The 72,089-nt window shown below is 33.2% G+C and overlaps 3 protein-coding genes across 3 annotated transcripts; 1 reads left to right on the top strand and 2 right to left on the bottom strand.

The window, feature by feature from the left end:
• Positions 1-12,522: 12,522 nt before the first annotated feature.
• LOC115717438 (uncharacterized) lies at positions 12,523-13,743 on the bottom strand. Its single transcript, XM_030646424.2, has one exon. It carries the CDS (start codon positions 13,385-13,387, stop codon positions 13,019-13,021), a length of 369 nt encoding a protein of 122 aa, XP_030502284.1. The 5' UTR covers positions 13,388-13,743; the 3' UTR covers positions 12,523-13,018.
• A 26,607-nt stretch (positions 13,744-40,350) lies between these two features.
• On the bottom strand, positions 40,351-42,422 carry LOC115715938 (L-idonate 5-dehydrogenase). Its single transcript, XM_030644616.2, has 6 exons — positions 42,104-42,422; positions 41,848-41,915; positions 41,502-41,738; positions 41,076-41,366; positions 40,807-40,994; positions 40,351-40,728 (listed from the first exon to the last, which is right to left on the bottom strand). Exons 1-6 carry the CDS (start codon positions 42,219-42,221, stop codon positions 40,536-40,538), a joined length of 1,095 nt encoding a protein of 364 aa, XP_030500476.2. The 5' UTR covers positions 42,222-42,422; the 3' UTR covers positions 40,351-40,535.
• A 13,977-nt stretch (positions 42,423-56,399) lies between these two features.
• Positions 56,400-59,090, top strand: LOC115716344 (sorbitol dehydrogenase). Its single transcript, XM_030645120.2, has 6 exons — positions 56,400-56,914; positions 57,019-57,086; positions 57,278-57,514; positions 57,772-58,062; positions 58,307-58,494; positions 58,765-59,090. Exons 1-6 carry the CDS (start codon positions 56,800-56,802, stop codon positions 58,955-58,957), a joined length of 1,092 nt encoding a protein of 363 aa, XP_030500980.1. The 5' UTR covers positions 56,400-56,799; the 3' UTR covers positions 58,958-59,090.
• Positions 59,091-72,089: the final 12,999 nt, after the last annotated feature.

Genomic DNA, 72,089 nt, shown 5'->3' with positions numbered 1-72,089 from the left:
CCAGTTTTTGCATGTGTGTATTTTATATATTATTTATTATCAAATTTTCTTTTATAAGACCTATTATTGTTTGATCTAAATTGCCACGGTTAACTTATTTACAAATTTAATGATCTGATTTTAACCAATAGTTCAATTGTCAATAGGTCAAATAAATAATTTGTAACATGTAAATTTTATAATCTTCTTTCGTCTGTGTATAAACCTAGTAACATGATAAGATCTATCCAAATTAGTGTGTGTCTGTTCCTATATGTTTACTTTGGGCCTAGCTGCATATAGGGGAGCCCATTTAAATTTTTATAAATTATAATGGACTAGGTTGCTAAAATAAAAGTGTCACTTTTTATAGATTTTATTTAGATCCAATTAGTATTGGGTTTATTCAATGAATAACAATTGTTTAATTAAGGTTAAATTCCTCTCCTTTGGATCTTGTGTGAGAATTAAGGGGTCATTACTAGTTGGTACGACATACTGAACCCAACCCTCCCTCAGACAATTAACCCCAATTGTGAAGGTGCATTTGTTTTATTTGAATAACTATAAAATTTATTAGCAACATAATTAATTTTGAATACATGAAATTAATTTTTCATCAAATTATATTGAAATTAATTTAAGAAAACACACTTAGTTTAATGAAATATTCAAGATAAACTATATGTATTTTTCTGTAGTTAATTAAATAAAGGAGTTATAACTAATTTGATTCTTCTAGATACTTAGTTATTTGAATTTTCATAGAAAATATATTTAAGTTGAAAATCAATTTTTTAAAATTATTTTGGATCAACTTAAATTAGAATATTTTGGAAATAATAATTAAGTAGATTTTTCTAAGCAATTAGTTACTCAGATATTCTTTAAAAATATTTTTAAGTTAAAAATTTGTTAATTTTTGATCAACTTAAATAGTAATGTTTTATCAAATCAAGGTGATTAATTGAAGATACTTAATTTGTTAATTAATTATATTTTGAAAATTATTTAAGTTGTTGGAATGTTCGAGGTATGAATAAAAGGGATAAGCAAGGTAAGATCATTAGTCTTATGAAGCTAAATAAAGTAGGGATAGGTGCTCTTGTTGAGAATAAATTGAAGAATAATAAGGTGGATGAGATGATGGCTAAGATGTTTCACGGGTGGGATTATCATCGGGGTGATCATTGTGAAAGAATAATTTTAGTTGTGTGGCTCAAGTCTTTTTCTCAAGTGAAAGTGATGAAGGATCACAGGCAACTAGTTCACTGTCTAGTTAAGTTTGTTGGTTCTCAACTTGAAGTGTGTGTTACTTTTGTGTATGGTCCCAATAGCATAGAAGAGAGAGTTGATTTATGGAAGGAGCTCTCTACTATCAACTGTCAGGGGACTCCTTGGCTGATAATTGGTGATATCAATGCAATTTTTTGTTATGGTGATAGAACTGGCTGTAGAGAAGTTACTCCTAGTGATTTGGTGGATGTTGCGGCTTGGATTGCTCAGTCTAAAGTAGAAGCTCTTAAATGTTCTGGATTGAAGTTTACTTGGTCCAATAAGCAAGATGGGAAGGATAGAGTTTATTCGAAGATTGACCATGCTTTCACTAATGAGGATTGGATAGATTTTATTCTCAACTCTTTGGTTGTTTTTCAATGGGAAACTTAGTCTGATCATTGTTATTGTGTGGTTAGAACCCAACAACAAGGAAATTTAGGGATTAAGCCATTTCGGTTCTATAATCTATGGACTTCTCATAGTAATTTTCGGTGGTGACTACCAATTGGAATAAACCTATGGTAGGTTCTGGGCTTCATCATGTGCTTAGGAAGTTATTGAGGCTTAAACATGTCCTCAAAAACTTTAATAAGGAGGAAATAGGAGATGGGGAATAGAATTATCACCAAGCTAAAGCTGATTACCAGTGTGCTTTAACCAATGCACAAGCGGCTCTAACAAATGATCTGCTCAGTTACAGGAAAGAATTGTTGCTGCTACGTTTCAACAACAGGCAGCTACGTATTAGAGTTTTCTTATTTAGAGAAGTAAGATAACTTGGCTGTCCAAAGGTGATGATAATAGTACTTTTTTTCATGCTTGCATCAAGAAAAGGAGACAGGAGAACAGGATTGTCTCGTTCATTAATGAAGATGGGGAAACTGTGGAAGACTACAATAAGGTAGTTCAACATTTCATTTCTCATTTTAAAAATTATATGGGCTGCAAGAGTTCTAGGTCTCAAAAGTTTGATAACAAATGTATGGAGATGGGTCCTCGGCTTAATGTTGAGCTTCAATTGAACTTAATAAAGAAGTTTACTAAAGAGGATGTCAGGAAAGCGATCTTTAGTATAGCAAGTACTATAAGCCCGGGAGCAGATGGGTATAATTCTGAATTTTTTAAAGCCATGTGAAAATTAATTGGGGATGAGATAGCGGAGGTTGTTCTTGATTTCTTTGATACTGGGAGGATTCCAAAAGAGTTAAATGAAGTTGTTATTGCCTTTGTGCCAAAAGTTGAAATGCCTTGTAAAGCGGTGGATTAACGGCCAATTTCTTGCTGCACTACTCTATATAAGTCCATCTCAAAAATGATCTGCGGTAGATTGTCTGAAGTGCTTCCTCTGTTGATTGGCCAAAACTAGGGAGCGTTTGTTAAAGGTAGATCTCTGGCTCATAATATCCTTATTTTTTAGGATTTGATTAAGAATTATAGTAGGAAAAATGCTTCTCCAAGATGTGCACTGAAAATTGACTTGAGTAAAGCCTACGATATGGTAGATTGGGATTTCTTCGAAGATTTATTGAAAAGTTTCAGGTTTCCCACTAGGTTCATTCACTAGATCATGGTTTGTTTAAGGGAGACATCCTATGTGCTTATGATGAATGAGCGATTTCAAAAACGGTTTAAGGGAGCTAACGGTCTTAGACAAGGGGATCCTATCTCCCCAATGCTGTTTGTGTTGGTTATGGAGTATCTTACTCGGTTATTACAATAGGGGGCTAAAGAGAAGGAGTTTTGGTTTCACCCTCAATGCAAGAACCTGAAAATTTTTAACCTTTGTTTCGTAGATAATCTCATTATTTTCTGCAAAGCTAATAAACGCTAGGTGGCTTGTGTTAAACGAATATTTGAGGAGTTTAGTAACAAGACTGGGCTCAAAGCTAATCTTGCTAAATCTCAAGTTTTCTTTGGTGGAGTTTCTAGGTGGGACAGGACTGATTTACTTGAGATCCTAAAAATTGAGGAAGGGGTGTTTCCCCTAAAATATCTTGGGGTTCCAATGAGACCAACAAAGTGAAAAGCGTAGGACTGTGGGGTTACTCTCAAGAGGATCAAAAACCAGCTTCACACTTGGGCTAGTAGGCACCTCTGCTATGCAGGAGATGTCAACTTATCAACTCTATTCTGTTGGGTCTGAGGAATTATTGGATGAATATTTTCTTGTTGCCTCAAAGCACAATCAAGAAAATAGACAAGCTTTGTATGTGGTTTTTATGGGGTAACAATGGTACAAGAAGTAAGTTCCATCTTACCTCTTTGACTAATGTTTGCTTACGAAAGAAGCAATGAGGCTTTGGTTTTGGTGAAGGTGTTAAGTGGAATAAGGCTATGATTGCGAAGTATGTTTGGGTAATCAATCATCATCCGAAAGCTCTTTGGGTTTGATGGATTAACTATGTGTATTTGAAAAGGCAAAGCTTCTGGCAGTATCAACTAAAAAGTGACACTAGTTGGTACTGGAAAAAATTATGGAATACTAGATCGATGTTTTCTCAGCAAGAAGTGGAGGATGCAACTTGTAAAGGTAAATTTTGTGTTAACATGTTATACAAGAGCCTTTGTCATGGTGAGCAATTAGAACACCAACGATTTGTTTGGAATCGGTTTGCTATTCCAAAGCACCGATTTATATGCTGGCAGGTAGTGAAAGATAGCTTGCTCACTCGGGATCATCTTTCTCGAATTCTGCATATTGACAGCAAACTCTGTCCAGTGTGCGGCTGTTATGATGAGAGTTTGGCTCACCTTTTCTTCTCCTGCAATTTTTCTCAGCAGGTTTTGAAAGGTATCAATGACTGGATAGGGGTTGCTTGGTCGGACCAGGTGGAGGACTGGCAGCTGTGGACTATGTAGCTGGGAAACAAACGAAAAAACTTGGAGGTTGTTTGGCTTCATAACTTAAAAACTGTTTTTTGTTTTTTAAAACTGAAAGTAGTTTTTAAAAACTAATAGGGGTTGTTTGGCAAAAATTTTATAAAAACAGTTTTTTAAAATTTGAGTTTTAAAAAACTAGAAAACAGAAAACATCAAAATGTTGTTTTTAATTTTCAAAAATAATTTTTTTTTTATCTAACATATTATATTTTATATTTTTGCTCACAAACTCTGATCCTAGACCCGGAACTAAATATGAATCCAGGCCCAAATGAGCTCATATCATGATATGGTGTTAAAATATTATTGTTTTTTAGTAAGAAGAAAAATCTAAAAATGGTTTTAAAAAATTTGTGCCAAACAATTTTAAATTTTTAAAATAACAAAAAACTGTTTTCTATTCTCACTTTTAAAAACTGAAAACTAAAAACACAGCCAAACAGAATCTTGGTTGCTGCAATGGTTTTTTCAGCAACAATTAATTATGTGTGGCAAAATAAAAACACTTGTATTTTCAATGAGTTTACTTATAGTGTCCAAAAGATTGTAGAGATGATAAAAAAGAATACTAAGTATAGAGTAAGCAATTTTACTTTTAAGAAGTTGAAAGATGTAGAGAGGAGATTGTTGTTAAAAACTACCTCTTTGTGGGTTGGGTGCCTGTTGTGTTGTGTTGTAAAGGTGGTTGTTTGCTTGTTGATTAATGAAGATTATTTCTTTCTTGATAAAAAAAATTAAGTTGAAAATTTTGTTATTTTAGAACAACTTATATTATATATTTTTTAAAAATTTATTTTATTATACTTTAATATAATTTCAAAATTATATATTATACATGTATAGATTTTTATAATTTATGTTTGAAAATTAAATTAAAGTAGAAAATTAATTTGAATTAATTTTAGACGAACTTAAATTAAGTAATTTTCATTATTAATATATATAGACTAAAATAAGTGATTAATTAAAAATATATTTTAAATAATGAGCTTCAGTCAAAGAGATATTCGATCTCCATTGTTGGTTCTACATAGTTCTTGTTTTAGTGAGATTCAGCCCTAATAGATGGAGGTTCATTAGCAATTTAACGCTGTAGAATCTCAAAAAATAAGTATTATTGTACGTGTTTTATACTTAGTAACGACCATCCGAATAGTGGCTGCTAAGAGTAAGACTTACAAAGTATGAAACAATGGTACAATCTCATGAAATAGGAATGACCTTGACTCTCGACTAAAACGAGCAACGTCAGAATCTCTTTTTGATCAAATAAAAGGTTGCTAGAATTGTTTTCATTTTAGATGAGTTGACTACTCTATTCAATGGATGATATCTTTGACTCTTGACTTAAACGAAGCACTATATTAGTTTGTTGGAAACCTTGGAAAATAATTTAACATGTTTTATTTTTGGTATTTTTGCATACATATTTACTTTTTATTTTTTGAACTTGTAAATGAATTTAATTGAACCATATGATTTATTTTTGTGTATTGATATTTTTATTGTCAAAATGAACAACCCACACCCCAATCCTAATCTTTTACATGCCTTTGCAAATGAACTCTATAGTGTGAAAATGTCTCCTGGAAAGAGCATTAATTCACACTTAATCATAATGAACTTCAATTTCTAGAAAGCCAATCTGTTGAGAATTGATTTATCATAAGAGCAATGGGTTCAATTTATTCTCAACAACCTTCCACCTGAGTATAATGGATTTTATGTATCATACATGACCAATAATTTTAAGTCATCCAACGTAGACAAGCTGGACGCAGAATTGCGTGCTTATGAACAGACTTTGCTACCTACAAGGTGGGCTCCCTCTAGTTTTGTAGACTTGGGCAAAAGGAAAGCTGAAATAATTAAGAATGACGCTTCTGACAATGCTACTTCTTCAAGTTCAATTTCGAGAGCTAGAATCGAAATTGAACTAGCAAATGAAACAATTAGAGAACAAATGAGCAGACGTGTTCTTCTATGCTCATACTATGGAAAGAAGGGACATTCGGAAGAAAGATGTCCCAGACTTCTATACCATTTGAATAAAGGTAATACTTTTGTTTTTGTATTATGTGTTTTAGAGAATGAAAAATCCATTTTGATTGTTTATCCTGGATCTACTAACCATTATTGTTCTTCATTGCAACTACTCAAAACTTGGGATTGTCTAAATCTAGGGGAGTTGAAGCTCAAAGTTGGGAATGACGAATTAGTATCGGTCCAAGCTAAAGGAAAAGCTCACCTCAAGTTTCAGAATAAATTTTTAGTTTTAGACAATGTTTTGTTTTTTCCGAATTTTGGCAAAAACTTGATTAGTGTTTCATGTTTACAAACACAATTTAAAAAACACAATTTTATCAATTGAATTTTTCCAGTTCTATTTGCACTATTTCTCATAATGGATTTCAATTATGTGTGTTGCTCACATGGAACAAGGGCTTTATGTTTTAAGAGTGGATATACCGATTGTGCTTAATAACAAACTTTTCAACATAGCTAAACCTAGAAACCATAAAAGAAAGAGATTGATAATAATGAGGAAACATATCTATGGCATTTACGACTAGGTCATATAGGATATGATAGACTTCGCAGGTTAACCAAAGATGGTCCATTGAAAAAGGTCATCTTGGGTGAATTACCATTTTGTGAATCTTACCTTGAAGGAAAAATAACTAATCGTCCTTTCTCTGCAAAGGGCGAGCGTGCCAAAAAACCCCTAGGGCTAGTGCATTCTGATGTCTATGGACCTCTAAATGTAAAAGCCAGGGGGTTATGATTATTTTGTCACTTTAATTGACGATTTCTCAAAATATAGTTTTCTTTACCTAATGCAAAAAAAATCTGAAACTTTTGAGAAGTTTTAAGAATTTCATGCTTCGGCTCAAAACCAATTAGGTAAAGCATTAAAGATCTTGCAAACTGATAGGAGTTGAGAGTATATGGATATGCAGTTCAAATATCATTTAATTAAACTTGATATTTAATCGCAATATACTGCCCCTGGCACTCCACAGCAAAATAGAGTTGCAGAAAGAAGAATCGCACACTTTTGGAAATGGTCAGGTCTATGCTAAGTTATTCAACCATGTCAATGTCCTTCTGGGGGTATGCTATTTAGATGGATAATGACATTTTAAATGTTGTACCATCTAAATCAATCCCTAAGACACCTGAATGGTCGTATACATAGTTTACGCTATTATAGAATCTGGGGGTGCCCTCCTCATGTCTTAAGAAAGAAAGAAGGAAAACTAGAAGCGTGGACTGAAGTTTGCATGTTTGTCGGAAAATCTAAGGAGACTAGGGGTGGACTATTTTCTAGTTGCAAGGATGATAAAGTGTTTGTTTCTACAAATGCCACTTTTCTTGAAGATGACTATATAAAGAACTTCAAGCCGCAAAGTAAAGTAGTATTAGAGGAAATGCTTTCAAAAATAACTCCATCTAATGTTCCATCATCTTCTACTCTAGTAGAGGATAATCCCACTCCCTTGGCTGAACCAACGCAAGTTGTTACAACTGAGAAATCTACCACAAATTTTCCTATTCAGAAGGTCACGACTCCTCGTCGTAGTGGTAGGGTTTCCACAAAACCAACTCATTATGGCTTGGATGGTGAAATCAATATGGTCATCGGTGACTGTCTTGATGACGATCCATTAACCAATTAACAGGCAATGACAAGTCTGGAACGGAAATAATGGTTAGTCGGCATGGATTCAAAAATTAATTTCATGAAATAGAACAAAGTTTGAGAATATGTAGATGCACCTGATGATTATCATCGAATTGGATGTAAGTGGGTCTACAAGAAGAAAAGAGGTGCTGTGGCGAAGTCAAAACTTTTAAAGCTAGACTTGTCGCTAAGGGTTATACCCAAAGAGAAAGTGTGGACTATGAGGATACTTTTAGTCCAGTCGCCATGCTCAAATCCATCAGAATTCTTCTCTCCATAGCTGCTACTTTCGATTATGAAATCTGGCAATTGGATGTCAAGACAACTTTCCTTAATAGAATTCTAGAAGAAACCATGTATATGGAGCAACCAGAATGTTATGAGTTTCCAGGGCAAGAAAAGAAAGTTTGCAAACACAATAGGTCCATTTATGGACTTAAACAAGCTTCTCGTTCTTGGAAAAAAAGGTGTGATGAAATAATCAAGACCTACAACTTTCACCAAGACAATGATGAACCTTGTGTTTACCAACTCAAGGATAATCAAGTGGCAGTATTGTTAGTCCTTTATGTTGATGATATTTTAATTATTGACAACAAAGGGGCAGTGATGCCTTCTAGACCTAGTATTCGTCTATCTAAGGAACAGTCTCCCACTGATCCTCAACAAATAGAGGACATGAGAAGTGTTCCTTATGCTTCAGCAGTTGGAAGTCAAATGTATGCAATGTTATGCACTAGACCCGACATTTGCTATGCAATAGGAATTGTGGGCAGGTATCAAAAAATTCCAGGAGAGGAACATCGGATGGCAGTTAAACATATTCTGAAGTACTTAAAAAGTACAAGGCATTATGTGTTAGTCAACAAGGGTGGTGCTTTAAATCCCATAGGCTTTTTCGACTTAGATTTCCAAGCTTGTCTTGATGACAGGAAGTCTACATCTGGGATGGTACTTACTCTTGGGGTGGAGCAGTTGTTTGGAGAAGTACTAAGCAAACTGCAACACTAGACTCTACCATGGAGGTTGAATACATAGCTACTGCTGAGGCTGCTAAGGAACTTGTCTGCTTATAAAGTTCTTCTCAGGACTTAGTGTTGTTCCTGGAATGGAAAAACTACTTGTTTTACTTTGTGATAACACTGGAGCTATAGCCAACAGTAAAGAGCCTCGAAGCGACAAGAGAAGCAAACACGTAGAGAGGAAATATCATATCATCAGGGAATATGTGGCAAGAAGGGATGTACTGGTGGAGAAAGTAGATATTAAAGATAACTTAGCTGATCCATTCACCAAAGTTTTGAATATAACTACATTTGAAAGCACAGACTTAATTTAGGTTTAATTGAAATGTACTGATAGTTTTATATTAGTGCAAGTGAAAATTTGTTATGCCTTAAATAAAACTCTTTGTCAATGTAATCTTTTCTATTCATTTATCAATAAAGAGACAGATTTATTTTAATTACTTATTAAATATGTAATTTGGTTCATGTGATCATTTATTTATTTATTTGATTTATAAATTCATCCAAATCCTTATCACATTGATATTTTTATTTATTATGTTGTCAACACAGTAGAAAGTAATCAAGATTCTGTGATGAAATGTATTCTTATGATTTATCAGTACACAGGGTTTAAGTGATAGGATAATCTACAATGTAGTTTACTTACACCTTGGAAAAGTGCTATGTCCTTTCAAGGTATTGGTTAAAGTAAGCTTGGGTTTGATGTATGGAGTATACATCGTAAGGGACCGATATTGAACTTGAATCAGATATAATAAACTTACCGTAGTATCTATTCAATTTAATATTACCTAGTTGATCTTAAATCAAGTGATCTCAATCCTGAGATGATTATGTTCTAGTTCAGTTCCATTTTTTGTGTTCTTTAATCTGTTTGTTAAAGTTCACCAATGGATCTTCTCGTGACATATAGATTAAGGACATGGTAGTTCAATTGAGTGAGAGTACTAATCGTAGATACGGAATCTATAGCTTCTATCCAGACATAGACGTCAAACGATGATTTCCTTCTAGCTTGGCTTAATAGAGATAAATGGTAGAGTGCTCATTTCAATGACTATATTAGATCACTAGAATATCATTTATAGGTAGCTAAGTGTTTTAAGGATAAAATACATTGAAGAGTGTAACGGTAAAATTTATCCCTATACTCAGTGTAAACCATCTATAGAGGATCATTGATTATTAGGATTATAGCAAATGAATAATCTCATAGCGTATCTATATCGTAGAACATATAGAGTGTTCTATATAACTGAGAGTGCAATTCCAAATCTATAGTGGTGCAAGGAGGAATTAATAAGTTAGAGAATTTACTTTGTAAATTCTATATCTACTTATTGGAAGCTCGGCTATATAGGCCCATAGTCCACATACTAGTTGAGACAAACTGCTTGTAAGACTCAGTTAATTGATTTTAATTACTTGATTATAATTCTAAAATTAGACTGTGTCAAGTTTTGAATTTTCACTAAGATATGGCTTGATTGTGAAGAAATAAGATTTTAGGGTTTATTTGTTAATTAAGCGAATTTATGGAGTCTAATTAATAAATAATATAAATAATACTATTATTTGATAATTAATTTTAATAATTAATTAAATATTTTAGGTATTTATAGGATTAGAATTGGGAAATATGGTATTTGTGAAATAATAGATAAATACTTGGGAAAAATAGCAAAAATGTAACTAGTGTTAGGCCCACATTGTGGCCGGCCATTAAGTCTTATTTTTGCTATTATTTTATCATTTTTTTTATTACATATAATTCATAACTAACCCTAAATGAATTAGTATAAAAAGAAAAGAATAGTCTCATTATCCAACTAATGCTTTTAAACCTAGTTTTCATTCTGTCAGACACCTAGTGTTTTGAGACTTCTTCTTCTTCTTTTCTCACTTCTAATTCAAAATTCTATAGTGTTATTTACAATAAAATTTGATTCTTAGTGATTGAGTGCATGCCCACCCATAGCAAGTTAGTACTCAATCATAGTGTGTAAGACTGTGAAGAATTCAAATAACTAAAGGAGTGTCGGGCTCAGATCTTGATTATACTCTGCGACAGATCACAAGGGTTAGAAATCTGAGTAGAATGAGTCATTTTATTCCGCTGCAACCAATGTAAGGTTTCTCATACTTTATATGTGTTTAATTTTCATCGTTTTAAAAATTCATATTTAGGATGTTAAAAACATACTTGTTACTAAATCTACGTCCTGGTAAAGTATAATCCAACTCGCTCATGATTAGATTTTTTCTGATATAAAATCAAACTTGTGAGGATCTCATAAATGTCGCTCCACGCATGTCTCAAGTTTCTCTGAAAATTAATATCGATCTAAGCCTCGACTCCCTAAGTAGAGGCAGTTGAAGACACAAAGAATAGTGGAGAAATTGCAAGGTAAAACAAAGAGGGGGTAAAAGACTCATGATTACACCTATTGTTAGAAGAAAATGAAGAGATTTCGAAGAAGAGCATGCTCACTGAAGACGAAGGATAACTCGAAGAGTGATCTTTTACCAAACAATAAAATATATTTATTGTTTTTTGATTACTTATTTGTTAATCTATGATTCTATAGGCCATATTTGTCTTCTTACATCAGTGGTTGAAAATAATACTAATCTTCTTTAAAATAATCGTTTCTCTGTTATTCGTTAACTTTTCCAAAAAAAAATTCATTCTAAAGGAAAGTCAACTAATCAATACTAAAAGCACATTTAGTATTGTTTTCTGTTTTTTGTTTTCAAAAAAGTGTTTTTAGAAATAAGAACAAAAAATAGTTTTTGAAGTTTTTAAAACAAAAGTCGCGTTTGGTTAGTGTTTTCTAAAATAATATTGATCAAAAAAATTTTGTTTTTTGTAGCTTTATTTTCTAAAAATTGTTTTTTTAAAAACAAGGCCAAACAAAATGAATTGTTTTCAAAAATATTTTTTATTTTTAAAAACAAAAAACATATGCTAAACGCACTAACTCTTGAAATTTTATCCGAATGTAAGTCCTAAGTGTGATAAATTAATATTGTGAAACTGATCCTTATTATTATTATTATTATTATTATTATTATTATGGACCAAATATATTATAGATAAAATTAAATTAATGTAGTGTATGATTAGAGGTAATTATAACATTGAATAAAATGAAAAAGAATCAATTTTTTATTTTATATTTTCATTTGGTTATATTTTAAATTATTAAAATTCACTTTTTTATTATTTTGTTAAAATGACAATTTAATTTTAAAATGACAAGAAAAATCATTAGAAAAAATTTAATTAATTTTATGTTAATTTTTTCTTCTATGTATTTTTATTTATTCAAATTACATATGTACGGTCATGTATGCTTTTGCATTTTTCCAAAAGAAAAAAAAAATTGTATACTTATACTTTTGGAGGAAACAAATTAAATAGAAAAGGAAAAATTTAATATCAGGAAACAGGAAAATTAATTTATATAATCTATAAGTGCCATCACAGCATGGCTGATCAGATATACTTTTCAATCAAACAATTAGTTGGAAGACTCTTATCCTTCCAACCGCCATAGTTTTAGTTTTATACATATATTTATTTTGGGTACATATATTGTTCATTTCATTTATTTTTGTTCTTTCTGCTCCAAATTAAAAAAGGGAAAAAAATATAAAATAATACAATTAGAATCCTACTTTGTTCTTAAGATAACCGTTTCTTTAATGTTACACCCGCATAAACTCCAATAAATATATTTGAATAAAATCACTTAATTAAATTAACAATAAACATAAAAAGCTCAACTACATAACAATTATTTCAAGCTTTAAACGAGAATTTATAACTAAATCACAAATCAAACAAATATCTTTTTTTCAGAAAAAGAAAAGAAAAATCAAATTTTATTTCGTTTGGGAACCAAGAAAATTGAGAAACATGATCATATACAATCTTGAACTGGGGGACCTAATAGAAAGATCCTCTCTAATATTCCAAGACTGAATTTGAGATATTACGTAACAATTTCCATCTCTATCTATTTTTTTTTTCCTTTTTCAATTTTTACACATTAAAAAAAATAAAAGAAAGTGACAAGAAAATCGACTCTCTCTATCGGAAAACTGACGAGTATATATGTATGTATGTATATGATACAAACCGGAGCCCAGAAAGATGATTCTAGTCGAAGCGTTTAGAAGGGGTAATCTTGATAACAAGGCCGGGGAAGACATCATCCGGGTCATGGATATGTGGGTTACGCTCCACAATAAATGGGTCGCTGCACTTGTCGCTGATGGTGTGGAGTGTTTCCCCTTCTCCAACGACATAAATCTCATCGCAGGGTCGATCCAAGAATCTGTTCCCTCTGAATGAATCGTCAGAATTAGAGCTCTGGCGCACCGAGGCCACCAAGATTAGGCTAAGTAAAACCACTGCACAGTACCACGAGGCTCGGTCAGCTACCGTCCCTATCGGCGACGAAGAAGACGAAGACGACGTCGTTGCTCTTCTTGTGGTTATTTTAGCAGAAGTAGTATCGGAAGCCATATTGGAACTGAATGATATCTGGTGAAACACGAGGAATCTAAAGAAGTATTTATGGGAAGAGGGAAGTAATATTTGCGTGTGTATGTATATATATTATATATTATTAGAAAGAGAGAGGTATTTGGCCGTTTGCGTTGGGAGAAATTTGGGTTCAAGTCAAGAACATGGACTTGGGTTTAAACTAAAACGGCTTAACCTTTCATACTTTATTTACATAGCTAGAGACTTTGGAAAATTATTATTATTATTATTATTATTATTAATTTCTTGGAGGGTAAAGTTCGGGGGTAATTGATTAGCTAATTTCTTTTTCAAAGATGATTAGGTTTAATATTAATTCGTTATAATATATATTTTCTTAAATTAATTAATTCGTGAAAATATTAATAAAAGGTGAATTAATTAGTGTTGGGTTTGTTGTTGTGGTGGAGTGGAGAGAGAGAGTCATTGTTTTGACACGTGTGTTTGACACGTAGTCCGAAATGGTTGCATCCAAAGTGTTGAGTTTGTTGATCAACTTGTATTTAATTTAGTAACATAATAATCATAATAATAATAATAATAATAATATTGAAATAGTGCAATGGAATGGGATGTTGGGTGTTTGGTGAGACAAGCGACTGGCTACAATATGACATATATTATCATATAATTAATAATCAATCCAAGAGTTTTCTTGTTAGATAGTTCTTAACTAATATGGAAATAAAAAATTGTTATGTGTTATAAAATTTATAGGTAACCCAAATTTCTTTCTCTGTATTATTTGATTGAAATATATAGGTTAGTTTATATTCATAATATCAAATAAAGAAACTATAGTTTACCCTATAATATGGGTTGAGCAGCAGTAAAATAGATGAGAGTAGTGGAAAAGTAAGGCGTGGGGTGCAGTTTTTGTGAATATATGTAGTGGCAAATTGCGTGAAGAAAGCGTGGACTAGTCAACTTCACCACCTCTTCCAATCCATTTCAACTGATCAAACTGTATATATACACTATCATCCCCTCCCTCAAATAATTATTTTATTCATTATTAATTGATTTCGAGATTAAAATTCATACAAATAAATCAAAAAAATATTATGTGTGTTACTTTCCTAAAATTTTTATTTTTATTATTACAGTCCCAGTTGACATTTGTGACTTAATTACCATTTATAACGATATAATTCGAATCCAATTAATCATAAGATTATTAAATTAATTACATCGACGTGTTTGACCAGGTATGGAATCGAATATGAAGTTGTTGTAATATGAGAGGTTGAATTTTGATCGGTGGCGTGCTTAAAATGGGCCATCGGGACCAAGCTGACCTAGTCGCCCACGCACCATATGCACTACTATATATATTGCTATATTGGGACCAAAGTAGAGTTCATGGAAGCTAAAAGACTTGGTAGTTAACATATATATATGCCCAAAGATATATCTAATTAAGGTGGATTTACCATTTTAGAGGGCTGGGATTAATCCTTAGAAAGATCAAAAAATGTTTTAGTTGGATATCAAAAAGGGGTGGCAGAAAAAGTGGAACACACTCAAAAAGTCTTTGACGAGAGATGTGACAAAATGGCCGCCACAAGATAAATATGAGTCACGATAAATAAATGAATTATCATAATTCTTTATACTAATCTATATGTTTATGTTGTAATCATACGTATGCATAAAAGCAAATTTAAAGTTTATTTATTTTTCTTTATGTTAAACTAGGTTATTATAATTTATTTAAAAATAAAATTTATTATAAGATTGGTGGTATTTTAATCAACTTGAAAAATAATTAAGCACAGAGATGACAATTAGTGTAATAAAATGAACTAACTAATCAAGAGAATGAAAAACATAAATCAAATTACGCCAATTTAATGAGGTTCGATTAGTTATTGGCAGTGAAAATTATCTACTTTTCGAATTTTCGGATGAAACAACCTTTAGCTTCAATCTTTATTGATTCACACTAATGTTATAATAATAATGATTTAACATCTATAAAATCACAAGAGGATCGAGTTCTATAGTCTTTATTTTTGTACAGGGATAATTTCGAAGAGGATAAATAAGAAGTTTTGAAAGTTATTTATATCTTTAGAAGAAGTTGGTATTTATAATGGTCCAAGAGTGTTGGAAAGACAGAATTGTCCTCAACTGACTTAACTCTCGAGATTGAAGCGTTAAGGAATTTACATGTTGTAACTGAATACTAGCTAGACATAACAAACTTTAACTAACATAAAAAATCAAATTTTAGTTGAAGTTAATGAAGTTAAACCGGTAAAGAATAGACTATTCCAAGAGCCCGTTAGGGAATTAGTGTTGGAATTTATTTTACCAGGATCTTAGATCTACTCACAAGTATGTTGTTTAAACACCCTAAATATGAACTTTCTAAAACGATAAATTAAACACATATAAAGTTAAGAAAACCTTACATTGATGCAGCGGAATTAATGTCTCCTTCCACTCAGATCTCTAACCCTTGTATCCTTTCTGTAGCAGAGTATAATCAAGATCTGAGCCCGAATGTCCTTCTTCTTCAAGTTTGATCCTTCACAGTCTTCCAATCTATGATTGAGTTACTACTTGCTGTGTGTGGGCACTTACTCTTTCACTAGGGTCGAAATTGATAAAGGAGAAAAGAGGAGAGAGGGTTTCGGCCAGGTATAGAAAGTGGGGAAGGCTCAGTTTTTCTGAAGAGAGAAATTTCTGTCAGATTACTAATGAAAGCATTGTATGTGACTGAGCCATCACTTTCTATTTATAGGCAACTACTAGGTTTAGGTCAGGAATTATTTGGCATTAAAATAATGAAAATATTAATTTGAAAAACCAACTTAAGTGGCCGGCCATGGTGTAGTATTGGGCCTCACTTAATTTTGCAGTTTTACCAAATTTTATCTCTATTTTCTCAAAAACGCCAATTTTCCAATTCTAACCTTTTAAATGTCAAAACTAATTATTTAATAACTAAAATAGATTATTAAATAATATTGTCATTTAATTTAATTATTAATTAGACATATAAAGTCCATTAATAAATAAATAAACCTAGAAACTCTTTTCTTTACAATTTCACTTCGCTTAGTGAAAATTCATAAAATTAGACATAGTCTAACTTTAGAATTATAATTGATCAATCACGAATCAATTAATGAGTCTTACAAGCAGAATGTTCTCAACTAGAATGGGGACCATGGATCTATATGCTGAGCTTCCAATAAGTGAACCAAATTTACCAAGTAAATTCCTACTTATTAATTCTTCGTTGAATCCACTCTTAGAACTTAGAATTGCACTCTCAGACTTATATAGAGCATATTGTATGTTCCACGATATCAATATACTATCTCATTTAACCATTGTTATAATCTTATTGTGATTTAAAGATCCTCTATATAAATGATCTACATCGAGATGGGATTTCTTTACCGTTCTCACCCCTCAATGTATTTTGCCCCTTAAAACACTTAGCTACCTGTAAATGGTGTTTAGTGATCTAATAATTAGTCAGTTAAACAAGAGCTCATCCATTTACTTCTATTTGCTAAGCTCGAAGGGAATCATCACTTGACTTCTATACACCAGTAGAAGCTATAGATTCCATATTTATGTTCAGCACTCCCACTCAATCATACTATCATGTTCCCAAAATATACGTATCACCCTGACCCAAAAGTAGGCTTAACTAATAAATAAAAGAACATGAATAGCACTCCTGAGTTGAGCCCAAGCATATCAGGATTTAGATTCTTTTAATCTTAAGATCAACTACTGATATTGACTTGGAAAGATATGTATAACGGTAAGTTTGTAATATCTTAACTTAGTTGCAATATCGGTCCAGTCCAATGTATACTCCATACATTCAAAACTAGTATACTTTACTAATGTCCTGGAAAGAACATAACACTTACTCCAAGTGTAAGTATACATCATCGTTGATTATCACATCAGTGTAAATCCAATAACACTGATGAAACAGGGACCAAAACTTTTGATTCATATGATCACAATCACATTCCACTGTGTTGACAATACTGTAATTGTGAATAAACATATGATCTGGATTTAACTGATTTTGTGTGTATGAATGTAATAAACATATTAAACATATTAAACCATTAGCATGTAAAATTCATGCAAACATCAATCACTTCAAATTTCTTATATTGATAACTAATCAGATTGTAAAGAGTTTTATTTAGGGCATAAAACCCAACAAACTCCCACTTGCACTAATATAAAACAAACTGTGCAAATAGGTCAATCTGATGTCTTGATCTTTAGATCAAGTGTAGTATATTTGAATCCACCCAAACTTCTGGAAACTAGTTCATAAATACTCTTATGAAACATCCTTTACTATATGCTTTACTCATCAAGGGATACTGAAATCTTTTCCTGTTTTAAAAGTACATCTGAATTAACAGAAGACATATCTCTCATATTTTAAAATATGTAATTGAGATAATACAGTGTAGACTTTTCTTCAGTGATATAACTTTCTGGTATTTTCAAATAGACCAAGTTACAATTCTTCTCTGGTAGAGCTTGAATTATTATTCAATAATTCCTCCACCCCCAAAGTAAGCACCATCTCATAGAATTTCGAAATTAGATGGTGAGATACAAAGACAACTGATACACAGTTCCTTAATATCTAACATATAGATCACTTTCATAAATCCTTCTTGAATATCTTCTAATGTTCCCTATTTGATTACATCTCAGATAGCTCCCACTCAATAGCAGATGTCTGGTTAAATAATACTTTTAACCTCTGATTGTTTGGAGAGTTACCTAGTTGTGACTTTTGTATTAGTCTAAAACTTTAAGTTAAGACTAAGTCATCAACATAGCAGACTAGTATTGAAGTGAAAAATACATGCCAATGATAAAGTAATCAAAATTAAGATACCAACAAATTTTATGAGGATTAAGAATTCTTGGTTCAAGTCATTCGAATGGACTGAACTAGAGTTCTTTATCTTATTCTCATAATTCTGATAAGCTATACCTATCCATGTGAATGGTTAGATTTGCTTTTCAGTAGTGTTCTTAAGTACCTATCACAAGTATCAACCTAATGAAGATGGGTATAGAACTTTAAAATTCTCCCACTCAATTAAGGTAGTGTGAAACTTTAACAAAGAACTTTCAAAGGTATCAAACTTTTACTTACAACAGTAAAAACGAAATGGAACATACAATCAAGATCAAGAATTTATATTGACGATAGCTGACTCATTATATTACTTCTATGTTTAAACAAGATATGTGTTTCATAGGGAATTGTGGAATGGACTCCTCCACCCCTAAGAATATACATATAGGGTACTATGGATAACCTCCACCCCTAAGTATATAGAGATTATGATCCACCCCTAAAGGTTGTAAAGATCATGATTCTCTTAGTGTGATAGAGTTTATGTGGAGTTGAATACTATCCAGAGTTCATTAGATATAAAAGATCGTTGAACTGCATAGTTTTCTTAACTTTTCTCCACCCCTATCAGATCATAAGATCCTTTTATTAAACAAATTCTTAATAATTGTATGAGAATTAACAATTATTGATAAATATAAAAATAATTTCTAGTGTTTATGTAATATAACTCTATGAAGAGTTGTAAATATTATAGAATTTGCATCAATAATAAAAACATTTACACATAAAAACATACAAATATAATGTGGTAATAATTGATGAAGATAAAATTAAATGAAGCTCAATCTCATAAATTGCAATAGTGAATTTCGAAAATAAAACTTTATTAATATAAAAAAAAGTATTGCAACAATATGAGAGAAATAGGGATAAATATCCCTGACTAAAATTTGAAATCCAAATTGTGTTTAAACTAAAACAATTAATTCAAAAAATTGAAGAGCTTCATCTTCATCTGCACGATTTCACCCTTGGTCCAGCTTTCTGATCCAACTCAATTGAGTTCAAGTAGCTTGGCCTATAAGAAGAAGAAAACAAATAAACAAAGTTAGTCCAGAATCATAAATCCAATTGGATAATAATTCACTAAAACTCTTAAAGTTTATAAATGGAAATACCTTGTTTCTTTGCAAGAAGTTTAGGACACTGGGGTTTCCAATGACCTTTCTCATTGCAGTAGAAACACTTTCCTTTAAGTGTAGCATCACGGAAGGAGCAGCCTTTTTATTGGCTTTTGTTCGCTTCTTGGTGTTGTGCCACTTCCTCTTCGATTTGGGCTTTGAAGCAGAGGCAACATTTGCTTCAGGTTTTATCGTCCCATTACCATTCCTAGGATTGTGAGGTTTACTCCCTTTCTTCTTGGGTCCTCCAATCAAATTTTCATAAGTTTGAAGGTCATTGACTAATTCATGAAAGTCAATTTCCTTCTTATTCATGACATAATTTGATGTATATGGTAGAAATGCTGGAGTCAGGCTATTCAAGATAAGACTAACTTGAGTAGCACTGTCCATTTCAGCACCATGATCCTGGGCTTCTTGGAAATAACTAGACATGAGGAGAACATGGTCACGCACGTTTTGATGAGGTTCCATCCGTGCATTAATGTACTTCTTAGTCGCGTCAAAGCGTGACTGAAGTGATGCCTTACCGAATAGCTCATTTAACTTCGTCATAACTTCAGCAGCCTTCTCGGTTTTAGAAAACCGAGTTTTGAGGGTGTCAACCATGCTAGAAAGCATAAAGTATAGAGCTTTGTCATTTGCTTTCTGCCAACACTCATACTTTTCTTTCACAGCTTTGGATGCATTGTCCCCAGGCACTTCAGGTGACGGCTCAATTAAAACAAACAAGGCACTTTCTCCTATGAGAGCAATATTAATGTTCTCATTCCATTTATTAAAGTTAGATCCATTCAGCTTGTTTTCAGTCAACAGTGATAACATGGGATTCATTTTGATAATACAGGATACTACAAAATAATAGAAATCAACAAATAGAAATTAATAATGGTTTAACACACAAAATCAATTCAGAAATTATAAGCACATAGCAAGTAGGAATGATATGAGAAAATACTTAAAAAATTCAATCTTAAATAATTTCCAAGGTTTTCAACAAACTGATATCAGTGTCCCGTTTAGGCGAGAGTCAAAGCTACCATCCATTGAATAGAGTTGTCAGCTCATCTAAAATGTTAAACATTCTAGCAACCTTTTATTCGATCAAGATTGGAATCCAGCGTTGTCCCGTTTAGGCGAGAGTCAAGGTTATTCTATCTTATGAGCTTCTACCATTGTTTCGCAATTTGCAAGTCAAATATGGTCGCCACCATTAGGGTGATCTATACCATATAAAACACTTACAAACCACTTATCATGCGAGATTAAACGGTGCAAAATTGCTAATGAACGTTCCTCCATTAGGGAGGATTACTCACTAAAACAAACGCGGTGTAAAACCCACAATGGAGATCGAATATCTTAATAATAATAAAGCTCATTCTTTAAAATGTATTTTCTGTATTATTCTAATAAATAAATTCTCATTAAATTCAAAATTAAGAATTAAAATTCAAAAATAAGAATTTAATATAATATTTATAAAATTATACTTAGATGGTGATTGAAATAAAATAAATTATTTCCATCTTAGTAATAATCTTAAATATAAATATTAAGGAAATTAATTTAAGTTGAATTAAATTAAATAACTAGCAACTTATAAATTTCCTTTGAGAATATATTTATTGAGTTCGAAAATTTAAAGTATATAAAAATACAATTTTCGAAAATAATAAAAATAGAAAAGAAATACTTCATGCAAAAAATATCACCTATCTAGACTTTCTTTTGACTAGTTAATTCAATTTCTAATAATATATATTTTAAATTCATTTATTTTAAATTAATCAATTAAATGAAAAAATCATTGATTGAAGTTGGCCCAAGAATTAATTAAAATAAATAATTAATTTACAACTCAATCTATTTTTCAAAATAAAAAATTCGAAAATATTGCATAATTAAAATGCAATTTTCGAAATTGATTAAGAAAATAAAGGAAAACATATATATTGAAAATTATTTAAATTTAAGTTGAAAAATTAAATTTCAACCTAAAAATAATTTTCTATTTAATTAAGTGTCATGAAAAATCAATAAATATTTAAGTATCATGATGAAAATCAACTTAGATATTTAGATTCTTCAAGTTAATTAAATGTATTAAATTCAAGAAATAATAATTAAGTGTAGAGAAGGCTTAATTATTTATTTCTATTTTAATACTAGGAAAAATATACTTAATAAAATTGTACCAAAATTAATTATTTAAATAATTAATTTCACAGAGTATAATTTTCCTATTTAAACATTAGAAATAATAAGTAGTCTAGAAATTACTATCTAGAAAATATCTTATTTGACTAAGTATCTTTTCAAAAATTTGAAAAATATCTAATTTAAGTTATATAGAAAAAATCTAAAAACTTAAATAATTTCAAATTTAGATTTAATTAAATATCAAAATTAAGTTGTAACCACTTAATTTGAAGATATCTTTTTAAAGTTAATATTTGAAAAGATATTAACCAAAAAAATATCTAAAATATTCCATTTTAAGTTAATATTTGAAAAGATATTAACTTAAAAAATATCTTAAGAATCTTTAATAACTAATGCCTAGGATTCCTCAACTTGATTTAAAATTTAAATCAAATATTCAAATTTAAGTTAGATAAGAAAAATCAGTTGATACAACTAATTTATAACTTAAATAGGAATATTTAATTAAATAAGTTCCAGAAAGAATCTTAGTTAGTTAAAATTCTATATTTAATTAAGTACAAGAAAAATACAAATAGTTTGTCTAGAATTAATATCTAAACTAAAAGTGTTTTTCTTAAAATTAACTTTAAAATATTAAAATGAAAAATAAATTTTCATATATTTTAAAAGTTAATTATGTTGCTAATTCAATTTTATTAGGTCAAACTAATATAATTAACCTAGTACAGTTATTCAAATCAGGCAAATGGGCCTTCACAATTGGGGTAGTTCATGTGAGGGGGTGCTGGGTTTAGTATGTCGTACCCACTTCTATGGCTCCCAACTCTCACACGAGGCCCAAAAGAGAGGAATTTAACCTTAAAATAAATAACTGTTATTAATTGAATAGGTCCAATAACTAAATGGACCTAAATAAAATCTATCATGGTATGACATTTTATTTAGCAACAACCTATATGCATCTATATAATAAAATAAACACATAGGCTCACACAGGCACACTTTGGATGGGTCCTATCATGTTGCTAGGTCATACACAGATGAAAGAAGATTGTAAAATTTACCTGTTACAAATTATTAACTTGACCAAGGGAGCCATCAGATCATTAGATCTGGCAAAAGGTAACAATGGCTATTTGCAATCAAGTAATAATAGGTTTTGAAAACTTACACACAAGCTAAAACCACATACTCCTGCAACAAGGTTATCTGGATAGTTGGAAGTAGGATTTATTTAATTTTAAATAAACAATTTCGAAAAACAAATAATTAAATAATTAAAAAAAATTAATTTTCGAAAAAAAAATTTAAAAAAAAATATTTAATTAGTTTCGAAAATAAAATAAAAAATAAATTTAAATTTCGAAATTATTTAAAAAATAAATATTTAAAATTAAACCTACTATTTTGAAAAATTAGGTTTCAACCAACCTAAATATCATTTCAAAATTTGCTAACTACTTTTAAAAATTAAATGTTATTTTAAAAATAAAAAATAAATAAAAATTAGAAAAGATAAAAGAAATATCTTTTTTCAGATTTTAAATTTAATTTAAATAAATAAAATAACAAAATTTAAAAGTTAGCAAAATATCTTACATCTATTTAAAATTACATGATTATAAATATCTTATTTTAAATTTAAATAAGGTCAAAATATTTAAAAAAAAAATTAATTTAAAAATATATATAAAATTTGACCTTAAATTTAAAAATAAGATAAGATATAATCAAATTTAAAAAATAAGATAGATTTTTAAGCAAGAAGATAGATACTAATTCTATTCGAATTCAAATTACACTAATATCTTGAATTAAATTTAAAAAAATATTAAATTAATTCAAAATGATAATTAGAATTGAATTAGGAATAGTAATAGTATATATACAAAACTATACAAAAAATCGGAAGTTAATTCCATGAAAAAGCATGAAAAATTGAAGAAAAACGAAAAAAATTGTGAGCTGTACGGACAGTTTTCGCGATCGCAGGAAAATTTCAGCAGAGCCTCGATTTTTTCAAATCTTCAAAAATTCATAACTAATTCAAATAAAATCGAAATTGAGTTCTGTAAAAGGCTAACTTGCTTAATTTTTTCCATACTATCCAATAAAAATAATTCCAGAAACAGAATCGCAATTATTTTTCACGAAAATTTACAAACATCAATCAATCTTCAAATAACACTCAATACAACATGATACCATCCAAAAACAAACAAACAATCGTTTTAAAGTCCAAATTTCATGTAAGTAAATCAATTACCATGGCTCTGAGGCCAGTTGTTGGAATTTATTTTACCAGGATCTTAGATCTACTCACAAGTATGTTGTTTAAACACCCTAAATATGAACTTTCTAAAACGATAAATTAAACACATATAAAGTTAAGAAAACCTTACATTGATGCAGCGGAATTAATGTCTCCTTCCACTCAGATCTCTAACCCTTGTATCCTTTCTGTAGCAGAGTATAATCAAGATCTGAGCCCGAATGTCCTTCTTCTTCAAGTTTGATCCTTCACAGTCTTCCAATCTATGATTGAGTTACTGCTTGCTGTGTGTGGGCACTTACTCTTTCACTAGGGTCGAAATTGATGAAGGAGAAAAGAGGAGAGAGGGTTTCGGCCAGGTATAGAAAGTGGGGAAGGCTCAGTTTTTCTGAAGAGAGAAATTTCTGTCAGATTACTAATGAAAGCATTGTATGTGACTGAGCCATCACTTTCTATTTATAGGCAACTACAAGGTTTAGGTTAGGAATTATTTGGCATTAAAATAATGAAAATATTAATTTGAAAAACCAACTTAAGTGGCCGGCCATGGTGTAGTATTGGGCCTCACTTAATTTTGCAGTTTTACCAAATTTTATCTCTATTTTCTCAAAAACGCCAATTTTCCAATTCTAACCTTTTAAATATCAAAACTAATTATTTAATAACTAAAATAGATTATTAAATAATATTGTCATTTAATTTAATTATTAATTAGACATATAAAGTCCATTAATAAATAAATAAACCTAGAAACTCTTTTCTTTACAATTTCACCCCTGCTTAGTGAAAATTCATAAAATTAGACATAGTCTAACTTTAGAATTATAATTGATCAATCACGAATCAATTAATGAGTCTTACAAGCAGAATGTTCTCAACTAGAATGGGGACCATGGATCTATATGCTGAGCTTCCAATAAGTGAACCAAATTTACCAAGTAAATTCCTACTTATTAATTCTTCGTTGAATCCACTCTTAGAACTTAGAATTGCACTCTCAGACTTATATAGAGCATATTGTATGTTCCACGATATCAATATACTATCTCATTTAACCATTGTTATAATCTTATTGTGATTTAAAGATCCTCTATATAGATGATCTACATCGAGATGGGATTTCTTTACCGTTCTCACCCCTCAATGTATTTTGCCCTTAAAACACTTAGCTACCTGTAAATGGTGTTTAGTGATCTAATAATTAGTCAGTTAAACAAGAGCTCATCCATTTACTTCTATTTGCTAAGCTCGAAGGGAATCATCACTTGACTTCTATACACCAGTAGAAGCTATAGATTCCATATTTATGTTCAGCACTCCCACTCAATCATACTATCATGTTCCCAAAATATACGTATCACCCTAACCCAAAAGTAGGCTTAACTAATAAATCAAAGAACATGAATAGCACTCCTGAGTTGAGCCCAAGCATATCAGGATTTAGATTCTTTTAATCTTAAGATCAACTACTGATATTGACTTGGAAAGATATGTATAACGGTAAGTTTGTAATATCTTAACTTAGTTGCAATATCGGTCCAGTCCAATGTATACTCCATACATTCAAAACTAGTATACTTTACTAATGTCCTGGAAAGAACATAACACTTACTCCAAGTGTAAGTATACATCATCGCTGATTATCACATCAGTGTAAATCCAATAACACTGATGAAACAGGGACCAAAACTTTTGATTCATATGATCACAATCACATTCCACTGTGTTGACGATACTGTAATTGTGAATAAACATATGATCTGGATTTAACTGATTTTTTGTGTATGAATGTAATAAACATATTAAACATATTAAACCATTAGCATGTAAGATTCATGCAAACATCAATCACTTCAAATTTCTTATATTGATAACTAATCAGATTGTAAAGAGTTTTATTTAGGGCATAAAACCCAACAATTAGCTGCTAGTGTCAATACTTAGCAGCCTTAGGCAATGCCTAAACTTGCTAATAGGAACCCATTTAATGAACATGTCACCTGGATTGTCTTTCGTGTTCACTTTGCTTACTTGTACTTCATTGCTGTCAGTGATGTCTCGGATGAAATATATCTTGATGTCAATGTGTTTTGACCGCTCATGAAACATTGCATTTTTCATCAAATGTAAGCCACTTTGATTAGTACAGTATACTGTGATGCTTTTTAAATTGAAGCAATGTTCCTTAGTTAAACCCTTCACCCATATGGCTTCTTTAATTACTTCAGTGCCTGCCATATACTCTGCTTCAGTGGAGGACAGAGCTACCACCTTTTGAAAGGTTGATTTCTAACTTATGCATCCACCTTGAGCTGTAAAAACATAACTTGTAAGTGATCCCCTAGTGTCTATGCATCCAACATAGTCACTGTCCACATACCCTGCAACTTCTTCTTTTGAATTACAACTAGCATAGTATGCTAAACCATTGTCAAGGGTTCCTTTAACATACCTCATTATCCATTTAAGAGCTTCCCAGTGTTGTTCTCCAGGGTTAGAAATGAACCTACTTCTAATGCTCATGGCATGTGCCAATTCTTGTCTTGTACAAACCATGACATACATTAGGCTTCCCACTGCACTTGCATATGGCACACTATCCATGACCTTTCTTTCATCTTCTGCTTGAGAAGATTGATCATTTAAGAGTTTGAAGTGAGCAACCAAAGGAATGGCGACTAGTTTGGCATTGCTCATGTAGAATTTGCTCAAAACCTTTTCCAAATAGGTCTTTTGTGATAGATAGGTCTTCTCAGATCAATTTTTTGTGATTTTTATACCAAGTATCTACTTAGCATCACCCAAATCTTTTATTTTAAATTCACTACTCGAGAGACCTTTATAACCTCTATTTCTGTCATGCTTTTCCCAACAAATAGTATGTCATCTACATACAATTTAGATTTATGCCGTAAAAGTAAGTTATTAATAGTAAAATATTAGAGAATATATGAAATACAATTATAAGATAAATGATACATTAAATATAATTGTATAGTTATTACATATCTAAAAATTTCTCATTCATATGGAGAAGGTATAATCTTGCAAGGAGGTATAAGAGAATTAAGATTATACAACATGAATAAAACAAGTCGATAAAGTATTAAAGTAATGTGAATCTTTAATATGGAACTGCTAAGTACGGTTTACTATACACTATACTTCTAGTGTGTGTGTAATTTTGATTCGGATCACATATGTGGATAAACATGTAGTAAAGGTGATGTTTATAATTTTATTATGCATTACTGGATCGATATGTAATTATTTACCGAGATTTTTAGAAACCAAATATTTAAGAGCTAAAGAAATAATTGATTGCAATAACAAAGAGACAAGGTTTATTATGTGGTTGAGGTATTTACGAACCTTACTCCACGAGTCAGTCTATTAACATCTAAGGGTGATATTGATGTGTTTACAATACTTTTACAGGAAACTCAAACTCTTTACCCTTAGTTTCTTTTTGAAGAAGAAGAAGATCAAGGGTAATCTTAGTAGAGTTTTTGCTATGTGTTTTGGCTTGCCCATTTTTCATGAGAATAAAAGGGTATTTATAGGCTAAGTGCCGGGTATGGACAGTCAATGAGCCACCTAAGGTTTCTGCTCAATTTTAACTATTACATGCAATGTTAGAGCTGGCCAAAGGATCCCATGGGAAATATAATGGTTGTGCGTGTATCAACTTGATAGCGGGGAGCATTTTGTACCACTTGGACACGTATCACGTAAAGCTTTAACCTTTAAAAGTAGGGGCCATGTGTCGCTCAAATCTCGTTCCTTTACGAGTAGGAGTCTGCAACATCCATCTGGTAAAAAGGTGGTGGTGGTACGCGCACTACTATGCTCGGATGTAGGAGACAAGATTTGATCTTTGTCAGAAAAAGCATAACCGTCATTTGGGTGACCTAGCATGTACAAAAGGTCGACTTCCACAACACTTAATTATGGTCGATATCCTCTTTAAATCCCTTAAATGCCTGACCGGATATCATCTGAGCGAGCTTCCCTATTAAAACCTTCTGGGTCCGGGAGAGATGCTTTGCCTTCTGCGTTTGGGAAGCCAGGGTAGGTATGAGTAATCTTCTGCATGCTTTCTGTCTGGGATGATTCTTGGATAGAGCAATATCAAAGGAGTTCAATTAAGGAATGATTAAATTGTTCCTTCTCCTTAAATGGCATGTGTCATACCTAGCAGAAATACGGATAACATTTACCCCGTCAGCTCTCAGGACGTAATGGGGTCTGAGAGCTTGTAGTACTCCTCTGCTTCTTTGTGACAAATTTATGACACGTGGTGCTGGCTAGAATCGCAAATGTATCTCATGAGCTATCATTGATGACAAAAAGTTTATGCATCCCTCGGGTTTTGTAATTTAGTATCATCGCCAATATCCACTCACGGCTCTCCAACACGTGGTTTTCCGATACCCAGTCTAGTCTCTCTAATGTAGTGAGTATTGGTACTGTTAGTTTCTTGTGTGCCTGGGGTGACCCTAGCCATAGGGGTTGTTACTCCTGGTCTCGCTGATGGAGGAACTTATGGAGGTAGAGGATTGGTTGGATCAAGATTCCTCACCGTAGGGTTTCTTGGATTACCAAGAGTTTGCACATTAGGATCCGTAACCATTGGATTGGTTGAATCAGTAGATTTAGACTGTCTTGTAGTCACAACCATCTCTTAACGATTTAAAGAGAATCAAATCGATAAAATAATGCTCTTTTGCTCTTAATGAAAATACCAAAATATTAGCCTCCCTTTTAGCCAACGATGCTGAGTCAATTAAAGAGATAAGATAATAATTAATAATTAATATATTTAAGCAATAAGAACACTAGAATTTATAGAGACTCGGCCCTGTGATTATGGCAATATCTTACTCTTTTACTTGTATTACTTTGGAGAATTATCAAGATCACAAGGAGTTTGTCAAGTGAGTTTCTTAATAATTCTTAAGAAAAGTTTATAGTTATCCAGACAATGTAATGGCTCTCTAAAAAAATTAGAAATCGGATCCCTAAATAATAAAATGGCTCCACTATTTATAGAGAAAGAAATACATCAAATTAGTTTCCCAAAACAAATAGGAATAAAAGAGGAAACTAAGTTAGTTTCCTGTTATCTCTTTACAATACGTCTTAATCTCACAAAAATAATGATTTGAACGGGAGATATTTATGGGAAATATCTTAAAAATTGTGCTTAAGCTGCGTTTACCCTACTCGGAGTACTTGGCTTCACTGTAAGGCTGGAAGCTGCTTGGACGGTAGCAATTATCCTGTTTGGATGTTCTATGCTGGTCTTTAGACTTTATCATTTTTGGACATGAATCATCCTAAATAGTACATTGAGGGAAATACTGTCCGTCCAAGTTTCAGAATGTTCTCCACGTGTCACTCATAATAACACCACGTCATCTTGTGGGGAAATGAGGATAACATTAATTTTTTTTCATTACAATTTATGGTGTCGTATAAAAATAACAGGAAAATAACAGACAACAATACAACTAACAAGAAAACAACAAGAAAAAAATAGGTAAATAATATGAAAACACTACAATGTGAAATGATAGTCCATATTTTTGTTAAAAAATTATAAACCGCAAAAATGTAGGAAAAATCTATAGTACACCCTCCTAAAGGGGTGTTTTGGTAGACACTCCTATCTATTTCGACTGTTATCTACGTTATAATTATTTAGGACCATTGGTAAACTCTTAAGAAAAATTTAATAATTTACAATGTCGAAATTCAAGCAATAATTGCGCGTATAAGAAAAAAAAATCATGTGTGCAAAAAAATATTCAAATCTTAGAACATCTCTAATGGAGGCACTATCTATTTGGCACATTTTTTTTACGAAATTTATTCCAATGGTAGAAAATCCTAAAAGTTGCCAAAAGTATACACATTTCTTTTGATTTTTTTATGACAAGTGTTTTTTTTACAAAACAAAATAATAAATAAAATGAAAGAAATGTTGACATGGACGTTGTTTAATAATGGCAACACTTACATTGATTTTGCTTTTACTTTTATTGAAATTTGGACAAAGCTCAATATGTGTCATGTGCATTTTATTGAGCAACTTTCATAGAGATGCTCTTATTTTCGACATATAAACCATTATATTTTTTAAAAATTTACAGGTAAGCCTAAATAAGTACGACATACACAATAAAAAAAGTTTGTGGTGGCTAAACCCTCCTAACTATAATTTCACTTGCACTTAAACCTCCAAATTCAATTTTTGGTGGTGGAACTCTCTAAACTATTAAATTGTTAGCAAATTTAAGGTGTCATATATTCACCATAGTTAATGGTCAACGTAGATGACTTATGTGTACACTTTTATACACGTGACACATTTATATTAATACACATAATGTTATTATTTAAAAATTATAAAAAATCCATTTTAAAAGTTAAAGTATAAAATTAATAAAATAAAATTAAATAAATTATTTTTTTTACTTTTTAAGAATTATAAACTTATTAAAAAATAATTAAAAAGAGTTTAACTTTTTCTCGTGACCCTCTTTCCCACTCTCTACTATATCATCGTGTTCTTCCTTGCCAATGGGCCGACCACGACATGTGCAAGAAACAATGATGACAATGACAACATGCACGATCCTCTATCCTTCCCCTCAAACCAGTGGAATAAAAAGCCTCTAAGGTTTCATTTGGTACATCGTATTGTATTGTATTGTATTAGATTAGATTATACTGTATTGTATTGTATTGTATTGTATTGTATTAGTATTATTTAATACAATAATATATTTGATATTGACTTTTATTAATAGCTTCTGTAAAATTATAATATATTTTCAATAAACTCGATCCCAACACCAACTCTAGGTCGGGTTTGGGTTCGGTCTAGGTTTGGGGTCTGGGTCTTGTCTCTCGAGTCCGGTTCGAGTCTCGTGTCCCGAGTCTAGTCTGGTCCCGAGTTTGGATATCGAGTTTGGGTTAGGGTCTCAGATCTATCTCCAGTTTAATCTGGGTCTGGGTCTTGCGTCTTGGGTCCTAAGTCTGGGTCTCATGTCCGATCCCGAGTTCGGGTCACGTGTTCGGTCCCAAGTTCACGTTCGAGTCTCGTGTTCGGTCCTGGGCTCGGGTCCCAGGTCTAGTTCTGAGTCCCACGTCCGGTCCTAGGTCCCGTATCCGATCCAGGTTTGAGTCTCGAGTTTGGGTCCCGGTCCAGATCTAGGTCTTGGGTCTCGGGTTTGGGTTGAGGTCCATGGTCCAGGTCCCGGGTTCGGTTCTGTGTCTAGGTTCCCGAGTCCCGAGCCCTGTTCCCGGTCTGGGTCTAGGTCTAGGTCTAGGTCCCAAGTCTGGGTCCCAGGTCTCAGGTCCCAGGTGTGGGTCTGGATCTTGGGTCTTGGGTCTCAAGTCAACGTCCAGTCCAAGTTCGTGTCCAATCTGGGTACGGGTCCCTGGATCCAGGTCGAAGATTAGAGTTGAACCTAGATTCTTTGTAAAAATTATAATACAAGTTAATACAGACCATTGGTTATGTACTAAATATTACAACTTACATTGTATTAAAAAAAATTATCATAATAATTAATACAATACATTGCTTTATCTAAATATAGTATTATTATATTCTTTAATACAATTAGACCCTTATACGACCTACCAAACGTGCCCTAAAACTGTAAAATTAGCCTTAAATCAATTAATACACAACAAAAATTAGGGAACTCACAGACTCTAAAATGCAAAATCAAACACATATATCGAGTCTCATCAGCGAGTTGAGTGTAATTCAATGGTTAAGAAATTTCTTTTTGGGATTGGACCGGCCACAATCGAAGAAGTCGATAATGGCTAATATGAAGATCTCAACAACGACAACGAATGGTAAAAAAAATTCGGACAAATCCATTATCCCACTGCTAAAGAGCTTCATCTGTGTTTTTGTTCGTTCATACAAAAGGATGAGTATCAAGCTAAAATCAGATAAAACCTAGACATGAAATTGAAAAGAGAAGAAGAAGAAAAATGAGTACTATTAACTAACTAGTGTTTGTTTTTACTATTTTAGTTAGTTTTCTCAACTAAGTCTCTTTTGCCTTGTAATACTGTGATAAAAATAAAGGGATTGTGCTCATATTTTGAGCTAAGCTTTTCAGCTAAATTCTCTCTATTTCTTTCCTATTCTCTCTGAGTTTTCTTTCTTTTTGGTTTCTACCATTTTTGGTTCAGCTTGTTTAGCTTCTACATGGTATCAGTTGCCTTCAATGGAATCGTCGATTCCAATCTCTGATCCTGCTCCACAGACGGTCACAGCACCTACACTAGATCGGTCTGCTCAATCTTTCTATTCTGCTTCCTCTGCCTAGAATCCGCTCCCTAGTTCTCTCTCTACTTCTCTCACGATCAAGCTTGATCGTGCCAACTTCCTTTCATGGAAGCCTCCTCAGTTCTTGATCAATGGTGGAATCAATCCTGCTTATCACCAATGGAAGAAACATGATCAGTTGCTTTTGTCATGGATTCGTTCATCCATGACTGAAGGAGTTCTTACTTCAGTTGCAAATCACCACACCTCGTCTGTAGTTTGGCGTGCCCTTCAAGGGAGATTTTCTAGCCAATCTCGTGCAAGATTACTCCAATTGCAAGGTCAGTTTTCCAATGTCAACAAAGGAAATTTGTCTATATCTTATTATGTTGATAAATTTCAGTCTCTTGCTGATTCTTTGATCATTGCTGGATCTAACATAAGTGAGCAAGATATTATTCTTCAGATCTTGAATGGATAAGGTGCTGAATTTGATCCTCTTGTCTCTAGAATTACTTCAAGAAGTGATTCTTTGACACTTGATGAGGTTCAAGCCTTACTCATGTCTCATGAAAGTCGGTTAGAGCATCACAACTCTATGATATATCTTTCAATGAAACTTCAGGCCAATCTTACAGTTGGCAACAATAAATCTAACTCAAGGAGATACATTCCACCACCTGCTCGAGGAAATAACACTGAATCTTCTTCAAGTAATGTTGGAAGGGGTTCTACTCATGGTTCTTTTGTCTTTTAGACTAGGCTCATTTGTCAATTATGTCTCAAAAGTAGACACACTGCTGCTGTGTGTCACTATCACTTTGACAAAAACTTTATGCCTCCAAATTTTGCCCCTCCTCGAGCCTATCTCACTGAGCTTGAAATGGATAATGACCATCAGGTACCTAATACTACTGTCTTACCTGATTTTGGAGATGAAAATCTCTGGTTTGTTGATATAGGGGCAAATGTTCATGTCAGAAATGGTTCTGAGTCTCTTGATGCCCCCACTCCCTATGTTGGCACTGAGACACTGTATGTATGTGATGGTAAGACTCTTTTAATAACTCACATAGGATCCACTTCTTTGTCCTCCCCCAATTCTCATGCTTTACACTTAAACTCTGTTTTAAATGTGCCTGCCATTAAAAAGAATTTAATTAGTGTGTCTAAGATAATTCATGACAATAATGTGTACCTTGAATTTCACAAGAATTGTTGTTTTTTCAAGCACAAACTCAGTGTAGTTGTTCTTCTCAAAGGACCAATTAAAGATGGCCTCTATGTGCTTGGTGATTCTAGTCAAAGCTCTCATACTCTTCAATGTAATCTTACCAAATTGTCTCAGTCTACCACTGTCCCAAATTGTAATAATTGACAATGTTGTTGTAATAATCTCACTGTTAACTCAGTAAACTCTTGTAATGTGCCCCGTATCAAAAAAGAAACTACTTCTATCTATTCTTAACATTGTTCTCCATTTGTTTCATTAACTACTTTTAATCAAGATATTAATACTTTGCATCAAAAATTGGGGCATCCTTCACCTCCTACTCTAAGCAGAATTTTAAAAACTATACAACATTTGGGTACTTTAAAAGATTTACAATTCTATGTTGTATGTCGAAAAGGCAAGAGTCACAAACAACCCTATCCATTGTCCATCAGTCATGCTTCACAGCCCCTTCAGTTAATTCACACTGATTTATGGGGTCCTTCTCATGTCTCATCTCGAGAAGGTTATCAATATTACATCCATTTTATAAATGATCACACTAGGTACACTTGGATCTATCCCTTGACACTCAAATCTCAAGCCTTTGATATCTTTTTAAAGTTTAAAAGCATGGTGGAAAAACAATTCAATTTGCCTATTAAAAGTGTCCAGTCTAATTTGGGTGGGGAATACAGACCATTTGCTAGATTTTTACATGACCAAGGAATTCATTTTCAGCATCCTTGTCCTCATGATTATGAATAAAATGGAAGAGCTGAAAGAAAACATAGGCACATCATTGAAACTGGCTTGGTTTTACTAGCTTAATTTGGTCTTTCTTTGTCATATTGGTGGTATGCTTTTCAATGTGTTTTTTTTTTACAATTAATAGACTTCCTACAGCTGTTCTTGACTTCAAGAGTCCCTATGAAAGTTTGTTTGGAAGTCTACCTGATTACAAGATTCTCAAACCTTTTGGTTGTGCTTGTTTTCCACATTTTAGACCTTACAATAATTACAAACTTGAGTTCAGATTAGATCAGTGCATCTTTCTTGGTTATTCATCTCATCACAAATGTTACTTATGTGAAAATTCTAAAGGCAGAATTTATATTGCAAGGAATGTGGTGTTCAATGAAAGTTGTTTCCCTGCTTTTACAACCTCATGCCCTTCACAGTTCAATCCTCAAGCTCATTACCTTCTTCTACATATGTTTTTCCTACTGTTATTCCTACATCTAACACATATTCTGGTTGTGCTGCTTTTCAATCACAACCTCCTATGCCTACCACTAATAATAACCTTTCCACACAAGCCCCCATACCAGAAAAACAACCCATCAACCCTCTCACTACCCTGCCCATTCACACAAATATCCCAAAACCATAACCTCCTAACCTAGATATTCCACCTGTTTCTGGAAATTTCCCAATCCTATCTCACCAGCAGCCTGAAATTTCACCCCTGCAGCCTAAAATTTCACACCAACAGCCTGAAATCTCTCACCAGCAGCCTGCAATTTCATACCAACAACCAAATTTACCACACCAGCAATCTGATTTACCAAACCAGTTGTCTCATGTTCCACACCGGCAACCTAATTCAACAAATCAGTAGTCTGTTGTTCTACATCAGCCATCTGGTTTGCTTGATCGAAATGTCTTAAACTCTCATGTGCAGCCTGCTCAAACAACACAGGACTCAAGCATTTTATCAAGAATTCACAAAATGAAAACAAGGTCTCAAAGTGGAATCTATAAACCTAAGGCCTATTTATCCACAAGACATTCCCTTGTTGAGTCTCTAATTCCTACTGAACTAAGGTCCGTTTAGTAGGCTCTCAAAGATTTGAAGTGGTTTCAATCAATGCAAAAAGAAAGTGCTACCTTGATTCGATCCAATACTTGGACACTTGTCCCACATCAGCCTCATATGCATGTCATTGACAATAAGTGGGTGTATCAGATTAAACTTAATGTCGATGGCTCTCTTAACACATATAAATCCAGGTTAGGTGCAAAGGGATATTTACAAGAACCTGGTATTGACTATGATGACACTTTTAGTCCTGTGGTTAAACCAATTACTGTTAGAACTGTTCTAACTTTAGTTGTCACTTCAGCTTGGTCTGTTAGGCAATTGGATGTTAGCAATGCCTTTTTAAATGGTGATTTCCAAGAAACAGTGTATATAGGCAACCAAGAGGCTTTAAGGATCCACGAGCATGGAATGAAAAACTGAGGCACACACTGTTGCAATGGGATTTCTACGCTTCCAAATCAGATACCTATCTTTTTGTCTATGGTTCTGATACAAGCCTAATAATTCTCCTAGTGTATGTCGATGATGTTGGAATTATTTTACCAGGATCTAGATTTACTAACAAGTATGTTTCATTAACATCCTAATATGAATTTCTAAAACAATGTAAATAAACACATATAAAGTTTAAGAAACCTTACATTGATTGCAGCGGAATATAATGACTCCTTCCGTTCAGATCCCTAGTCCTTGATTCCTTTCTGTAGCAGAGCATTATCAAGATCTGAACCTGGATCTCTTTCTCTCCTTCTTGTTGATTGGATTCTTCACAGTCTTACATACTATGATTGAGGATCAACTTGATGTGTGTGGGCACTCACTCTATCACTAATGGCTGAATATATTTTTAGAAGAAAGGCTTAGTGTTTCGAAAATTCAAGAAAAAGAAGAAGGAAGAGGTCTCATCAGAAAGCTAGGTTTTTAGCTTTGGAGGCATTAGTTTGGATGATGAGACCATAGCCTTCCTTTTATACTATATTCAATAGGGTTATGGTTGAATTATATGGATTAAAAAAGAATAAAATATTGGGCAAAAATAACTTGTTGGCCGTACACTTCAAAGGGTCAATCTCTAGTTACAATTTTGCCACTTTATTTCAACCACTTATTCTTCTTTTCAATAATACCATATTTTTCAATTCAAACCTATAAATGTCAAAACTATTTATTTAATAATTAAAATAATTATCAAATAATATTGTCATTTATAATATTTATTAATTAGACTCCATAAAGTCTCTTAATTAACAAATAAACCCCAAAACACTATTTCTTCACAATCAAGCCATAACATAGTGAAAAATTCATAAACTAGACACAGTCTAATTTTAGAATTATAATCGATTAATTAAAATCAATTAACTGAGTCTTACAAGCAGTTTGTCTCAACTAGTATGGGGACCATGGGCCTATATAACCGAGCTTCCAATAAGCAGATCTAGAATTTACCAAGTAAATCCACTAACTTATTAATTCCTCACTGCATCCACCATAGAACTTGGAATTACACTCTCAGTTACATAGAACGCTCTATATGTTCCACGATATAGATACGCTATTAATTATCCATTGTTATAATCCCAATAATCAATGATCCTCTATAAATGATCTACATTGCATAGGGATAAAATTATCGTTACATCCTTTCAATGTATTTTATTCTTAAAACACTTGGCCACCTATAAATGATATTTTAGTGAAATAATATAATCACAAAAATGAGATCTCAACCATTTATCTCTATTCAGCCAAGCTCGAAGGAAATCATCATTTCACCTCTAAATACCTATAAAAGCTATAGATTTCATATCTATGTTTAGCGCTCCCACTCAATTGCACTATCGTGTTCCCAAAATGTACGTAACACCCTGACCAAAGGGTAGGCTTAACTAACAAATCAAAGAACACGAATAACACTCTTGAGATCAAACCTAATCATGCCAGGATTAAGATCATTTGATCTAGGATCAACTAAGTGATATTGAATTGAATAGATATTACGGTAAATTTATCATATCTAATCAAAGTTCAATATCGGTCCCTTCCAATGTATACTCCATACATCCGATACTGGTAAACTTTGCCTATGCCCTGGAAAGGACATAACACTTATCCAAGGTGTAAGTATACCTATCGCTGATTATCATGCAAGTCTAAATCCAGTGAATTGACAAATCAGCGAATTGAACTTTTGAACATATAATCATGATTATATTCCACTGTGGTGACAACACTATAATCATGAACAAATACATATGTTCTGGACCTAATAGAATTTATAATCATGAAATAAATCATGTGAACCATGCAACATAAAATGTGATTTCTGATCTTTATTAATTAGTAAATCTGACTATATTGAAATGAGTTTTATTTAGGGCACAAAACCCAACAGATGACATACTAGGTATTGGACCTAATTCGAAGTTAATTTCCAAACTCATTGCTGACCTGAATACATCCTTTGTCTTAAAAGACTTGGGTCCTATACACTATTTTCTTGACATTGAGATTTATAGAGATGTTGCAGGCATGTATCTTTCTCAAAGCAAATATGTGACTGATTTACTAGATGGTGTCAAAAGCTGCCCCAATCCCACCAGTTCTACTTAGAAATTGTTTGTGGCTGATGGTGAACCTTTTCAGGACATCACTCTTTATAGAAGCACACTTGGTGCTCTGCAATATCTCACCTTAACACGGTCTGATGTTGCATTCATCATAAATAAACTCAGTCAGTTTATTCATGCCCCAACTGTCAACCATTGGGAAGTCTGCAAGCGTCTGCTTCGATATCTAAAGGGCACTATTTCACACGACTTACTTCTCAGACCAGCAGCTTTCATGGATATTTGTGCCTACTCTGATGCAGAAGCAGAATGTTGTTGCTAGATCGAGTACTGAGAGTGAATTTTGATGCCTAGCCAACACTTCTCTAGAAATCAAATGGCATGTTAATTTGTTATCTGAATTGCACATCAAACTAGCTCACACACCAGTCATTTGGGTTGACAACTAAGGAGCAGCTGCTCTTGCAGCTGATTCAGTTTTCCATGCTCGAAGTAAGCACATAGAATTCGATCTACACTTTGTAAGGGATCAAATTATGGCCAAAGAAATATCTGTCAGATATATTCTAGGAATTGATCAAGTTGCCAATTCCCTTACAAAACCTCTCTCAACAGATCGGTTCTTACATCTTAAAAGCAAACTCAATATGGTTGCTACCCCTTTTCGTTTGAGGGGGATATTAACTAACTAGTGTTTGTTTTTACTATTTTAGTTAGTTAGTTATTGTAGTTTGTTTTCTCAACTCTCTTTTGCCTTGTAATACTGTGATATAAATAAAGGGATTGTGCTCATATTTTGAGTTAAGTTTTTCAGCTAAATTCTCTCTATTTCTTTCCTATTCTCTCTGAGTTTTCTTTCTACAAGTGCCCTGAAATCTATGGTGGAGTTTGGAGAGAAGAAAAGAAGACATGAGAATGTGAGGTTGATGAGGCATCAATTTTAGTTTCATTCAAATTGTTTTTTCTTTCATTTGTAGTGTAACGGATAAGGATGAAGATGTTGATGAAGAGAGAAGGTTCCTCTCTGTCTAGGTTGGGTTTGATGGAGACAGAATGCATGAAGAAGAAGGAATATTTTATTATTTTTTTTATTTTATTAATTTTATAACTTTAATTTAATTTTTTTAATTTTAAAATAAATTTCGAAATAATTTTTTAAAATTTTTAAATAATAATATTATGTGTACTAATATAAAAATAACACGGGTAAAAGAGTTATCCATATTGGTAGTTTAGTAATTTTGAAAATTTTACTACAAAAATTAAATTTTGATAGATAGGAGGCTTTAGTCAGGAAAAAAAAAAAAAACCCCCCAAAAAATAGAGTCTAGCAAAACACGGGAGTACTATAGACCTTTCCAAATTTTTAAAATCATTTTGTAATTTATTTTTAATTTTTTGGTTAAATATGAAATAATCCCTTCTCATCTAAATTTGGACAAAGCCCATTTAGCTTTTGACCATATCGAGCGACCCAGTTTGTTTGCTTTTGGAGTTATATGATTTGACTGCCGCAGTTACCAGCCAAGAAAAGCTATTGACATGCATATGCGTATGTATAGCTAGGCCTGTGCTCGAGAATCTGATGTTTTACATGGCCAAAATATTCACATTAATTGGTTTCGACACCTATCTTTTTGATGGAAATGCTGTTATTCGTTTGTATTCTTCCTGTGACGAATTGGGTTTTGCGCAAAAAGTGTTGGACGGAATGACTGACAGAGATCTGTCGCTATACGAAATGTGATCGGTTTGAGGATGTTTTGAGTCTTTTTGAAACAATGCAGGCGGCAGATGTGAGACTTGATTCAGTGACAATGATGAAAGTTATTTTAGCATGTAGTTTCTTGGGCCAATATGGAGTCGCACACTCTTTATTTAAACACATAAATGAATTGATAACCATGTTGATATGGATGCCTACTAGGAAAACACCATAATTGAACTGAGCATAGTTTCATGGAACGCTTTGATCATGTGATATTTAAAGGTAGAAAATTCAGTTGTAGCAAGCAAGGGAACTTTTTAATGAGATTGTCCAAACGGATGTGGTATCGTGGACTACTATGATCATTATTCAATCTTACTAACAGACATACTGATATTTATGTAGGTTGGAAACGCTTTAATTGATATGTAATGCAAATTTGGAGGGGCTGAGAATGCGTTAAGAATGTTTGAGGAGATGGAAACGAAAGATTCAGTGTCATGGGCTTCAGTTCTTTCAGGTCTTGTTGAATAATTTTGCAAATTTGGCACTTGAAATCTTCTTGCAAATGTCAAAAGAGGGCAGAGAACAGAATCATGGAACCTTTGTTGGGATTTTCAATCTATGGAAAAGGTTTATGGCATGACTTTATAATCAAAATGAATGTGGTTCCAGATGTTGTCGTTTGAAGAATTTTGTTAAGTACTTGTAAGTTTTATGGAAATGTGGCCCTATCTGAAGTTGTCACAAAGAAGCTTCTTGAAGTGGATCTTTGCGTAGTGGGTGTTATGTTTCTTTCATCAAGTACTTACGCAGTTATTGATAGATGGGATGATATTGAAAAGGAGACAATTGTTGAACTCGAACAATCTGCAGAAGCCATTTGGCTCCCATCAAAGTCAATGGTCTAACATCAAATAAATAACTCATACCATAGCACATCAATTGTGATATTGTGGTTGAATTGGGTGGACCAAAACATGTTGGCATTGCCCTTGTAGTTATTCAGGTGAGCACTTAAAGATTAAACATAACTTTAATGGCATTGCCCCCACCAGCACTAGTTTCAAAAGCAGCATTGATATCTTTCTGTGAGAACCCAAATCTGTGGGTTATCAGTGGCTTTACATCAATCTTACCAGTCCTCAACAACTCAATGCTGAGTGGCCAGGTATTCCTATAACGAAATATTCCAATGATATCAACCTCCCTGTTACAAAATCAATATAAAATTAGTGTTTGTAAAAAAAGAGATCATGTTTGATCAAAGTCCAAATAGCTTACTCACCTTGCAGCAGCAGGGGTAAGGGGAGCAGTCATCTCACTCTGAGCTAACCCAATGAGGCAAACTTTCCCACCCGAACGAGTAGCATTCAAAGCTGTTGACATGGTCTTGTTATAACCAACACAATCAAAGCTTACATCAATGTCAGAACCCATGGCTTTTTGGACTTCCCCCACGTCTACACTTACATCCTGTTTAAGATGAAAACTTTTAGAAATCTCTTTTCAGCAAACATTTGGGTTGAAAAAGATTAAAAGGGGAGATCAAAGAACCTCTATATTAGTTGAAACTAAAACAGTCTTATCTGCACCAAGACTCTTGGCAATCGACAATCGACGATCATCAACGTCAGTTATGACAATTCTAGGAGCTCCAAAAGCACGAGCAGTCAGCAGAGTAACAAGGCCTATAGGTCCGGCTCCCATGATCAATACATTGGTCTCCGGACTTACATTTGCTCGGCGACAAGCATGAACACCAACACTTAGAGGTTCGCACATTGCGCCTTCCTCCAAGCTTACATTTTCTGGCAACTTATAGCACAAGTCTGCTGGGTGCACCACCTAGACAAAGATAATGAAAAAGCTCATATTTTTGGAGAATCTGGTTTTTATTCTTGTACTGAATTTTCTAATAAAGGCCATAGAAAGAAACAAAGTAAAGAAAATAAGACTTAAGAAAGCTTATAAGGGTCATACTTTGTTTGCAAGAGAACCATTAGTTGGTGGAGAGCCAAAAAATTTCATTTTTGGGCAAAGATTGTAACGACCACTTTTGCAGAGTGTGCATTGACGGCAGCTGATTCCAGGCTCTAATGCCACACAATCACCCACATCTAGTGACTTCACCTCACTCCCTACTTCTTCAATTACACCCGCACACTCGTGTCCTATTACCATTGGCTTTTTTACTATGAAATTTGCACATCTCATTGTCTTTTCAACACATTAGCAAAATAAAAAGAAAAATATTAAAAAAATAAAATATAAGGAAAGCTGCAATGAGGTATATTAATTTGAGGTAAATGATTAGGGGTCTTGTTACCTTAAAGTGGTGAATATCACTTCCACAAATACCCAGAGCTTTTACTCGAACTTTAACATCATGGGGTCCTAAGAAGATACAAGCTTTGTTAACAAAAGAATTCACTTTAAATATGTGATTGCTTTAGTTCAAAGCCTCAACTCAAAAATCAAATAGGAATACTACAAGTTACCATATATTGTTAGCCATCCGATCATCCATCATGATTGAATTAAATGATACAGGAAAAATATTGGAGGATAAAGGAAAACGTTACCCAAAGGAGGAAGATGGTATGGTTGAATCTTAAGCGTTTTAATACCAAGAAGCCAGGCAGCCATATTGGTTTCACCTTCTTTGCTTTCCATGGCATGATCTTCCCCGTCTTGTGACATCTCTCTTGCTCACTTGCTCTCTCTCTCTCTCTCTCTCTCTCTCTCTCTCTCTCTCTCTCTCTCTCTCTCTCTCTCTCTCTCTCTCTCTCTCTCTCTCTCTCTCAGCATATATATCCGATGAGAGGCTTTCTTTTCTTGTGACTATTTGATAGCTCCAACCGTACCTACCAAATGTCATTTTCTTGCTCCCACTAAATTATTATACCAATTTTTTCATAAAATAAAAAAAAAACAAAAACAAAAAAACAAAAAAAATTATAAACACCATTTGAAATGAACCTGAACTTTAACCTCCATTCCAATCTAATTAAATAGAATCGATTCAATCTATCAATTGCAAAAAATTAAATATCTATTTATAATTAAATTAGATATGTTTTTTTTTTTCTGAAATAAACTTGTGCTTCATTAAAGAGAGTCCAAAGCAACAAGCTACAAGAAAAGGTAAAGAACCATTCCAAACTAATTCATTATCTAATCCTAAACTTAGCTTAGCAATCTTATGAGAAATTACATTACAATCCCTTGGAATATAAGAAATGGCTAGGTTAGGAGTGAATGATAACAAGTTTTTGACCTGAATTAGGACATCATCCAAAACACTATTATTCCAATTACAAGAGACAAGTCTCTCCACTATTGATTTACAATCTGTTAAAAGTATATCTACAGGCAGATCAATTAGTTGAGCCCAGTGGATAGCATGGCAAATAGCCTTAGCCTCAGCAACCGGAGGTGGCTCTAAACCAGCAAAAGGAGTCGTAAAGCCTGTCACAACTCTGTCACATGCGTCCATGACTACCACTCCCACACTATGCCTGGGATTATGCGTGTCAATAGCTGCATCTCTAAAAATTTTGAACCGATCCAAACCCATTTGATGCGTTAAAGCCCTTGGTTGCAATGAAACTACTGGAGAATGAGGTTTGGAACCTGATGCTTCAGCCTTCTGCACATCCAGAAACTTAAAAAAGAAATTAAGACTCCAATCATATACTTCCCTTGGGGGAAGCGATGATTGTTTATGAAAAATGTTACTTCTCTGGTTCCACAAAGCCCACAAAAAATAGAACAATATACCAATATCCTCCTTATCCAGACTTTGAAAAAACCTAAGAAAAAACTAGAGTGGACCCATCACCGAATGTCATTGTCAAAATTCAATTAAAAACCAGATTTATGTATATTAAAAAAAATTAGGTTGATGTTACGTGCAATGCACGTATAATTAATTTTGTTTTTAATTAGGTTCAATTAGGTGACGTTAAGTGTATGTTTAATTTTTTTAATTAGGTAATACATTTTTTTGGATTTAAGATTTTGTTCTTTAAGTAATTTTTTTTAGCTATTGTTACATTAGTGTGTCATTTGAATGTAATTATATACATATACATATTTTTAAAATATTTTTAATTAGGTAACCTATCTGATAATACATATATTGTAATTCATTATATTCTTAAATTTAAATAATTTAAGACAATTATCATGTATATACTTTGAATTAAAATATTACATTATTTACTAAGTATATTATTATATGGGTGTGCTTTTAATGGGTATTACCCATGAATGGGTATTTAAAAGTATGGACCATTAGATATAATCAAATGAATGATATTTAAAGTTACTAATAATTTTTTTAAAATTAATATTTTTTGTTTTCACCTGTTACCTGATGACATGGCAGTCATCTTATTTTTCAAACCCCATTTTTTTTCCTTCTCATTCTTTTTTTTTATGAATCAGAGAATTATGCTGCACAAACCAATTTACAACCTAAGAGCACTCAAATAAAACGGGAGCCTCAATATTTTGAATCTATACAAATATTGGATTTATATTATTACAATCCATAAAACCAATCCCTATATTTACAACTCAACTTCTTAGGCAAAAACATAGTAATTCGGGTTTTAACTCTCCATTGCAAGGCCTCAATCAATCTGCCACAATCGGGTTGTTCATCTTGTCATTCTAGTTTGTTCTGAGCCTCCCAAATGCCATACACCGGTCCTGCAATCACATTACATTCTTTCTAAATCTGCTTATTTTAGCTTTCCTAATCCACCTCAAAATCAGGTGAAGGTCAGTATCAGCTGAGCCCCACACCAGCCAGCTTTTGGCTGCTTGTAAACACTGTCTAGCAAATGAACATTGGAAAAATAGGTGTTGTATGTTCTCCGATTGAGTGTTGCATAACCAGCAGCAACACTCAATTTGTATTCCAAATTTGGCAAACCTTCTCATTCTCAAGTGAATATATTATAATTAAAAAAATATTAATTTATAATTCTTGTTTACAAAAATCTACCTCATGTTTTAAAGTGAGTTTTTGCGCACTGCCCTTATCACCATATCTTAATAATATTTTCCTCACTTGGTATCCTCGTCTCCTACCTCTCCACACTCCGCAGCCATGGCAGAGCAGACAGAGAAGGATTTTCTTAAGCAACCAAAGGTTTTTCTAAGCTCCAAGAAATCTTCCAAGGGGAAGAGACCTGGAAAGGGAGGGAATCGTTTTTGGAAGAGCGTTGTTCCCTCCACAACCAATTCATTTGGAGCATAAGATAAAACTTTCAGGAAATAGTCCTGTGGGAAGTGCTTGTTATGATGTGTTGGTTGATGTTCCTTTCCCAATTCAGAGAGAATTATCTGTTCTTTTGGCCAACTCAAAAATGAGCCAGGAAATCGACGCCTGTGATGAAGCCATATGTGGAGCAATTAGAAAAAGCCTCGAGCACCGCAGGAGGCGGGCTTTTTTCCTTGGGTTTAGCCAGTCACTGGTGGAATTTATCAATGCTTTAATGGAATCCCAAAGCAAGGATCTGAAGCTTGTAGCTGGAGAAGGGGGTGGAAATAGTCATAATAGAAAAGCGCTGAGACGAAGGAGGTGGAGGTTTAATGAGCTTAAATTGCTCAATAATCAGATTATAACAGACATAAATTGTATTATTATAGAGCGGAGAAGAAAGTTGATCATCATTACAAAATAAGTTAAGCATCATCTTAGTTTTTCATGAATTGTTTTTCAATAAACTAAACAATGAAAATTGTTTCCAAAACCCACCATTTGAAATCATTACCACTCTAAATTGCATTATACATTTTAATATTAATGTAAGGATAATATAATAATTTAAGTAAAATAAATTAATTTTAAAAAATAATTTCTCAAAATCATCATTTTATATAATTAAAAAAAAAAATATAATTTAAAAAAAAAAAAAAAACCTTATTGATAACCTACTCTAACAAGTCACTAAATTGTCACCTCTTCAATTTTTTTAGTACCCATTAATGGGTATTACCCATTAAGAAATCATCCATTATTATATATTGTAATATTATAATGTAATTTAAAATATTTATAATATTTTAAATTTAAATTTCTTTATATAAAATATCTACATAATTTTTCTTTTTATTTTAATTTAAAGTTAAACCAATAAATTTAAAAATATGATTAAAAATAACTATAATAATTTAAGTATTTTAAATATAAATTAAAATTTCTTTATATAAAATATCTAAATAATTTTTTATTTTTAAATATATATAATAATATTATAAAATTAATAAAAATATTCTGTTAAATAATAGGATATTATGTTAAAGTTAACGTAGAAACCAAAAAAAAAATATTGTTAAAATAGAAAATAGATATTTACATTTATTTATGCATAAAAAATATATTTTTTATTATATTTTTAGTGATTTTTTTTTTTTTTTGAATTTGTAACATTTGGTTGTTTTGTATATTTATTTTCATGATATTTTGTTCTATTTTGAAATAACTACATAAAACACTATCTTTTGTAAAAATTTTACATTTTTACGTTTAAAGATTATATATAAATATATATATTTATATATATTTTTACAGTTATCTATAAAAATAAGATGAAAACAACAACTACTACGTAATAGTAACAAGAAAATAACATCTAAATAACAATAAAACAACAAAAAAAAAAATAACATACAAATAACAAAAAATCAACAATAAATTAACAAGAGTACAACATAAAAATACATCAAAAGACTATATTTTCTGTAAAGAAAATCATAAATATCGTAAAAATATTTAAAATTCCGTACAACTCTATTTTTGTAACTTTTTTATTATTTTTGTGTATTTGTAAAATAATCCCTTCTATTTTATTATTTGATAATATTATTGTTTTCTTATTTCAAAGTTTTAGTTGCATTACATTTGTAACAATGATATTTTTATGAAGTATCAAACTTAAATAAAATGTGATATTTATTTTTTACGTATTTTTTTTCTTCATATTTTTAAGTTAATATAAAAAAATTAGGTGTGTACTTAGATATCTTAATAAAAATCGATCCAATTCAATTAATAATTAATTAGATTGGATTAGATTTTAAGGTCTAATCAGAGTAGATCAAGTGATAATTTTTCAAATCTAATTATTAATTGGATTGGATCGAATGACAAAAAAAAAATATTAAATTGGATCAGATGACCACTCTTATCTCCAGTCATTGTTCATGGTTTACACTCACCACTTTCTTTATTCCATATTCTATTATTCTTTCTTTTTTATTTCTTTTTTTTTTATAACCCACACTCCATGGGGAAATTTCAATGGGCCAATGAAAGGTCCATATTAAAAATATAGAAAATGTCTAATAAACAAATACAGGTAAAGCCCATGAAAGATTAGAAAGATATAATAAAAAAGTTTAAGAAGATCAAGATCAAGAGTTAAGATACAAGAATATAAATAAGTGGTTAACCGCATTGGATGAGTCAAAATAATGTCTAATTATGATCGATCTAAAATAATTCTCATCTCAAATCATGTCAAGGAGGATATTATCTCGGATCGGAAGGTGTCTATCTCGATTCAGTCCTGGACTCTTCTTATCTTGAATCAGTCTAAAATCTATCTTATCTCGGACTAGTCTTAGATATGACCTATCACGGTCATTTTGAGATATAGCCTATTTCAATCAGCTCGACTCACATATCTCAGTCGGTCAGTCGGGATGACTCTCATATCTCACTCGGTCAGTCGAGATGACTCTTATATCTCAGCCGATCGATCAGGATGACTCGCATAACTCGGTTAGTCGGTCGGGATGACTCTCATATCTTGGTCGGTCGGTCGGGATGACTCTCATATCTTGGTCGGTCGGTCGGGATGGCCTCATATCTCGATCGGTCGGTTGGGATGACTCTCATATCTCGATCAGTCAGTCGGGATGATTCTCATACTTATTTGGTTAGACAGGGTAGCTTTCATATCTCGGTCAGTTAGTCAAGATGACTCACATATCTCAATCGGTCAGACGGAATAATTAACATATCTCGGTTGGGATGATTCTCATATCTTGGTCGATCAGTCAGGGTGACTCTCATAACTGATCAATCGGACGGGATGACACGCATATCTTGGTCGGTCAGATGGGATGACTCTCATGTCTTAGTTGGTTAGAAGAGATGACTCTTATATCTTGGTGAGTTAATCAAGATGACTCACAGATCTCGATCAATCAGACGAGATAATTCACATATCTCGATCGGTCAGTCGGGATGACTTTCGTAACTCAGTTGATCGAACGGGATGAGTCACATATCTTGGACGAGATGACTCTCATATCTAGGTCAGTCAGATGGGATGACTCTCATATCTCGGTCGGTTAATTGGGATGACAATCATATCTTGGTCGGTTGGTCGGGATGACTCTCATATCTCGGTCAGTAGGACGAGATGACTCACATATCTCGGATGGAATGACTCACATATCTTGATCGGGATGACTCACATATCTCTAACAGGATGACTCATAGTTAATTAAGGAAACTTGTCAAATGACACTTCATAAATAGTAATAAACACATGTTAATGTAATAACACTTCATAAACAATAATAAACACATGTCAAAAAAACCTTATAGGATTGACACCTAAGGGTAAAAGAGGAGGATAAATAGAAGAGGGAGCAAGAGAGAAAAAATGGGGTTTGGGGGTTGAGGAGGAATCAATTATGAATAGGGGTAAAGGGTTTCCAAAAAATATAAATTCTTGAGTCTTGACTGATTTTTTTTTATGAATGATAACAGATATTTAGTCAAAACAATGCTATTTTGATTTTTTTGTAACCTGCACTCTCATGGTCCACCTTTTCCTATTTTCTTAGGTTATTTTATTTTATAGAAAGTATTTTACAATATTTGTATGCATAATGCCATATAGGGGTGTGAGGTACACCTATTACTATCTACATAGTAAAATATAATATATAGAATTTGAGTGAATAAAAAGCATCCCTAAATATAACTGTAACTCGGTAATTATATAATTACCAAGTAATTAATTATTAGAATAGTAATTAGACAGTTTAATAATTATACTATATTTTAAATATAAGGTGGTAATTATATATGAATTTCTAATATCTTGCTTAGAAAAATAGCTAGTTGTTTACAAAGATTTTCAAAAACTAAATATTTAAGAGCTTAAGAAATAATAAAAAAATGTAGTAATAAATGAAATGAAAATATTTACGTGATTAAGGTGTTAATTAACTTTAGTACAGGAGTCATTCTATTAGCCTTAGAAGGCATATATGATATTTTTATAGTGTTTTGTAGGAAATCCTAACTCTGTATTCTATGTTTCTCTTGAAGAAAAGGAAAGCTTAGAATAATATTAGCAGAGCTTCGACTATCTAGGTTGTGATTCGTATGGAAATAATAGGATATTTATAGGCTCTAAGGCGGATATGGACATGCCCATGATCCACCTAGGGTTTCTGTAAAAAGCCAAGTAATGGGATAAAATACATGCAAAAAGAGCTAACTATTGGGCCCCTTAGAAGGATTAGTGCTCGTGCATTGCAGCAACTGGAAAAAAGGGGACCACTGTATGTAATGGAGGCGTGTCACCAAAAGATTTAACCTTGAAAGTAAATGTTTGGAATAACTGTCTGGCAAAAAGGTGTATGAGGAGTGCGCACTACCATATTTGGACACAGAAGATAAGATCTGATCATGTGTCTAAAAAAGCATAACCATCGCTAGGCGATCTGGGTTTGTCTCCAAGGTAGACGTTTGCGATCCTTTTGGGTGGTTAGCGTCCGTGATAGGCCGTTTGAGTACCCATCTGGGTATCACTTGGGCAACCTTTTATCTTGGACAACTCTGGGTCTTGGAGTGGTAACGAGTTTTCTTCCTCCAAGAAGCTGAGGTAAGGCAAGGTGGATCTCTGCATATCTTTTCAGTCTTGACCTTTTCTCATGTCAATGAAGCTTCTCCGTGACTTGGTTTAGCGAAGGGGTTTTAATTAGCGAGATCATGAGATTATCTCTTCCTTTTACGCCATGTGTCAACTATTTAGAAATACAGATAACATTTACCCTCAAGCAATTCCTCTTGCCATCAATTTCTTCCAGGAATGAATTAATCTAGGAGATAACCTTTTCCACCAAGTTTTGGCAAACTTGGTGAGGGTCAGGGAGAAGCACAAGCACTTATCATATTCACTTACTCTTGCCACTTGCATCATATTGTTGTACTTGGCCAAGTGGGTCTTTTGATCTATTTGCCCATCATACAATTCAATCTTAGGCTTCTTGAATTTCTTCAGGAGCGGAGATTTCGTGATCGTCCTGATGCAAGGTTTTGGGTCCTCATCTTTAGATTCAGTGAGGGCCCCACTTTGCTTCTGGACCAACTTTGTCAAAGCAGCAATTTGCTCCTCTAGCCTCTTGGTGTCACTATCTGGGAGATCTCATCCATGGACCTTGTCATTTAAATTATTTTTGAGGTCATACCCCGTGGCCTCTCCTTTTTCCTCTTAGCCTTTTAATACTCGGCATCAAGATGCCTTTAGAGATTTATTGTGGACCAACTATCTGTTGGAAATTATTTTACCAGGATCTAGATTTACTAACAAGTATGTTGGATTAACAACCTAATATGAATTCTAAAACAATGAAAATAAACACATATAAAGTTAGAAAACCTTACAGTGGGTGCAGCGGAATAATATGACTCCTTCCGTTCAGATCTCTAGCCCTTGATTCCTTTCTGTAGCAGAGCATCACCAAGATCTGAACCTGGATCTTCTTTTCTCCTTCTTTGATGCAGAAATTCCATAGTCTTCCATACTATGATTGAGATACCACTTGATGTGTGTGGGCACTACTCATCTCACAAGGATTTCGAAATTTTCTCTCTTTTTCTCTCTCAATTTCGTGGCTGATAGCATGCAAGAGAAGAGACACAAAGGTTGCTTTATATAGGGAGAAGGGAGAGCACAACTTTCCAAATAAAACAGTTTCCTCTTTTACTGTGTAATTGATTAACTGCCTTATTTAGTGTGATCCACCACTTTCCTATTATAGCTAGGCTTTGATTAGCAATTACATGACAATTAAAAAATAAAAATAATAATTGGGAAACACAAAGGGAGTGCTCGGCCATAGAGGGAATATGGGCCTCACTTGGATTTTGTAGTTTCCTCAATTTTATTTCAATTTCTCCAAAAATGCCATTTTTCTAATTCTAATCATTTAAATGCCAAAACTAATTATTTAATAACTAAAATAGATTATTAAATAATATTGTCATTTAAAATAATTATTAATTAGACATACAAAGTCTCTTAATTAATAATTAAACCTAGAAACCCTTTTCTTTACGATTTTATCCTTAAACTGTGAGAATTCATAAAGTAGACATAGTCTAACTTTTAGAATTATAATTGATTAATTAAAATCAATTAACTGAGTCTTACAAGCAGTATGGTCTCAACTAGTATGGGGACCATGGGTCTATATAACCGAGCTTCCAATAAGTCGAACCGAATTTACCAAGTAAATTCCCTAACTTATTAATTCCTCATTGAATCGACACTTAGAACTTGGAATTGCACTCTCAGTCATATAGAAACGCTCTATATGTTCCACGATATAGACACGTCATTAGTTATCCATTGTTATAACCCTAATGTGATCAATGATCCTCTATATAGATGATTTACACTGTACAGGATTAAATTACCGTAACACCCTATAATGTATTTTATCCTTAAAACACTTAACCCTGTATAAATGATATTTCACCTAAGTGAAATGAGATCTCCACCATTTATCTTCGTTTGGTTAAGCTCGAAGGAAATCATCCTTTACTTCTATTTGCCAAATAGAAGCTATAGATTCCATATTTATGTTAGCGCTCCCCCACTCAATTGTATTACCGTGTTCCCAAAATGTACGTATCACCCTGATACAGAAGAAGGCTTAACTAACAAATCAAAGAACACGCATAACACTCTTGAAATTGAGCCTAACCATATCAGGATTTTGATCATGTGATCTAGGATCAACTTATGATATTGAATTGAATAGACGTTTACGGTAAGTTTCAAAATCTAATTCAAAGTTCAATATCGGTCCATTCCAATGCATACTCCATGCATCCGATACTGGTAAACTTTGCCAATGTCCTGGAAAGGACATAACACTTTTCCAAGGTGTAAGAATACCTATCGCTGATTATACCATGTCAGTCTAAATCCAGTGTTCTGACAAATCAGGGAATCAACTTTTGAACATATAATAAAGATTATATTCCACTGTGCTGACAACACTATAATCTTTAACCAACTCATATGTTCTGGACTTAAAAGGAATTCATACATTATATACATATAATCATGAAATAAATCATGTGAACCATGCAACATAAAAATGTTATTTCTGATCTTTATTAATAAGTAAATCTGATTATATGAAATGAGTTTTATTTAGGGCATAAAACCCAACACTATCATCAGGAATATTGTTCCCCAGTCCCACCATCATGGTTTACAGAATCACTCGGGTGGTTTTTCGTTCCCCTAAGCCTAGGTACTTTCGTACTAGTCCCTTTTTGCGTAGTGGGACTTTTCAAAGATGAAGGGCGTCCAAGCCCGGAGGCATTGGTGGCCTTCTACGCCTAAGTAGTAGGGGTGTACATCAAACTGCTCAAACTGCCCGCACCGAAAAGAAAATGCGGTTTGAAATTCTTTGCGGTGCGCTTGCAGTTTGAATTTTTCCTAAACCGCGCGGAGCGGTGCGGTTTGCGGTTTTAAATTATTAAACCGCGATTCAAACCGCACCGCATGTTTTAAAATTTCAATTTTTATATTTATTTAATCAAGCCCATACATATGAGCCCAACCCAAGCCCATAAATCTTAGGGCAAAATCCATAATCTTCACAAACCCTCTCTTCTTAGCAAGAAACCCAAGCCCATACATGTGTATTGAAATTTGGAGTTGGAAGTTTGTGTTTGTTTTATTTTTAATCTATTGCTGAAAGTATGTCAGTTGTACATTTATATTATTTTTGGAATTTAATTAGTTTCAAGTTTGTTATTTTGATTTAGGTGTGTTGTTGAAACTTTAAAAAGATTATTGACTTATTGTTGTTGTTATAACTTTTATTAGTCTCAAGTTTGTTGTATTTTCTTAAGTGTTTTGGAATAATTATATTAATGATAGTTTAATTATTTTATGATGATTTCAAAAAAAAAAATTGTGATAGTTCAAATCGCAAAAACCTCACCGCACCACATCATTTTTTGCGGTGCGGTTTTTGCGGTTTTTTAGTATCGCGGTGCGGGTGCGGTTCAGAAAATTAGAAAAATCGCATGTGCGGGTTGGTTTAAAGAAATGGTTAAAAACTGCACCACCTGCACTGCGAACACCCCTACTAAGTAGGTCTACTAGCTGGATTTATAATTTTTCGAGAAGGTACGAGAGCTGAAGGGTTCTAACACTACAATAAAAATAGGCAATTTCGACACACCAATCTCGGCGGGCCCGCGTGTGTGTGCCGAGATTGGTCTCTATCTCGGCGGGCTCTTAAAGAACCGCCATAATTGATCACAAGAATATATTTTTTTTAAAAAAATTATTAATTTTGGACCCTATCTCGACGGGCCTAACTTGGACCGCCGAGATTGGTACCAATCTCGGCGGTCCAAGTTAGGCCCGTCGAGATAGGCCCAAAGACTGACTAAAAAAAAGAGAAACCCTAATTAACTCTAACTTTTTAGCCGCACTTTTTCATTCACTCTCTTTCTCTCATTTTCTCTCTCGCACCAGCAGACATGGGTCTCATATGGAGTCCTCCATCTTGTTCTTCTTTTTGTTTTTCATGTGCGGTGGCGGCACCATTAGTCCCCCTCTTTCTCTTTGTGTATCGTTTCCTTATTTTCTTCTTCTTCTTCTTTTGTATTTTTTTTTTCAGATCGATGACGTACGCCGTTATTGGGGAAGAAGATGCTCCTAGGATGATGCCGGAGCTAAGGATGACGCCGAGCTTTGGACGTCGGAGGTTAAGAAATATTGCCTTTATATAAATTATAGGTTATTCCTCTTTTCTTTGTTTGAGAGGTATAAAAGTTCTTTTTCTCTTTAGTTTTCTTATTTTATCTCTTTTTTTTTAATATTTTTTTTTTCTCTTCTAGGATGGTCACTTTCCATATCAAAGGCAAGAACTTTCAATATCATTGTAAGGTGTTTTTATTGATTTTATTTTTTAAATTGGGTTGTTTAGACTAATTTTTTTATTATTATTTATGATTAATAAGAATTTATTGATGAATATGATATTTATCCTTGTTAGTATTGTATTTTTTTATTTTTCTATTGATCATTTGGATTATTTTTTCCTAATGTACATGATGTTTATTTGAGTTTGTTTATTTTGAAAGATTTTTGTTATTATTATGTATTGATACTTGTATAAAAAATTATTTTTGCTTTATATCAATTGTTATTGTGGTCTAAAATTTTGGTAAAAATATAGATGTATAATATTGGCAATAACAAGTGAATTTTGATTTCTGTAATTTTTTTTAATAAGAAATTGATCTATTACGGGGGGCCTAGCCCGCCGAGATTGCTCACCTATCTCGGCGGGCCTAGCCCGTCGAGAATGCCCTTTCTCAATGTCGGCATTCAAATTCACGGCGGTTTGTGCCCGTCGAGATAGAACAATAATGGGGGGCTAGGCCCGTCGAGATAGGCCTATTTTCTTGTAGTGTAAGGATCACCTACTTTTGCTTTTTCCTTGTTCTGTACAGGAGCAGAGGTTCCAACATTAGCATGGTTTTCCCTATTATTTCCTCTGACACATTCCGTTGAGGAGTTATCATCTGAGTCTCCCTTGTCTAGATCTCTAAATTTGTCTCAGAAGCAGGCCATCATTCTCTCCATTTTCCGAGAAAACTTCTCTTGGCGGGCTAGCTTCTGTTTAGTCTCAAGCAACTCTTTGGACACTCAAATCACTTCAGGGTCCTGCTCATAGTGATAAACATCTTTGTAATACACATCTTTGACATATTCTCCATCATAGTCTTCCTCCTCATTTTCAACATCTCGGTCTTCGCCAATGTGGTTGTGCTGGTTGTTCAGGTTAGCCTCTCGTTTGTCGGCATTGGATGCATCCCCTCCTCTCGATTTGCTCGACTGGGTGTGCTCTGGTGAGAGAGGGTTTACATCTTTCATGACGGCATCGAGGTCTCCTGGAGGAGTCCTGTTGGTAAATTATTTTTGAGTAAACACCATGGTATAGTGGAACTATGGGTTTAGGTCTTTCTTCAACTCTCAATGAAAGCACCAAAATAGTTACTAAGATTTTTCAAAACTAAATATTTAAGAGCTTAAGAAATAATAAAATGCAGCAATAAATGAGATGGAGTTTTTTACATGGTTCACGGTGTTAATTAATCTTATTCCACGAGTCAGTCTATTAGCCTTAGAAGGCATATATGATGTTTTTACAGTGTTTTGCAGGAAATCCTAACTCTGTATTCTATGTTTCTCTTGAAGAAGAGGAAATCTTAGAATAATATTACCAGAGCTTCAGCTGTCTAGGTTGTGATCCCCCCTTTGTATGGAAATAGAAGAGTATTTATAGGCTGTAAGGCGAATATGGACATGCTCATGACTAGCCTAGGGTTTCTGCAAAAAGTCCACTGATGGGGTAAAATACATGCAAAAAGAGCTCACTGTTGGGCCCCTTAGAAGGATTTGTGCTCGTGCATTGCAACAACTGGACAAAAGGGGACCAATGTACGTAGTGGACGCGTTTTGCCAAAAGGTTTAACCTTGAAAAGTAAATGCCTAGAATAACAGTCTGGCAAAAAGGTGTATGAGGTGGGCACACTACCATGTCTGAACACAACGAACAAGATCTAATCCTGTGTCAGAAAAAACATAATTGTCGTTGGGCGATTCAGGTTTGTATCCAAGGTAGACGTTTGCGATCCTTTTGGGCGGTCAGTGTCCACGATAGGCCCTTCGAGGACCCATTCGGGTATCACTTGGGCATCGTTTGATCTTGGACCACTCGAGTCTTGGAGTGGTAACGAGTCTTCCACCTCCAGGAAGTTGAGGTAAGGTAAGGTGGATCTCCGCATACCTTTTTAGTCTTGACCTTTTTCCGAATCAGTGAAGCTTCTTCGTGACTTGGTTTAACTGAGGAGTTTTAATTAGTGAGATCGTGAGATTATTTCTTCCTTATACATCACATGTCAACTGTTTAAAAATACAAATAACACTAGTATTCACACAAAAAAAAATTATTATTTATTTTAGTAATTATTTAAAATAAAAAGTTTTTAATAGGAGACAAAAAAGTAATTGAAACCCTCAATTACCTTTAATTACACAATACATAAGGGTGTGTTTGGAAGTAACTGTGTAATTACTATATAGGGTAATTACTAGGGTGGTAATTACACAGTCTAGTAATTACACTATATATTTTAAAATACAAGGTGTGTTTGGATATGAGGTGGTAATTACATATGAATTCTTAATATTTTGTTTGACAAAATAATTAGTAATTACATGGGAAATAATATTTTTTAGTAGCTAATGTTTATTATGGAAAATTTTTAGTAATTACACAGTGTAATTACATTCAATTTTTATGGGGGCCATGAATTGGAGAATGTAATATAAACCCCTCAATTACTTCAAATTACACAGTTAAAGTGTAATTACATGGTCAGACAAACATATCAAATTGTGTAATTACCTCTAATTACACACAAATCCAATTACATTGTGGTTTTCCAAACCCAACTAAATATGCTTATAAATTAAATTGATACGCACTCTCATTTTTGTTCTCTCTTATTCAGAGTAGACCCTGACGTTTAGCTAATTTTCGACCATAGTTTTGGTCTGTATTCCACCAAACGAATAAAAATCCCACGTCGCAATTAGAGGATGGATCAATTATGGGTTTTGTCACAATGGTGAAGGACAACAATATCTCCACATCAGATAACCACAAAGTCCCAAAATAATATTTGAATATTTTTCCACGCAAATTAGAATAATAATATATTATCTTCTTAACCATTCTAATAATACCAATATTGATAATTCTTTTTTTCTCTTGTGAAAATAAAATATAAAACGTTGGCATGTGCTTATCCAGAATCCCTCAGTTTCCTCACTCGTCAGATTTCAGAACTATCAAGTGTTAAAAGTCGGAAACTGCTAAAATACAGAGAGAGAGTGAGAGAGAGAGAGAGATGGGTAAGGGAGGACAGTCTCATGGTGAAATCAAAGATGGAGAAGAAAACATGGCTGCCTGGCTTCTTGGTGTAAACAATCTCAAGATTCAACCGTTCACTCTCCCACCTCTTGGTATCTTTTCATTATTTTCTCTTTACATGTTCCTACTTTATACAATCTCTTTCAATAAACACTCATTTTCCTGTTCTTTCTTGTTTTTAATTTTTTTTATGCAGGACCTAATGATGTTAGAGTAAGGATGAAAGCTGTTGGCATATGTGGTAGTGATGTTCACTTTCTCAAGGTGAATCATTTTATATAATTTTCTAAATAGTTTTTCTGGGTAGCCAAGTTGAGTTGGGTAGCAAATTCTGTTATACCATTTCTCACATTTAACAGAACTTTGGATAGTATAAATAATACCCACATACCATTTTATACAATAATGTTTATTGATCATCATCTGTTTGAAATGTTTTGTTTTTTTTCTCTCAGGCCATGAGATTAGCAGATTTCATTGTTAAAGAGCCCATGGTGCTCGGCCATGAGTGCGCCGGGATCATAGAAGAAGTTGGGAGTGGAGTGAGTACACTTGTGCCCGGTGACCGTGTTGCACTTGAGCCTGGAATCAGTTGCTGGAGGTGTAACCTTTGCATAGAAGGTCGATACAATCTATGCCCAGAGATGAAGTTTTTTGCAACCCCACCTGTTCATGGTTCTCTTGCCAATCAGGTCAAACAAAATTGCATCTTTGGAGAGTCAATTTCTTGGTTTGTAAATGTTTATGTTCTGTGGAGCATACAAGATTAATTTTGTTTACTGGGCACCATTTGAGACATTGTTATTATAATTTTTTGCAGTTTTCAACAAGAAAATAAGCTTTAGCAGTGAACATAGTTGAAGTGATCTCTTAGTTTCCTGTCTTATGCCTAAGAGTTGTGTGTGCTGTGCTTATTTCAAGTGTTTTAAATTTTGTTTTTCATTGACAGGTAGTTCATCCAGCAGACCTATGCTTTAAGCTGCCAGAGAATGTCAGCTTGGAAGAAGGGGCAATGTGTGAACCCTTAAGTGTGGGTGTCCATGCTTGTCGCCGAGCCAATATCGGTCCAGAGACAAATGTTTTGATCATGGGAGCTGGACCAATTGGCCTAGTCACAATGCTCGCTGCCCGTGCTTTCGGGACTCCCAGAATTGTTATTGTCGATGTGGATGACCATCGTTTATCAGTTGCCAAGAATCTTGGTGCAGATGAAACTGTCAAAGTTTCAACAAATGTTCAGGTCTCTTTGATTCAAATCATCATTTGAAGCTAATGAATACCGCATCATAACCATTAAGCTCTTATTACATGTTAACTGATGTGCATTCAATTTCACTAAATCGTATGGATTCATGACTCATGACTCATGAATCATATCATATAGGTTTGGTAGTAGGTGCTTTAACTCTTATTAAGAAGCATGGAATTTTTATGTTTGACAATTATTTATCTTCATCCATGGTTTTGGTTCTTACTTTTTACAGGATATAGGTGAAGAAGTGGCTCAGATACATAAAGCCATGATCGGTGGAGTGGATGTTTCTTTTGATTGTGTAGGCTTTAGCAAAACCATGTCAACAGCCATGAGGGCCACTCGTGCAGGCGGCAAAGTGTGCCTTGTGGGAATGGGCCACACTGAGATGACTGTTCCACTCACTCCAGCTGCTGCAAGGTATATAAATGAGACTGCAAACTAGCTTAGCTTAACTCTTTACAAAGAGTTTATAATAATGACATTTTTCCTTTTTATGAAAAACATTGACAATACTTGAGCACCCAATTGGACTATACAATGAAATGACTTGTGAGCTGCACAGAAAATACTAAGAAACTCTGGACAGAAATGAAGTATAACTAAGAAAATTTGAGTAGTAATGTGAGTTAAATGTTTCAAGTAAAAACTTTAATATGTATAATTTCTTTTCTTCATGGTTATAAACAGGGAAGTTGATATTATTGGTATTTTTCGGTACAAGAACACATGGCCACTATGCCTGGAGTTTTTAAGGAGTGGTAAGATTGATGTGAAGCCCCTTATAACTCACCGGTTTGGATTTTCTCAGAGAGAGGTGGAAGAAGCTTTTGAAACTAGTGCTCGTGGTGGTACTGCCATTAAAGTCATGTTTAATCTGTAGTTGTTATATACTTGAATAAGCAGTAATATTTCTTGCATATTTCAACCAAGTAGGCTGCTCTTAATCTAGTGATCCTTCTCACTTGTGTCTACTACTGATACAAATAATAAAATTGCCTACTTTTTTGTTTTTATTTTTCTATTTTAGAATTGCTTCTCAGAAAGTGAGAAGAATAATTTTAGCTTACTTCGTAGTAGTGGTAATAGATTTTTCTAATCAGAAACCTTCTATCAAAATTACATAACACAAGAACAAATAAGCCACCACAATTTAGAGCTATTCGAGATGCTCCAATCTTATTTTCACCACAAGAATAATCTCTTCTATAATTCTCTAGCTGCCTTTACATAAAGACTCTCACCCCTAGACATTGACTACTCAGACAAAGAACAACAGCTACTCTTCTCTACCTTATTAATTATAATTGAGATTGAATAATTCATTATAAATTGTTATTTTGGGAATATATATTGTTTTCTAAAATTGGAGAAAGAAAATGAAATAAAAGGAATTAATTATTTTTTTGAGTAGGAGAAAATAAATAAAAGAAAATTAAAATTAGTTTGATTTATTTATTTAAATGTAATGATAATAAAGATATCAATTTAATTTTAATTTTAATTTTAAATTTAAATATTAGTTATTGATACCATATTTTATAGGAGGGATTTAATTTATTGATGCCATAGCTCACTGTTCTAATGGTGCCTTCACGCCAGAGGTTGTTGAGATTATGGGTATCAAAGAAGCTCTAAGTTGGATCAAACGTAAAGGTTGGCAGAATGTTGTTCTTGAATCTGACAGTTTAGTCTCTATCCAAGCTATTCGTAGCCGCTCATCACTTTGTTCCATCTTTGGAAATCTTGCTCTAGACTGTCGCTCTCTTTTGCTTGCTTTGCCTTTAATAAAAGTTTGTTTTGTTAAACGATCAGCAAACCGTCTAGCACATACTGTTGCTAGGATGTCACGGTACTTATCTGGTCGTATTATTTCTGTGTCTGGTGCTCCAGTTGCCATTCTGGATGTTTTGTACTCAGAATGTTAATTTAATGAAGTTGATATTTCATCAAAAAATAAATAAATAAAGAAAAAAAATAAGTGCATATTTGTCCTCATAACTAAAAAGCTGTTTTTTGTTTTTAAAAACAGAAAATTATTTTTTGAAAACAATTTGGCTTGTTTGGCTTGTTTTTTGAAAACAGGAAAATAAAGTTACAAAAAAATAAGAATTTTGAAAACAATAAAATGTTGTTTTCCGTTTTAAAAATTAATTCATTTTTGGTCAATATTGTTTTTAAAAAACACTAACCAAACATGACTTGTTTTTAAAAACTTCAGAACTTATTTTTTGTTCTTATTTCTAAAAATAATTTTTTGAAAACAAAAAACAGAAAACAATACCAAACATGCTCTAAGATTTTCAGGAGGAATTTGACTATGTAGGTAAATGTTACATGTGGGTTTTTTATTTAATTTAATTAGTTGTTTAAATGAGTTATTTTTTTTAATATAAAAATAAAGGGCTATTTAAATGCGTTAAGTTAGGATAATTCATAAATTAATTTTTTTTTTTTTGAAATCTATTTCATAAATTAATTTAAATCATCTTTATTATTAAACATTATTTTCTTATTATATGAATAATAAAATGGCCTAGCCTACACGTCAAAAAAAATTGATCATTCCTATATATACTATATGATGAAATAGAAATTAGAAAATAAGGTTAAGCAATTCATTCACCATTAACATATTCAAGAATTGGAATAGTAGACTATTATTTTCTAGAATAATATTCAAGAAACCATCTCTTCAAGAAACAACTAAAATATTTCTCTTTCGTTATAAATAAAGTTCTCATGTGTTGAGAAATACTTTGATTAAAAAAAAAAGTAATTTGCGTTATAACGAATTTTAAGATTATTTAAAAGCTAATTAATCAATTTCAAGTTTTCAACTAAAGTATAAAAATTATAAATGTAAATCAATGAACATAAAAATCACAAACTTCCCCTAACATTAGAAACTCATTCAAACCGAGTATTTCTTGGGTTTCCAAGAACCGAGTAAAATAACCTTCACTATAACAACGTCAATTGAAATGTTTTCATACAAAAGTTACAAATATACTTGATTACAATCAATAACAAAGATCTAAGTCCCCTTAGATCAGAAAAGACAAGATCTCCTTACTTCCAACGAGCTGAACTCCCTTTAGTAGATCTCTAAATTTCCTTCAAACATTGCAGATCAACATTCCTTCAAGCCTTGAAGATCCAATAAATTACAACCTACAAACATACAGAATACACAGAAAAGGATTTTTTTCAAGGCAAGAATCTCAAGATGATTCTATTAAAGATGAAGTTAGTTAGAAAAAACTAGATTAGCTTTTTATACCCAATACTTTAGAATAACCAACTTAACCAACAAATAATCTAGCTTAGCCACGCTAGCAAAAAGCTGAACAATAAATAAAACGAACTAAAACCTAGCCTAACAAAAGAAAAATGAAAGTAGATTAAACATATGCACCACAGTCTTAGATGCACAACTAATAAAGCTACAAAAAATGCAACTAAACAGCCAACAGACAAACCAGTAATAAACATAATTTTCCATAAAAAACATGACACTTATAAATACTTAAGTATAATTTGGGGTCAGCCTGACCCATAATGCATGGTGTTTTATAAATAAGACTTATCATGCAAGAGGTTCAAATTTTTAGCATTTATATAGCACAAATCATGTCCAAAGAGTTTAAAACATAATTGTTATAAGTATCTAATATAGTGATTCGTGGACTAAAATTAATTAACATCCCAACCATGTTATAAATCTCTTGTTCATTTCCTTTCATCTTTCTTTAGCTTCTATTCTCTTATTATAGTCGGTTTCTAAAAATCGCGATAAATAATAACCTAAAACAACTCAATTATTCACTACATGTCACCCTTATTCACCTAAAATAATTATATTACATTCGATATATGGGATCACCTCTTTAGGTTAAGATAAAAGGATGCATATAATAATTTTATCCTTGTTTACCTAAATTTTAACGATGGGGACGTGGTAAGAATAACGACACGTGACACGAGGATACCGAGACTGGATTGATGAAGAATATGTAAATTCATGATCGTTGGTGTGGATCGTTAGTCACAACCAATTGTCATGACCGTTGGAAGAGAAGTTTGACGGTCATCTTTCCCCCTAGCTTGAGCAAGGTGGCTGCCTCCAGGGGAACAGTGGACTTACACCCTCATAGATAGGATAAACGATCATCACACACCTACGAAGTCAAAGTAGTCTAGGGGTTAGATACCACTACCCTTACCTTAAATATAATGATATACTCAAAGGGTGGTGAAGTTATTGTATAGGTGTACTCCTAAACCCCTACATCCTCATGGTCTAAGAAATTCATTCTCTTACATAAGACATGGCAGATATAGCACACCTTCATGATGCTAAGGCTACCCACAACATTGAAGATCAAGTGGAAGGGGTCTCGGGGGTAACGCCTTAAGATGGCGACTGTCACCCCCTTCACGATGGGTCTTGGGGGTGTCACTCCCAAGTATTGGCTACTACCTCTAGAGGAGGTTAGCGATCATACCACACTCTTGGGGGGACCCTCATCGTCAGTGACTAATTCAAATATTCAAATCCTGAAAGAAGCTCAAAGATGGTTACAAACCCCCAAAAATAGCGGGATGTTATCACAAGAATTGGACTTTAACAACCTCCAAAAACCAAAGAAAGAGTTGAGATATCTCTGCACTGGTCGCGTCTCCTAAAGCAAGAAGCATCGACCTTTTCTCCTATATGAGAGATCATCCATGACTTGAGAAAAGGATCAAAAAATTTGAGTACTTAGAGAAAATAGAACTCTTCCATTGTAATCCTTTGCATTCAAGAGTCTATTCATAATTTTGCAACTTTGATTAAGAAAATACAAAGGGAGTAGGCTAACTGACATCTGAGTCTGAAGTTCTTTAAATTCTGGTGTCATAATTTACATTTATTGTTCATTTTTTTTTGTTTAAATCTCATTTATTACGACTCTACATTGGTTGGCTAAAAATCCAGTCAATATTTTAGTGCTTTCATTGAGAGCTTGTTAGTGTTATGGTCTAGTCACTTAGTCTTGTACACTTAACATCACTTCATTTGTTAGATAGATTTAGTTAGTTAAGTTTGTTTTTGTTGGTTAGTCTACAAATGTCCAACCCGAGCAATTGTATTAAAAAAACTCTCCCATCCATTGTTCAATTTTTCTTTAGCTTAGAGTCTTAGACAGTTGGTATAATCTTGAGCATTGTCCATTGGTTTTTACTGCCATTATCGTCTTGTTGTAAAGCTCTTAAGCTAATTGATCAAGAAGTGAAATAAAGGCTGAGCCATTCTTATGCAACTCTTTCTCCTCATCTATTTTTCTTGTTTTATTTTTTTGGTTTAGATTCAAATTGATTCTTGCTACTATTGTATTGTTTATACTTGATGTTTTATGTTCTTGATCCTCCATTGTGTTATTGTTTATCACAACAAATGGTATCTGAGCAAGGTTGAAATTGGAGTAATCAAGAACTGATTGTTTGAAGAACTGGGCACTAAGAACTCGATCATGAAATGGCAACAGCAAAGTATGAAGTTGACAAGTTCACAGGTGCCAATGACTTCAGCCTTTGGAGAATCAAGATGAGAGCTCTGTTACTGCATCAAGGAATCTCATAAGCCATTAATGGTGATGCACTCAAAGTAATTGAAGATGAGAAGAAAAAGATGGAGATCGAAGCCAAGGCACACTCTGCAATTCTCCTCAGCCTTGGAGATGAAGTTCTCATAAAAGTTGCAGATGAAGAAAAAGCTCTTGGCCTATGGGACAAACTTGGGACAATTTACTTGAAGAAATTCCTTGCAAATAAATTATATCTGAAGAAGAGATTATACACCTTGAAGATGGAAGACAGCAAAGAACTCAGAAGACACTTAGATGATTTCAACAAGACTGTTCTTGATCTGAACAATATAGGTGTGAAAGTGGAAGAGGAAAATCAGGCTATCATCCTACTAAGTTCCTTTCCTAAAGTGTATGAACACTTTGTTGATACAATACTTTATGGCAACAACACCCTTACCATGTCAGAAGTTAAGGCAGCCTTGAACTCAAAGGAGATGCATAAGAGATCAGATGAAAAACAAGAAATTGGAGGAGAGGGACTGTTTGTCAAAGGCAGACATGAAAAGAAGGGTTTCAAGGGATCAAAGCACTCCAATGAGAAAGGGAACTAGAAGACAAAGTCCAATTCTAGAAACAACACTGACAAGAAGTGCTTCTCTTGCAAAAAGGAAGGCCATTTCAGAGATGAATGCATTGCTTTGAAAAACAAGTTGAAGAGGGAAAAAGAGAAGGAAAGAGGTCAAGGTGATGTGGCTGCAGATGGCTATGATTCTGCAGATGTCTTGGTTGTGTCCAATGCAGACTCTGGCCAAGAATGGACTCTTGACTCAGGATGCTCTTTCCACATGTGCCCTACAGAAGAATTGTTCAGCAATCTTGAGAAGAAAACTGGTGGAACTGTTTTACTAGGAGACAACAAGGCTTGTACTATACAAGGGATTGGCTGTGTGATGCTATAGATGGATGATGGATCATAAAAGACCATTACAGAAGTAAGGTATGTCCCTTACCTTAAAATAAATCTCTTGTCAATTGGTACATTAGCATCTAAAGGGTGTTCAATTAAAATTGATAAAAAATATGCTTAGAATTACTAAGAGCACTAAAAATGTAATAGAAGGAAGATATAAAAATAGTCAATATTTCTAAATGGGAAAATAGTTACTGGTTGAGTGTCAAATGTCTCAAATGCAGATGATGGTGATTTAACCAAGCTATGGCATTTGAGGCTAGGTCATGTGAGTGAAAGGGGGATTACTAAACTCAAGAAGCAAGGAATCGTGAAAGGAAAATTAACAGGCAAGCTTGGATTTTGTGAAGAATGTGTCTATGGCAAGAGTTGCAGACAAAAATTCACCACTGGTAGGCACAACACCAAGGAACAACTTGCCTATGTTCACTCAGATTTGTGGGGGCCATCTAGGATCCCAACCCTTGGTGGTGCTCACTATTTTTTGAGTATCACTGATGACTTTTCAAGAAAAGTTTGGGTGTACCTACTGAAGTCAAAGGATAAAGCTTTCAACACCTTTGTCAAGTGGAAAAAGCTACTTGAAAACCAGACTGGTAAGAAGATTAAAAGCTGAGAACAGATAATGGATTGGAATTTTGCTCCAACCAATTCAAGGCATTTTGTGACAAGGAAGGGATCCCAAAGCACTTGATAGTTAGGGACACACCACAGCAAAATGGACTTGCTGAAAGGATGAGCAGAACCCTCTTGGAAAGGGTCAGGTATATGCTCAAAGGCGCTGGTCTAGAAAGGAAGTTTTGGGGAGAAGCTTTGCAGACAGCCTGCTACATGATTAATAGGTGCCCATCAACAGCAATAAGTTGCTTGGCACCACAAGAAAAATGGACAAGTGAGGCTTAGAACTATGATCACCTAAAAGTCTTTGGGTGTACAACCTATGCACATGTGAAGCAAGACAAATTGAAACCTAAAGCCTTGAAGTGCATGTTCCTTGGGTACCCTGATGGTGTTAAAGGCTACAAACTATTGTGCCTTGAACTAGGTTTCAAAAGATGCATAATCAGCAGAGATGTGATATTTAGAGAAGAAGAAATAGCAATGAAACCTTTACCAGTCCCTACACTCATCAGACAGCAACTCCTCCTAACTAAACATTGAGGTGGATCCACCCAGCAATCCAGATGAAATGCCAACTCAAGATGACAATGTTGTCACCCAAGAAGCTCAAGAAGAGCTTGATGATTATCTCTTGGCCAGAGATAGAAGCAGAAGAAGCATCAGACCCCCTGCCAGATATGGTGTTACAGACTACTCTGGATTTGCTCTTGCAACTGCAAATGAGTTAGAAAACTCATAACCCACCTCATATAAAGAAGCCATTTAAAGTAACAACAAGGAGAAATGACTAAAAGCCACTAATGAAGAAAAGGCATCCATCATAAAGAATAAGACCTGGTTTGTTGTTACTAAACCTTATGGACAGAGATTAATTGACAGTAAATGGTTTTTTAGACAGAAAGAAGGCTTACCAGGTACTGAAGAAGTGAGATACAAAGCCAGGCTAGTGGCAAAGGGGTACACTCAAAAAGAAGGTTTGGATTTCAATGAGATATTTGCACCAGTGGTAAAATAAGCATCCATCAGAGGCATTATGGCTAAGGCTACAGATCAAGATCTAGAAATAGATCAAATGGATGTAAGAACAGCTTTTCTCCATGGAAACCTTGATGAAAAGATCTACTTGAAGTAACCTGAAGGGTTTGACAATGGGGATCCAAACCAGGTGTGTTTGCTACACAAACCATTGTATGGGTTGAAGCAAGCTCTAAGGCAGTGGAATTTTAGGTTTGATGAATTCATGGATAGGATCAAATTCAACATGAGTTGCTATGATCCTTGTGTCTATTTTAATGGAAACCTTTACCTACTCTTGTATGTTGATGACATACTAATAGTAGGAAAGGACAGGCACAAGATCAACAAATTGAAGGATCAACTAAAAGGTGAATTTGAGATGAAAGATATGGGAGAAACCAAGAAGCTACTGGGAATTGGAATCAAAAGAAAGAGGCCTGGTGTAATCATGTTGTCACAAGAGAAATACCTGTAGAAAGTGTTGAAGAAATTCATGATGAATGAGGCCAAGCCAGTTGTTACACCTATGGCTCAACAGTTTAAGCTCTCAAAAGATCAATCACCCCAGACTGAAATTGAGAGGAAGCATATGGACTGCATACCATATGCCAGTTGTGTTGGCTACCTGATGTATGCCATGGTGTGCACAAGACCAGATTTTGCCTATGCCATGAGCATAATCAGTAGGTTTATTGCTTATCCTGGCAGCAAGCATTGGGATGCAGTCAAGTGGGTGATGAGATATGTGAAAGGATCCCTAAGCGCTGGTTTAATCTACAAATCCAGCAAGAAGACTGTGAAGTTGAAGGCTTTGTGGATTCAAACTATGCTGGCTGTACTGACACAAGGAGGTCTCTCACAGGTTATGTTTTCACATCTCTAGGTGGATGCACAAGATGGAAATCAAATCTCCCAAAGGCGGTAGCTCTGTCATCTACTGAGGCTGAGTATATGGCTGCTACAGAAGCAATAATAGAAGCTATATGGCTAAAGGGTCTCACCAAGGAACTAGGGTTCAAATCTGAAGACATGACAGTGCATTGTCACAATCAAAGTGCCCTGCACTTAATGAAAAACCCTTTGTTCCATGAAAGATCGAAACATATTAAAGAAGCACTTCATTAGAGACATCATTGCCAAGAAGAAGATACAAGTTAAGAAGGTGAACATTGATCACAACCCAGCTGACATGTTTATCAAATGTGTCACTCATGAAAAATTTAGTTACTGCCTAAACTTGGTGAACATGAGTGCCATTGGATAAATTTCTCATTAGTTCTCATATGGCTCTGCCTCTCACTCTCTCTCTTTCAAGTGTTAAAGTCTTGGTGGCTACACCAAGATGGATTTGTTAGTGTTATGGTCTAGTCACCTAGTCTTGTGCACTTGGCATCACTTCATTTGTTAGATAGATTTAGTTAGTTAAGTTGGTTTTTATTGGTTAGTCTATAAATGTCCAACCTGAGCAATTGTATTAAAACAACTCTCCCATCCATTGTTCAATTTTTCTTTAGCTTAGAGTCTTAGACAGTTGGTATAATTTTGAGTATTGTCCATTACTGTTTACTGCCATTATTGTCCATTGCTGAGCCATTTTTCTGCAACTCTTTCTCCTCATCTGTTTTTCTTGTTTTATTTTTCTAGTTTAGATTCAAATTGATTCTTGCTACTGTTGTATTGTTTATACTTGATGTTTTATATTCTTGATCCTCCATTGTGTGATTGTTAATCACAACAGAGCTTAAGCTAAAATCTTGAAGTTCTTCACCAGAAAAAATGGTGCTTACCAAAAGATCTCAAGAACTACAAGATGAGGAGATGGATAATGCCCAATAAGTTCCATCAACAAGAAATCTCATCGAAATAATGGAGAACAATCTTTGCATTCTGGTAATGGTAGGGGTGGCAAAACGTGTCATCGTGCAGTGTTCGTGTCATATTTTATGGGGCTTGTTTTTAAATTTTGTGTCAGACGTGTCAACCCATTTTTTGACTCGTGTCTAATTTTCTCAACCCTAACCCGACCCATAAAAAATCGTGTCGTGTTTGTGTTGACCCACTTTGACCCGTTTTACTATTATTAAAGTTAGACTTGTAGAAAAAAATAATAAATTAGGTTTCCTTAGAAAACTTATATACATTTATGTATACTAGTTAGATGTTACGTGCCAAGCCACGAAAATATTAGTTTTATTTAAGCTACATTGCCATAAATTAGAAAAAAAAACATCTCATCTAAATAAAGTATACGTGCATCCCGGCATTAGCTTCGAACTGGGAAGGACTAACTTGTTCAAGATGATGCAAATGATGTCAGAAACTAATTAAGATGCATCAAAATTATCATACTACAAAACGTCTATCTGAATCAAGAACTTCACCTTTCTATTGTAGCAATCGCAGAATATGATGCCATTTCCCAGATTGCAGCCACCAAATATTCTCTAGAACTCAGGCGAATTATACATTAAATAGTCGCATATTCATAAATCCCATAAATCAATTTTTTTTAATTATTATTTTATTTATAATTTGGCCAAAACCCTCCAAAATCAAACAAATGCATTTGAAGTATATACATGTTCCTGGCATTTAGTCTAATTCAAGGTGTAGATGTGTCTGCTATGAGAGCTCTATAAATTTCAAATACCAGCCAAAGATAAAATAAGTAATATGTACAGTATAACAACTAACTGTTTTATTTATAATTGAGAAAAAAATGAAAATTGTTTTATTTATATAAAGTATATAGATATATACACATCCCTCACATAGTATGCCAACTCGACACCATCGGGAAGTCCATTTGTCATAAAGAGTAAGCGGTAAAAATCAATCCCTGCAAATGCAATCTCCAATTAGAGAAAAAGTTTCAAAACTAAATCATCCATAAATGAAAGAACAACAAAATATAAATTATATATACAATACGTTTACAATCATCAAAATATTACCGTAGATCACCTGAAGTAGAAGTAAAAATAGACAACCACAGTAACACATGTCATATTATATAAATTTATAATCTCTAGACGACTTTAAGTTTGTACACCACTACCTTAAACGAAAGAAGATTAGTCATTTGAACAGCAATATTCAACAACAAATCAATGCATTACACTCATAACTAATTACATATTAAGTCATAAAAAAAAAAAAAGAGTATGACATAAAAATTAAACTTCCTACCATAAGTTTCTTATTACAAGAAATTTCAAAATAAATGCATTTCTATTTATTCTGAAATTTACCTTACCTCATTAGAGTTTTGAAAAGCAGAGCACCTAGTTACTTTCTCTTCTTTATAAGATATATAAAAAAAAAAATAGTACTTGTTGCACACAATCAATGAATTAATGAGCTTTGCAACAAGTTTTTATTAGTCACAATTGTGAAAAAATAAAATAAAGATAGTGGTTGTAAACATAACAAACCAATTGTTATAGTGCACATTGAGAATAAGAGAGATCCAACACACCACACTTTAACTCTAGTGTTATCGTATAATAAGTACTATACTTGACGTCTTGGAAAGATAAGCTACAAACACCATTGACTATGACCTAACTTCTAAGGTCCACGAATAACCTCTCGACCAACAAATGAGTCATGCATCTTTCCTCTAGTTTCAGTGAAAGAGATTTTTCTATGGATCTCCATGGCCACATCAAAATAACACCACATTTTGAACCAGACCACAGATTACCTAGATATTACATATCAATCATCAAACATCAAAACTTATAATAAATTAATATATTGAAAGAAAAAGAAAAGAAAAGAACAGAGAAAAACATAGAAAATTATAGATATTTAATACCATAAAATACCATTGCCAATGCAATTAATACTTCAGTGGACTTAATAAAGTGAAAGGTATGTTAAATGTGAATATAAATGAATGTTTAGACTAACTCACAACCCTTCTTTGAATGTGAGGTGAAATGAGAAACTTTCACAAAAAAATTGAACTGCATAAAATAACATAAATGTCTTTTGAGTGGATTTAATGGCTAAGGGGCCATTCAAGATGATCAAGCTTAAACCATTAACATTATTCCATAAAACCAAAACATGGCTTGGCTTGAATTTGGATGCATATGTTTATCATCGAACTTAGAAAATCATGTGCCAATTAAGAAGCTCACCTCATAAAGGCCTATTAACTTGGAAAGCTAATGAACCAACTTGGCAATATAGAGTCCATTTATACATGAATTCCCCTCCACTTTGGCTGGCTCCACAACAAGGCTCTATGATTGCAGAGTGTAAGACAATTATAGTAAAAGTAAGATAATGAATACCTGAAAAAAAAAAAAAAAAAAAAAAACTACTATACTATATTCAAGTGCATACACAAAGCTTAAAACCACTTTATGCTTCTTCTTGTCATATAATGAATTGTTTCTGTATCTCCAATTTAATATATCTCTATTAAATATTTTATCAAATAGTTTACTTGCACACTGTAAATACATAAAATTTAAAAGATATGTTACACTACAAAAAAAAAAAATAAGAATTGTTTTGTTCTATGTAAATAGTTTAATAATGTATAAGAAGATAACACTCGTTAGAGATAAGAAAAATTGGATTAAGATAGTAGAAATAAATGAGTGTTCTTACACAAAATAGCTTGATTGGGCCTTCATGCCACCGGGGTATAATATAATAGTATATATAATTGATCCGAATAACTATAAACATTAATAATACACAAAGATTCAACATCTGAGTATGAAAACTCCGAATTTTAACTAATACAAGCATCTTACGTTAGGAGAAAATACATCAGAGGATGTAAAAAATACAGAATCTTGAGGAAAACAATTAATCAAAACTTAAAAATCAAATATCGCACCTAAATTTAACCAAAGTCGTTGAGAATGTCTCGTCCATACATTGGAGAACAATCGAATTTGCAGAGAAGCGTCGTTGATCTATTGTGTGAGATAAAATTGCGACTACAGTAGCCATTAACTTTAGAAAATTAATTGAAAATTTGAGAAATTAGATGAGAGAAATAAGAAGACTCCTAAGATTAGATGAAGAGAGAGATGGCAATGGAGGAAAACTTTTGATAATTTTTTTAAAAAATACAAATGTACACGAATGATCTCAAATAAATCCATGATGAAAGAAAAAAAAGTATTTAGAAATAAACATAATATTTCCAAATAATCAACAAAGAGAAAAGGTTGAGACTTTTGACACTTTCGTGAAAATACGAATGCACTAAATAGAATTTAAAAGAGAAAAAGAGATCATATTGACCATGGAAAGATGCAGTAAGGTTAAAAATAATTTTAGCAATCGGGATGATTTCTGGAGAAATAGCATCTCCATGGAGCAAAGTAATGGGAGGAGACTGGGAGAGACTGGGGAGTCAAAGCAAATAATCCTACTTAACGGCTTGGGAGAGTAGTCGTCTTGCGTAGTTCATGGCAAAAGTGTTAGGATTTTAAGCGTTTAATTTATATTTTAGGGGTTTAATGTATATTTTTTAAAACTAACGTTAGAGTTAAAAGCCAATTAAATTTAACAGAATAAGAAAAGAATATTCTGTTAAACCAAGAAATACCGTTAGATAGACACTTTTAATATATAAAGATATAGTTTATTATGTGTATAATAAAAATTAAAAAAATAAAATATTTTCAATTTCATGTTAAAGAAAATTAAATTAATTTTTTTTAAGTTAACATTGAATCATTATATATATATATGTTTACATAATTATATTATTATTAATAATTTTTTATTTTAATCGTAATTCATTTAATCTAAGTTCTATTCTTCATCACAATTAAAAAATACCTTTGACAATATTAAGA

This window comes from Cannabis sativa, chromosome 5 (genome assembly GCF_029168945.1).
Source record: "Cannabis sativa cultivar Pink pepper isolate KNU-18-1 chromosome 5, ASM2916894v1, whole genome shotgun sequence".
Taxonomy (NCBI): domain Eukaryota; kingdom Viridiplantae; phylum Streptophyta; class Magnoliopsida; order Rosales; family Cannabaceae; genus Cannabis; species Cannabis sativa.
Note: the sequence above shows the minus strand (reverse complement) of the source record. Positions and strands in the feature narration are given on the sequence as shown.

Excerpts from the sequence above, each read along its gene's own strand:
- LOC115717438 (XM_030646424.2), bottom strand. The coding sequence starts at position 13,387 with ATGGCTTCCGATACTACTTCTGCTAAAATAACCACAAGAAGAGCAACG.
- LOC115715938 (XM_030644616.2), bottom strand. The coding sequence starts at position 42,221 with ATGTCACAAGACGGGGAAGATCATGCCATGGAAAGCAAAGAAGGTGAA. Across the intron at positions 41,739-41,847 it reads GTGATATTCACCACTTTAAG|ACAATGAGATGTGCAAATTT; the intron begins GTAACAAGACCC and ends TGTGTTGAAAAG. Across the intron at positions 40,995-41,075 it reads TAGTTTCAACTAATATAGAG|GATGTAAGTGTAGACGTGGG; the intron begins GTTCTTTGATCT and ends CATCTTAAACAG.
- LOC115716344 (XM_030645120.2), top strand. The coding sequence starts at position 56,800 with ATGGGTAAGGGAGGACAGTCTCATGGTGAAATCAAAGATGGAGAAGAA. Across the intron at positions 56,915-57,018 it reads GTTCACTCTCCCACCTCTTG|GACCTAATGATGTTAGAGTA; the intron begins GTATCTTTTCAT and ends TTTTTTATGCAG. Across the intron at positions 58,063-58,306 it reads AAGTTTCAACAAATGTTCAG|GATATAGGTGAAGAAGTGGC; the intron begins GTCTCTTTGATT and ends TACTTTTTACAG.